Genomic DNA, 72,089 nt, shown 5'->3' with positions numbered 1-72,089 from the left:
ACCCTCAATGCCGGAGTTAACAAGCTCCACAATAATGCTCATGTTTAAGTAACCTTAAGTGTAAGATAGATCAAAACGACTAAACCAAGTACTAGCATAGCATGCACACTTGTCACCTTCATGCATATGTAGGAGGAATAGATCACATCAATATTATCATAGCAATAGTTAACTTCGCAATCTACAAGAGATCATGATCATAGCATAAACCAAGTACTAACACGGTGCACGCACTTGTCACCTTTGCACACATGCGGGAGGAATAAAACTACTTTAATAACACATCACTAGAGTAGCACATAGATAAATTGTGATACGATGCACATTGCAATCATAAAGAGATATAAATAAGCACTTCACTACGCTCTTCAACGAGTGAATAAGTACTTCGTGAAATATAGCCTAAGAGACCCACACGGTGCACACACTCGTCACCTTTACACACGTGGGACAAGGAGTCTCCGGAGATCACATAAGTAAAACCCACTTGACTAGCATAATGACATCTAGATTACAAGCATCATCATATGAATCTCAATCATGTAAGGCAGCTCATGAGATTATTGTATTGAAGTACATAGGAGAGAGATGAACCACATAGCTACCGGTACAGCCCCGAGCCTCGATGGAGAACTACTCCCTCCTCATGGGAGCAGCAGCGGTGATGAAGATGGCGGTGGAGATGGCAGCGGTGTCGATGGAGAAGCCTTCCGGGGGCACTTCCCCGCTCCGGCGGGTGCCGGAACAGAGACTCCTGTCCCCCGGATCTTGGCTTCGCGATGGCGGCGGCTCCGGAACTTTTCTCGTATCGTGGCTTCCTCTCGTAAGGGTTTTCGATGCGGGGGCTTTATATAGGCGAAGAGGCGGCGCAGGAGGGTCAACGAGGCGACGACACCATAGGGTGGCGCGGCCGTGGTCCGGGCCGCGCCACCATGTCATCTGGGCCCACCAGGGCCCCCTACGGCGGCTCTCGGGTGTTCTGGATGCTTCCGGGCAAAATAGGAACACGGGCGTTGATTTCGTCCAATTCCGAGAATATTTCGTTACTAGGATTTCTGAAACCAAAAACAGCAGAAAACAGGAACTGGCACTTCGGCATCTTGTTAATAGGTTAGTTCCGGAAAATGCGTAAATACGACATATAATGTGCATAAAACATGTAGATATCATCAATAAAGTAGCATGGAACATAAGAAATTATCGATACGTTGGAGACGTATCGGCATCCCCAAGCTTAGTTACTGCTCGTCCCGAGCAGGTAAAACGATAACAAAGATAATTTCTTAAGTGACATGCCATCATAAACTTGATCATATTGTAAACATATGTAATGAATGCAGCGATCAAAACAATGGTAATGACATGAGTAAACAACTGAATCATAAAGCAATGACTTTTCATGAATAGTACTTCAAGACAAGCATCAATAAGTCTTGCATAAGAGTTAACTCGTAAAGCAATAATTCAAAGTAGAGGTATTGAAGCAACACAAAAGAAGATTAAGTTTCAGCGGTTGCTTTCAACTTATAACATGTATATCTCATGGATATTGTCAACATAGAGTAATATAACAAATGCAATAAGCAAGTATGTAAGAATCAATACACAGTTCACACAAGTGTTTGCTTCTTGAGGTGGAGAGAAAATAGGCAAACTGACTCAACAATAAAAGTAAAAGAAAGGTCCTTCAAAGAGGAAAAGCATCGATTGCTATATTTGTGCTAGAGCTTTGATTTTGAAAACATGAAACAATTTTGTCAACGGTAGTAATAAAGCATATGAGTTATGTAAATTATATCTTACAAGTTGCAAGCCTCATGCATAGTGTACTAATAGTGCCCGCACCTCGTCCTACTTAGCTTGGACTACCGGATCTTTGCATGCCATGTTTCAACCAAGTGTCACAAAGGGGTACCTCCATGCCGCTCGTACAAAGGTCTAAGGAGAATGCTCGCATTTCGGATTTCTCGCTTTTGATTATTCTCAACTTAGACATCCATACCGGGACAACATGGACAACGGATAATGGACTCCTCTTAAATGCATAAGCATGTAGCAATGATTATTATTCTCATATGAGATTGAGGATATATGTCCAAAACTGAAACTTCAACCATGATTCATGGCTTTAGTTAGCGGCCCAATGTTCTTCTCTAACAATTTTGCATGCTCCAACCACTAAAATGATAGACCTTCAGACAAGACGGACATGCATAGCAACTCACATGATATTCAACAATAGTTGATGGCGTTCCCCATAAGCATGGTTATCGCACAACAAGCAACTTAATAAAATATAAAGTGCATAAGTACATATTCAATACTACGATAGTTTTTAAGGCTATTTTGTCCCATGAGCTATATATTGCATAGGTGGATGATGGAATTTTAAAGGTAGCACTCAAGCAATTTACTTTGGAATGGCGGAAAAATACCATGTAGTAGGTAGGTATGGTGGACACAAATGGCATAGTAGTTGGCTCAAGGATTTTGGATGCATGAGAAGTATTCCCTCTCGATACAAGGTTTAGGCTAGCAAGGTTATTTGAAGCAAACTCAAGGATGAACAAGTGCAGCAAAACTCACATAAAAGACACATTGTAAACATTATAAGACTCTACACTCGTCTTCCTTGTTGTTCAAAACTCAATACTAGATATTATCTAGACCTTAGAGAAACCAAATATGCAAATCAAATTTTAGCAAGCTCTATGTATTTCTTCATTAATGGGTGCAAAGCATATGATGCAAGAGCTTAAACATGAGCACAACAATTGCCAAGTATCACATTATCCAAGACAGTTTAGAATTACTACATGTAGCATTTTCCAATTCCAACCATATAACAATTTAACGAAGAGGAAACTTCGCCATGAACATTATGAGTAAAGCCTAAGGACACATGTGTCCATATGCAACAAGCGGAGCGTGTCTCTCTCCCACAAAGTGAATGCTAGGATCCATTTTATTCAAACAAAAACAAAAACAAAAACAAACCGACGCTCCAAGTAAAGAACACAAGATGTGACTCGAATAAAAATATAGTTTCAGGGGAGGAACCCGATGATGTTGTCGATGAAGAAGGGGATGCCTTGGGCATCCCCAAGCTTAGACGCTTGAGTCTTCTTAAAATATGCAGGGGTGAACCACGGGGCATCCCCAAGCTTAGAGCTTTCACTCCTCTTGATCATAGTATATCATTCTCCTCTCTTGACCCTTGAAAACTTCCTTCACACCAAACTTCAAGCAAACTCATTAGAGGGTTAGTGCATAATCAAAAATTCACAAGTTCAGAGGTGACACAATCATTCTTAACACTTCTGGACATTGCACAAAACTTCTGAAAGTTAATGGAACAAAGAAACTCATTCAACTTAACAAAAGCGGCAATGCGAAATAAAAGGCAGAATCTGTCAAAAACAGAACAGTCCGTAAAGACGAATTTTAAGATGGCACCAGACTTGCTCAAATGGAAAAACTCAAAACTAATGAAAGTTGCGTACATATCTGAGGATCACACTCGTAAATTGGCAGATTTTTTCGAATTTTCTACAGAGAACTGTGCCCAGATTCGTGACAGACAGCAATGCTGTTCCTGCGCAGCGATCCCAAATATAACATCAACTTTGACATAAAAACTTTACTTGGCACAAAAAAAACACAAAACTAAGATAAGGAGAGGTTGCTACAGTAGTAAACAACTTCCAAGACACAAATATAAAACAAAGTACTGTAGCAAAATAACACATGGGTTATCTCCCAAGAAGTTCTTTTCTTTATAGCCATTAAGATGGGCTCAGCAGTTTTAATAATGCACTCATAAGAAATAAGAGTTGAAGCAAAAGAGAGCATCAAGAGGCAAATTCAAAACACATTTAAGTCTAACATGCTTCCTATGCATAGGAATCTTGTAAATAAACAAGTTCATGAAGAGCAAAGTAACAAGCATAGGAAGATAAAACAAGTGTAGCTTCAAAAATTTCAGCACATAGAGAGGTGTTTTAGTAACATGAAAATTTCTACAACCATATTTTCCTCTCTCATAATAACTTTCAGTAGCATCATGAGCAAACTCAACAATATAACTATCACTTAAAGCATTCTTATCATGAGTCTCATGCATAAAATAATTACTACTCCCAACATAAGCATAATCAATTTTATTAGTTGTAGTGGGAGCAAATTCAACAAAGTAGCTATCAAATATAGGAGGTATATTGTAATCATAATCAAATTTATCCTCCATAACAGGTGGTAACAAAAGACTACTATCATTATAATCATCATAAATAGGAGGCAAAGTATCATCAAAGTAAATTTTTTTCTCAATGCTTGGGGGACTAAAAATATCATGCTCATCAAAGCCAGCTTCCCCAAGCTTAGAATTTTCCATAGCATTAGCAACAATGGTGTTCAAAGCATTCATAGTAATAACATTCCCATTAGCATGCATATAAAGTTCCATGGGTTTCTTAATTCTTTCTTCAAACACATCATGTCCTAATTCAAGATAGAGTTCATAAAGATCTCTCATATTTTTGTTGTTTTCCATTATGCCTAACTAGTGTAAACAAGAAACCAAATGTCGCAATTGCAGAGTCTAAAGGAAATAGCTTCGAGTACTTACAACGGCGCCGGAAAATAGCTTAGTAGCCGAGATCCGGAGTGTGAGTACCTTTTACCTTTCCTCCCCGGCAACGGCGCCGTAAAAGTGCTTGATGTCTACGTTCCCCCTCCTTTCCCTGTAGACGAGTGTTGGGCCTCCAAGTGCAGAGGTTTGTAGAACAGCAGCAAGTTTTCCCTTAAGTGGATCACCCAAGGTTTATCGAACTCAGGGAGGAAGAGGTCAAAGATATCCCTCTCATGCAACCCCGCAACCACAAAGCAAGAAGTCTCTTGTGTCCCCAACACACCTAATAGGTGCACTAGTTCGGCGAAGAGATAGTGAAATACGAGTGGTATGAATATATATGAGCAAGTAGCAATGGTGCCGTGAAAATAGCTTGTCGGCGTGTAGTTGATGGTGGTAGTATTGCAGCGAGTAGTAACACGATAGAAACAAGTAAACAAGCAGTAGTAACTCAGCAGTATTTAGGAACAAGGCCTAGGGATTACACTTTCACTAGTGGACACTCTCAACTTTGATCACATAACAGAATAGATAAATGCATACTCTACACTTTTGTTGGATGATGAACACATTGCGTAGGATTACACGAACCCTCAATGCCGGAGTTAACAAGCTCCACAATAATGCTCATGTTTAAGTAACCTTAAGTGTAAGATAGATCAAAACGACTAAACCAAGTACTAGCATAGCATGCACACTGTCACCTTCATGCATATGTAGGAGGAATAGATCACATCAATATTATCATAGCAATAGTTAACTTCGCAATCTACAAGAGATCATGATCATAGCATAAACCAAGTACTAACACGGTGCACGCACTCGTCACCTTTGCACACATGCAGGAGGAATAAAACTACTTTAATAACACATCACTAGAGTAGCACATAGATAAATTGTGATACGATGCACATTGCAATCATAAAGAGATATAAATAAGCACTTCACTACGCTCTTCAACAGTGAATAAGTACTTCGTGAAATATAGCCTAAGAGACCCACACGGTGCACACACTCGTCACCTTTACACACGTGGGACAAGGAGTCTCCGGAGATCACATAAGTAAAACCCACTTGACTAGCATAATGACATCTAGATTACAAGCATCATCATATGAATCTCAATCATGTAAGGCAGCTCATGAGATTATTGTATTGAAGTACATAGGAGAGAGATGAACCACATAGCTACCGGTACAGCCCCGAGCCTCGATGGAGAACTACTCCCTCCTCATGGGAGCAGCGAGCGGTGATGAAGATGGCGGTGGAGATGGCAGCGGTGTCGATGGAGAAGCCTTCCGGGGCACTTCCCCGCTCCGGCAGGGTGCCGGAACGAGACTCCTGTCCCCCGGATCTTGGCTTCGCGATGGCGGCGGCTCGGAACTTTTCTCGTATCGTGGCTTCCTCTCGTAAGGGTTTTCGATGCGGGGGCTTTATATAGGCGAAGAGGCGGCGCAGGAGGGTCAACGAGGCGACGACACCATAGGGTGGCGCGGCCGGGGTCCGGGCCGCGCCACCATGTCATCCGGGCCCACCGGGGCCCCCTCCGGCGGCTCTCGGGTGTTCTGGATGCTTCCGGGCAAAATAGGAACCCGGGCGTTGATTTCGTCCAATTCCGAGAATATTTCGTTACTAGGATTTCGAAACCAAAAACAGCAGAAAACAGGAACCGGCACTTCGGCATCTTGTTAATAGGTTAGTTCCAGAAAATGCGTAAATACGACATATAATGTGCATAAAACATGTAGGTATCATCAATAAAGTAGCATGGAACATAAGAAATTATCGATACGTTGGAGACGTATCAGAAACCAAGGGCAAGTGAGTAGTAAACAGACTAAGGGATTCAAATATGAGATTTAAAAATTGGAAAATGCGTGTTTTGTACAATGAAACCCATCTTGGCCTACCTCAAACTATTTGCAATACAAATCTACATGAGTGTGAAAATTACGGCCTCATTCCGACAAAGTATGTTTTGGGGAAAGCTATTTTGGGTAGGCTTATTATGGAAAACCATGCACCTTCATAGCTACTAGGTGATTTGAGAAGTGGCAATTTATGGTGAAACTTGATTTATCTATGATTTATCTATGATTTGAGAAGTGGCAATTTGTGGTAAAGACTCCATGAGTAAGTGCCACTCTTTTTTGGAATTTTTTGCACATTAAATAACTCATTTAACTAGTTAATCCCATTTGTTGACTCTCTGTTGACCAGCCACTTGAGGGTAAAACTGAGTATATTTTACTAGCCAGTATTAGCACTCAAGGAGAAAACTGAGCACACAAAAAATGCTAGTATATGACTCGAGGGTATACCTGAGTATATCTAAATTTCCAGGGTTAGACTCGAGGACGCGTGTTGCGGTGCAGAAGTGGAAGACGTGCCATTGTTGACGCGTGTCGCGGTGCAGACGTGTAAATAGTGGACGCTTAGGACGCGGGTCGCATTCGCATTTAGGACGCGTAAGCCCCTCCCTCCCTCTGCACACAGTCGTCTCATTCTCGCTCACGCACGAAACCACCCCTCTCACGTCCCATCAACTTCTCCAAATCAAAAAAACCCCAACCGCCGTACGCACGCTACCCTGCCGGCGATGGAGAAGAAGAATGCGCCGGCGGCCGTCGCCTCCAAGCCCGTCGCCGCCGAGCCCGTCGCCTCCGAGCCCGTCGCCGCCGAGCCAGTCGCCGCCGAGCCAGTCGCCGCCGAGCGCGTCGCCTTCGAGGGCGGCGCATCCAAGCGCGGCTCCTCCATGAACTGGGTCTCTCTCTCGGCTAATGGACGACTTCACAAGATCGGCGAATGCTTGCTGGCGAATGAGGAGTACGCCGACACCTACTGGCAAGTCTGTAAAAATTGGCACTTAGGTTTGCCTGAGCCCGACGTGCACCTGGACGAATGGATCATGCTAGATCACGCCCTTCCACGCGTTGCTGAGTTCACCTTCCTCCAACTCGGCACATCACGCTACATCACCATAGATCTATCGAAGTTCATACAAGGTTCAACTTCCTCCATATCTACCTTTTATTTTCAATCTTAAACATCTTAGTGCTGAATGTTATCGTGCTTGCCCAGATACTACTTCGTCGGCTTTTGCCGTGGCGTCATCGTGCTTGCCCAGAAGAACCCGCCGCACAAGATACGACTTCTGAACCCACTCACAAAGAAATCGAACACTATGTTTGAGGCGCAGATGCCATCTATTTTCCTAAAATCAGTCGCTGTTATCAAATCCCCGACTATGGTCTTCGTTGCCGCACATTAGCCGTCGGAAATTGGTTGGGTCTATGAGAGCACTGCAACTAAGGATATACATGAACATTGGGGAGAAGAAAGATTTTCGATCAAGAACCATTGTTTGCGTTGCATTACACCGTTCAATGGTGAACTGTATGCAGTAGCTGCGGACAATTTTGAGAACGGAAGAATAGTGTGCACCAATGTACAGTTGCAGCAGCGCGCGAGCACTGTCAAGATGGAGACACTAATTTCATTTCCAGAACTTGGACATCGAAGTTCTACCTTGTGAAGTCGGATGGTGATCTCGCTTGCTTGTGTTTTTGGTCGGCGTGGCTTTGGCGGGCAGACCATTGGTGTACCGTGTGGACACTCGGAGCCGCTCTCTCTATCCGGTCGGTAACATTGGCAGTAATGCCTTCTTCGTGAATTATATCCGGTGTATCTCCGTCGATACTGCGAGTGTACCCGACACTTCGACCTGGCTGCATCTACTACACGGATTTGGGTTATATCAGAGAGTACTCTCATGATACAAAGGCCTAGGATGAGTGGCCACTACGTGTGGATAGAATTGGAAGCTACGGTATGAGAAATGAACATAAGCCATACCGTTTGGAGGATGTATTGGCCGCACACTGCAGACGGAAGGAGTTCAATGAATATTTCCTTGGGGTAATGCACGAATGGAGGGACAAAGAAATATATGAGGAGGAATGAAGAACAAATTCATCCATCCTAATCTTCTTGTTGTCCATACATTGCGTGCGTCTTGTATATTACAACGTTATTGGCTGCTTTTGGCTGCTCGTATGCGGTTTCCCTATGTATTATACTTAGTTTTCTCGATTATGCTCGTTGTGAATTTATCATATACTAGCTTCTAGATTTGCTACTAGATTTGCTGCCATATGGGGCAAAAAACGAGGGCCAAAAGGCATAAATAACCCCAGATATTTGCTACTAGATTTGCTGCCATATTGAAGAAAGACAGAAATAGAAGGTTCTCTAGATTTGATACTAATTTGGTGAAAAAGACAGAGAGTGAAAGAGGGGAAAAGGTGCTCTTAAAAATGCCAATTTGGGCCGAGAGAGACAAAACCCAGCTCCTGCTCACGTGCAACCAAACGCTTCTCGTCCTGTCCCACGCGGTCCCTTTCTACCAGCCCCACGCGACGCGGCCCCACGCGACGCAGCCCCACAGACGACGCGGCGCAACACGTCAGCACAGAACGTCCAAATAAACGGATTCCTTCCGTCTGAGCTCCTTCTGCGGGTTCCATACATAGGCTTGGGGAAAACTGAGGAAAAACTAAGGGGTTGGGGAAAACTGAGTACAACTAACGACCCGAGGGCACGAAAATAGAAAACCCTAGTTTTTAATCAAAAATCACTATCTTCTCTTGGCCATATTCATCTTCAAAATTCATACAATAGAATGCATCATCATTCCAAAGTTTCAATTTTATTTCAGGTCACATGTTCCCATCTAGAGTAGTCAAATTTTAGTATTAGCACTAGCAACTAATCATGAGGGGTGCTAAATAGCTTTGATTGCTCTAGGCTAACTTTGATGACCTTGTTCTACTCTAGACCAAGTGAATCATGAATCAAAAGTGCTCTGATAAAACAAAAGCAGTAAAGCTTGGAAGTAAAAGCTTGTAATAAAACTTGGGATGGCTTATGAAGCATAAGAAAAGATGAGTGTGCCTTGCTCTTGATAGAGCTTTGCACTTTGCAAGAATATTAGCTTTCCTTGGTAGTTCTCTAAGTTTTCCTCCTCTTCTTCTTGGTAGCAACCTTCTTCCTCCATGTATTCTCCGGTACTAGCGTCTAAATTTGAATACGAGGTATAATCACTCAACTAGTTCAATGGCTAGTCCAGACATCACAAATATTCACACAAGCTACTCTAAGCACACCATTAACATAATTAAAGGTGCATTGGTGGGGTTACTTTGAAGAAAATAATTTCCTCTTATTACATATGTAATTAATAATTTCCATAAGGTTCTTGAGGAATACTTTCCTCTCATTGAAATCTTATTAAGATTTAATTTCTCAAACAATCATGCATAAATTTATGTTGACATAAGTCAACTATTCATGATCATCATTTGAGAAGGTGATTTAAATAAGGTAGACCACCTCATACAATTTAATAATTTCTACTAATGATTTAAATCTCCAAGTATTTAATATAAGAGAGTTTGACCAGGGGTACAAACATCACATGAATTCATTTGGGACAAGATTTGAATGAAGTAAAATGCTTCATCTCAATTGCACAATAGTTTTGGGCAATATTACTTTACTGAAATAGCCATATTGCCCATTAATTAAACTAGGGCATGATCGTGCAAATTGACCACTCCATTTTCTTGCATAAACAATTTTTGTAAGTCAAATGTGAGCTACTGGAGTTGGAATTAGTCAAATATCTATTTTAGTTGATTTTTAATAATTATTCTAAGGCAGAAAAGTACCTTCCTTGTTTATTTTCCTACTTTAATTCTATAATAGATCTAGGGTTCAAACCAGTGGCATTGTGTAGATAAAATCCTAGGCTTTCCAAATATATAAAATTTGCTAAATTTGGCCAAGCCAAACAGATTCTATGCATTTTCAAATTGGGTCCAGTATTCAATTCAAACTAAATTCTTTAAACGAAATTTTAATTAATAGGCCGGCGGGAAAAGCTAACTGGGCTTATTTGAATTAAACGGCCCAAGCCAGCCCACCACGCGTCAACGCACGCGTGGGCTGCCTGACAGAGGGGCCCCACTGATGCGCGTAAATGTACACGTCCGTTGGGAACCCCAAGAGGAAGGTATGATGCGCACAGCGGCAAGTTTTCCCTCAGAAAGAAACCAAGGTTTATCGAACCAGGAGGAGCCAAGAAGCACGTTGAAGGTTTATGGTGGCGAAATGTGATGCGGCGCAACACCAGAGATTCCGGCGCCAACGTGGAACCTGCACAACACAACCAAAGTACTTTGCCCCAACGAAACAGTGAGGTTGTCAATCTCACCGGCTTGCTGTAACAAAGGATAAACCGTATTGTGTGGAAGATGATTGTTTGCAAGAAAACAGGAAACAAGTATTGCGAGAGATTGTATGCGATGTAAAGAATAGGACCGGGGTCCACAGTTCACTAGAGGTGTCTCTCCCATAAGATAAAAACATGTTGGGTGAACAAATTACAGTCGGGCAATTGACAAATAGAAAAGGCATAACAATGCATATACATGATATGATAAATATAGTGAGATTTAATTGGGCATTATGACAAAGTACATAGACCGCCATCCAACTGCATCTATGCCTAAAAAGTCCACCTTCAGGTTATCATCCGAACCCCTTTCGCATTAAGTTGCAAAGCAACGAGACAATTGCATTAATTATGGTGCGTAATGTAATCAACAACTACATCCTTAGACATAGAATCAATGTTTTATCCCTAGTGCCAACAAGCACAACACAACCTTAGAACTTTCTCGTCATCGTCCCGGGTATCAATGAAGGCATGAACCCACTATCGAGCATAAATACTCCCTCTTGGAGTTAAGAGTAAAAACTTGGCCAGAGCCTCTACTAATAACGAGAGCATGCAAGATCATAAACAACACATAAGTAATAGATTGATAATCACCATAACATAGTATTCTCTATCCATCGGGTCCCGACAAACACAACATATAGTATTACAGATAGATGATCTTGATCATGTTAGGCAGCTCACAAGATCCAACAATGAAGCACAATTAGGAGAAGACGACCATCTAGCTACCGCTATGGACCCATAGTCCAGGGGTGAACTACTCACTCATCACTCCGGAGGCGATCATGGCGATGAAGAGTCCTCCGGGAGATGATTCCCCTCTCCGGCGAGGTGCCGGAGGCGATCTCCTGAATCCCCCGAGATGGGATTCGCGGCGGCGTCTCTGGAAGGTTTTCCGTATCGTGGCTCTCGGTACTGGGGGTTTCACGACGGAGGCTTTAAGTAGGCGAAAGGGCAAGGTCAGAGGGGGTCTGGGGCCACCAGACACTAGGGCGGCGCGGCCAGGGCTTGGGCCGCACCGCCACCATGTGTGGGCCCCTCGTGGCCTCCCTCTGGCGACTCTCGGGTGTTCTGGATGCTTCCGGGCAAAATAGGAACCTGGGCGTTGATTTCGTCCAATTCCGAGAATATTTCCTTACTAGGATTTCTGAAACCAAAAACAGCAGAAAACAAAGAATCGGCTCTTCAGCATCTTGTTAATAGGTTAGTTCCGGAAAATGCGTAAATACGACATATAATGTGTATAAAACATGTAGATATCATCAATAATGTAGCATGGAACATAAGAAATTATCGATACGTTGCGTACGTATCAGCATCCCTAAGCTTAGTTCTCGCTCGTCCCGAGCGGGTAAAACGATAACAAAGATAATTTCTGAAGTGACATGCCATCATAATCTTGATCATACTATTGTAAACATATGTAATGAATGCAGCGATCAAAACAATGGTAATGACATGAGTAAACAAATGAATCATAAAGCAAAGACTTTTCATGAATAGTACTTCAAGACAAGCATCAATAAGTCTTGCATAAGAGTTAACTCATAAAGCAATAAATCAAAGTAAAGGTATTGAAGCAACACAAAGGAAGATTAAGTTTCAGCGGTTGCTTTCAACTTATAACATGCATATCTCATGGATATTGTCAACATAGAGTAATATAACAAGTGCAATATGCAAGTATGTAGGAATCAATGCACAGTTCACACAAGTGTTTGCTTCTTAAGGTGGAGAGAGATAGGTAAACTGACTCAACAATAAAAGTAAAAGAAAGGTCCTTCAAAGAGGAAAGCATCGATTGCTATATTTGTGCTAGAGCTTTTATTTTGAAAAAATGAAACAATTTTGTCAACGGTAGTAATAAAGCATATGAGTTATGTAAATTATATCTTACAAGTTGCAAGCCTCATGCATCGTATACTAATAGTGCCCGCACCTTGTCCTACTTAGCTTGGACTACCGGATCATCGCAATACACATGTTTCAACCAAGTGTCACAAAGGGGTACCTCCATGCCGCCTGTACAAAGGTCTAAGGAGAAAGCTCGCATTTTGGATTTCACGCTTTTGATTATTCTCAACTTAGACATCCATACCGGGACAACATGGACAATAGATAATGGACTCCTCTTTAATGCATAAGCATGTAGCAACAATTATTATTCTCATATGAGATTGAGGATATATGTCCAAAACTGAAACTTCCACCATGATTCATGGCTTTAGTTAGCGGCCCAATGTTCTTCTCTAACAATATGCATGCTCCAACCATTAAGGTGGTAGATCCCTCTTACTTCGTGACAAGACGGACATGCATAGCAACTCACATGATATTCAACAAAGAGTAGTTGATGGCGTCCCCGTAAGCATGGTTATCGCACAACAAGCAACTTAATAAGAGATAAAGTGCATAAGTACATATTCAATACCACGATAGTTTTTAAGGCTATTTTGTCCCATGAGCTATATATTGCAAAGGCGAATGATGGAATTTTATAGGTAGCACTCAAGCAATTTACTTTGGAATGGCGGAGAAATACCATGTAGTAGGTAGGTATGGTGGACACAAATGGCATAGTGGTTGGCTCAAGGATTTTGGATGCATGAGAAGTATTCCCTCTCGATACAAGGTTTAGGCTAGCAAGGTTATTTGAAGCAAACTCAAGGATAAACCGGTGCAGCAAAACTCACATAAAAGACATATTGTAAACATTATAAGACTCTACACCATCTTCCTTGTTGTTCAAAACTCAATACTAGAATTATCTAGACCTTAGAGAGACCAAATATGCAAACCAAATTTTAGCAAGCTCTATGTATTTCTTCATTAATGGGTGCAAAGTATATGATGCAAGAGCTTAAACATGAGCACAACAATTGACAAGTATCACATTATCCAAGACATTTTAGAATTACTACATGTAGCATTTTCCAATTCCAACCATATAACAATTTAACGAAGAAGAAACTTCGCCTTGAACATTATGAGTAAAACCTAAGGACATATTTGTCCATATGCAACAACGTGAGCGTGTCTCTCTCCCACACAAGTGAATGCTAGGATCCATTTTATTCAAACAAAACAAAAACAAAAACAAACCGACGCTCCAAGTAAAGAACACAAGATGTGATTGAATAAAAATATAGTTTCAGGGGAGGAACCCGATGATGTTGTCGATGAAGAAGGGGATGCCTTGGGCATCCCCAAGCTTAGACGCTTGAGTCTTCTTAAAATATGCAGGGGTGAACCACGGGGGCATCCCCAAGCTTAGAGCTTTCACTCCTCTTGATCATAGTATATCATACTCCTCTCTTGACCCTTGAAAACTTCCTTCACACCAAACTTCAAGCAAACTCATTAGAGGGTTAGTGCACAATTAAAAATTCACATATTCAGAGGTGACACAATCATTCTTTACACTTCTGGACATTGCACGAAGCTACTGGACATTAGTGGATCAAAGAAATTAATTCAATATAGCAAATACGGCAATGCGAAATAAAAGGCAGAATCTGTCAAAAACAGAACAGTCCGTAAAGACGAACCTGAAAGGTGCACTAGACTTGCTCAAATGGAAAAACTCAAAACTAATGAAAGTTGCGTACATATCTGAGGATCACGCTCGTAATTTTGCAGATTTTTTCGAATTTTCTACAGAGACTTGTGCCAGAATTCGTGACAGGCAGCAATGCTGTTTCTGCGCAGCGATCCCAAATATAACATCAACTTTAACATAGAAACTTTACTTGGCACAAAAACATGATAAGGAGAGGTTGCTACAGTAGTAAACAACTTCCAAGACTCAACAAAACAAAAATTGCCGTAGTAAAAACATGGGTTGTCTCCCATAAGCGCTTTTCTTTAACGCCTTTCAGCTAGGCGCAGAAAGTGCAAATCAAGTAACATCAAGAGTAGAAGCATCAACATCATTACCTTGGGAGTTGGGAGTTTCCTCTACTATGCATGTTATCTTATCTATGTAAGTTTCAGAGGCTCCCTTTTCATTACTCTTAGGCTTGCTATTCTCATCAAACAAATTTTCAGGAACAAGCCAATCATAGTTATTTTCCAAAGCTTCATGCATCCCTAGGAGCTTACTAGGTATTGACGCCTTAATTTCTCTACCATCATTAACATTATTAGTATACTTAATTCTATCCATATCCATCTTTTTAAGGATACTAGCAAAGTTGGTGTAAAACCAAGCATTTTATATTTAGTAAAGACTTTTCTAGCCTCTCTTGCTACACCACCAAATTCTTTTAGAAGAGTTTCTAAGACAAAATCTTTCTCTTCTCCTTTCTCCATATCAGAGAGTGTAAAAAACATGTGCTGAATTATTGGATTGAGATTAACAAATTTAGTTTCCAGCATGTGTACTAAAGAAGCAACAGCAATTTCATAAGTAGGAGCAAGTTCTACCAAGTGTCTATCTTCAAAATCTTCAACGGTGCTAACATGAGTGAAAAAATCTTCTATATTATCTCTTCCAATTATAGATCCTCGGCCTACCGGTATGTCTTTTAGAGTGTACTTAGGAGGAAACATAATGAAATAAACAAAAGGTAAATAAGTAAATGCAAGTAACTAATTTTTTTGTGTTTTTGATATAGAGAACAAGACAGTAAATAAAGTAAAACTAGCAACTAATTTTTTTGTGTTTTGTTTAGGTGCAGCAAACAAAGTAGTAAATAAAATAAAGCAAGACAAAAACAAAGTAAAGAGATTGAGAAGTGGAGACTCCCCTTGCAGCGTGTCTTGATCTCCCCGGCAACGGCGCCAGAAAACAGTGCTTGATGCGCGTAAATGTACACGTCCGTTGGGAACCCCAAGAGGAAGGTATGATGCGCACAACGGCAAGTTTTCCCTCAGAAAGAAACCAAGGTTTATCGAACCAGGAGGAGCCAAGAAGCACGTTGAAGGTTGATGGTGGCGAAATGTGATGCGGCGCAACACCAGGGATTCCGGCGCCAACGTGGAACCTGCACAACACAACCAAAGTACTTTGCCCCATTGAAACAGTGAGGTTGTCAATCTCACCGGCTTGCTGTAACAAAGGATTAACCGTATTGTGTGGAAGATGATTGTTTGCAAGAAAACAGTAAAACAAGTATTGCAGTAGATTGTATGCGATGTAAAGAATAGGACCGGGGTCCACAGTTCACTGGAGGTGTCTCTCCCATAAGATAAAAGCATGTTGGGTGAACAAATTACAGTCGGGCAATTTACAAATAGAAAAGACATAACAATGCATATACATGATATGATAAATATAGTGAGATTTAATTGGGCATTACGACAAAGTACATAGACCGCCATCCAACTGCATCTATGCCTAAAAAGTCCACCTTCAGTTTATCATCCGAACCCCTTTCAGTATTAAGTTGCAAAGCAACAGACAATTGCATTAAGTATGGTGCGTAATGTAATCAACAACTACATCCTTAGACATAGAATCAATGATTTATCCCTAGTGGCAACAGCACAACACAACCTTAGAACTTTCTGTCACTGTCCCAAGTATCAATGAAGGCATGAACCCACTATCGAGCATAAATACTCCCTCTTGGAGTTAAGAGTAAAAACTTGGCCAGAGCCTCTACTAATAACGGAGAGCATGCAAGATCATAAACAACACATAAGTAATAGATTGATAATCACCATAACATAGTATTCTCTATCCATCGGGTCCCGACAAACACAACATATAGTATTACAGATAGATGATCTTGATCATGTTAGGCAGCTCACAAGATCCAACAATGAAGCACAATTAGGAGAAGACGACCATCTAGCTACTCGCTATGGACCCATAGTCCAGGGGTGAACTACTCACTCATCACTCCGGAGGCGATCATGGCGATGAAGAGTCCTCCGAGAGATGATTCCCCTCTCGGCAGGGTGCCGGAGGCGATCTCCCGAATCCCCCGAGATGGGATTCGCGGCGGCGGCGTCTCTGGAAGGTTTTCCGTATCGTGGCTCTCGGTACTGGGGGTTTCGCGACGGAGGCTTTAAGTAGGCGAAAGGGCAAGGTCAGAGGGGGTCTGGGGCCACCAGACACTAGGGCGGCGCGGCCAGGGCCTGGGCCGCGCCGCCACCATGTGTGGGCCCCTCGTGGCCTCCCTCTGGCGACTCTCGGGTGTTCTGAATGCTTCCGGGCAAAATAGGAACCTGGGCGTTGATTTCGTCCAATTCCGAGAATATTTCATTACTAGGATTTCTGAAACCAAAAACAGCAGAAAACAGCAACTGGCTCTTCGGCATCTTGTTAATAGGTTAGTTCCAAAAAATGCGTAAATACGACATATAATGGGTATAAAACATGTAGATATCATCAATAATGTAGCATGGAACATAAGAAATTATCGATACGTTGGAGACGTATCATCCACCCGTCTGCGTCTTTTAAACACCGAAACAGTATGGGCTAAGGAGGGGCGTTGGATTAGAACAGGATCGGACGGTGTGGGTGCATCGTCGTCTCCGACGAGAAGAGGGCTTACTGGCGGCGACGGCAGGGAGTCGGAGGGCGCTGCAGAGCTCCGGCGGTCGACGGCGATGTGCGCAGCGACGTTGTCGTAGACGGCGGTCCTCCTGGTAGCAGTGGCGCCTCCTGGGATGGCCTCCAACTCCGGCGATCGACGGCTACTGTGGGCGGCGGCGAGCTAGCAATTGGAGCTCTCTGGTGGCTAATCGAGCACGGCGAGGTGGTGAGGAAGTCGAGGAAGGAGAGGGGAGTGTAGCTGTGTGAATGAATCGTCGAGGCGAGGCCTCCTTTTATAGGCTCAAGGTTGGCCGGGGTGCTGCGGCAAGGTCGACAAGGGCACGGCGATTCCGGTGGGCTAGCGGGCTAGCTGACAACGCCGTGGTGTTCACGATGTCATGGCGAATCTACGGGCGTGAACGGCGCGGCAAGGGGGTGCCTAGGGTGGTCGGGTCCGTGCGCGTACTGGCGCGGCCGTGGCGGGCGCGTTCGTCCTCTCCGGCGACGGTAGGGGCTAGGGGGTGACGCGAGCTTGTCCGGCGTGCTCCGCGTGGCGAGGCAAATATCCTGGCGAGCGGATTTGGTCGGGGTACGGCGAGGTACGGCGAACGCCGCGTGGCCGTGTCGCGCGTGTCCGTGCACGGCGACGTCACCATGCCGCTCGCGGCGCGCCAGGGACGTCGTGGGCGCGCTCCATCCGGGGCGTGTCGTCGTCCTCGCGATCCATGGCGTACACGGGCGATCTCAGGAGGTCGTGGGTGACGCGTTGGACACGGTGGCCGTGCAGATTGTGTAGAGAAAAGGGGGGAGGCATGTCGAGGGGCGATGTGGCCGGCATGGCCATGGCCGGCCATGTTCTGGTCGTTTCCATGGCGTCTTCTTGCATGGGATAGGTAGAGGGAAGTCCAGGGGACTTGGTTGAGCCAAGAAATGTTCAAGGGACAGCAAGGTTTGATCAAAATTTGAAAAGTGATGATCTTGTTTTTGTTAAAAAGTCTCCACTTGGCTTGATCATATCTTTTGATCCAAGATGATTTTGGGGTAATGATCTTTACAGAAGTTGTTCGCCTTGTTATGTACTTGGATGACATGCAAAGAGTTGGAGTTGTTTAGTTTGAAAATTTTGAATTGCATAGGCTCAAAGTGGTGACCAGATTGTAATTGTCAAAAAATGACCATTATCTTATGTGAGCATGTTTTGAATTTGAATTTGGTTCAAATGGTATTTCTTGGATTCCCAAAGTTGTAATCAAGGTTTAGTAACCTAGTACAAGTAATGGTGAAGACCAAATGGTTCTAGGGTCAAAGTTTGCAAAAATGGCATATGCCATATGTGAGGGTTTTTAGGGTTTAGCTTTTATTTGATTTCTTCTTTCTTTTTGGTTTATTGGTTTGGTGATCTTCTCTTGATCACTTTAGTGTTTTAGGGTTCATCACATAAACAACAAAACAATCATCATGGCATATCCCTCAAAATGCACAAGTCCTATGCAAGGCACTATATGCAATTTAAAAGTTTTTGTTGGTTCTAAATTTTGGATCACTGGAATTCTTCTTCTCTCTTTTATTGAAATTTGGGATGTTACATGGCTCCAGCCTTATCCTTGGTGGTTCTTCTGTGAGCGCAATCACGCTATTGGCATCATGGCCGATGCGATCTTCAGCCGACAAGACGGCTATTTCTCTACCTCCGCGGCGGAGGTATTTCCCTGCCCTCGTTGGAGCTCGACGCCTCTGTGCAGCCAAGTGATTTGTTCCCGGCGGTGCGGAGGTAGCCAGCGGGGGTTGGTTCTCGTCGGAAGGAAGAGTGCGAGCACTTTCTCTCCGTTCCTTGGCGGCGACGCTTCGAGGAATCCGGCGAGCGGCGACGGTGATGCTCCAGGACCGGATTGCTTTTTTTGCTTTTGTCCTAGGGTGTGTTATGTAACTTTACAGACCTTATCCTCAAATATTAGGTTCTTTAGGACCCCGTCTCCTGTTACTGTAACTAGCAATGATAGGCGCAGCGGCACGCCGCGCCATATGGTGAGGACTGATGGTAATTTTTGGTAGTGTGGGTAGTGTAGTGGAAGGAAAAAAGTAGAAGTAATGCGTGGCAAATAATGATATCATTTGATTTTATTTCAGTAGTGGGGTATAAGTCAGCGATACTTGTGTTATTCAGATTCAGCTAGATAGTTTAAGGGGTATGCTGGCATAAAGTACACACATCTAGTCTAGGAGTACAGAAGTCATCTTTGGTGGCCGTAGCTTAAAGAAGATGCGTATACTGATACCGCTAAACCTGTATGGTAATTGCACGTAAAAACACACACGGTTGTACCATACAAAGCAGATGACCAGTTCAGTTTACATCAGATGAACAGAATAGTAGCATCTCAAGAATGAATGACCAAGAATTTGCTTTCATGTAGGCCCAATGCAAAATGAACAGGTAAGGTGAAAAGTAATTTGTTGTTTGGCCACAAAATCCGAAGAAAAGGTTACCATTTAGTAAGGTTCGTTTCGTTGTTCCAGATTTTCATCAGTAATTAGCAAGCAACATAAATGAAACAACAGCAGTAAAACCACCACCGATTGCTAAAAAAATCAACAGAAAATTAGCAAGTATGTATACATGCCTTGATTCTTTCAATGAAATTTAGGTCAAACACAATGGCCAGCCAGACACTACAGATAACCGTTGGAAACTTCATTGCAGAGTCCACATTCTCCAGCTACTCCGAAGCTGGCGTAAGGAAAGGATGGCACAACCCATGCAATGTCTTGCTGAAATGCACCCTTGAAACAAAGAAAAAACAAAAGCATCAGTTGTCTGCATACACATGATCGGACATAAAGTATACAACCCCAACTTGATTAACTACCGCCGATATTATGTGGTCATAAATAGCAAGTTGTTCATGGTTTATCTTTTCACGAACTATAAGAGGCATAGCCATCAAGTTATCTCTATCATACTTGCATTTCCCCTGAGAGGAATCTATTGTGAAGCAACCCTCCAGTATAGGTAGTTTCTGTACAAATAGGTGTATACACGGTGGCATACCGCATAGAGAAAAGGAATGTTGTGTCTTTATTTGTCTGAATATTAAGGTGAGTTGTCTGTGAGGCTGTGTTGCGAGTAAATTTGATAATGAAATTAACCAGATTTATAATTCAAACTTTTCTTAGTATATCATCCATCGAGTAGATTTACATAGATTTGTACATTCATTTCCATGAAGTTGCCTACAATAGTGTGGACCGTGATTGGCTGACATAATCCTACTTGACATAAAAACGTGCATCTAAAAAAAGGTTCCTATGAGAGCAAGCATAATTGCCGATCGTATCAAGGCGTGGTGTTTTCTGGGTTGCTCCTACATCCCAATATTCTCCATTAGCTCTTCTTTTATGGTCTCATCATACGATTGCTACTTAAAATGGAAAATGAATGTACTTAATTAATGGCATAAAATTTTGGCTTGTGTGGCAATTCATTTTACATGAAAACATTCATGCATCTTGCAAATGTCCACGTGTAATTCGAACTGGAAATTGTAGCAGTCTAACCAGATTAGCTGGTCAGTGATGCAACTGTCAGATCAATGGGGAAATTTTTCTATATTAGGATACGATGACCAAATTCTCAAAAAAAAAAGAATAGGATGACCAAATGCAAATTTAGCTATGCAGTGTGGAACAATGTTACTGGTAAACTACTCTATCCCGCACAGTATGAAGTCAGCCCTATATGCAATCCATGTATCTCCATTTTCAAGCATTTTGATTATTTCCGTATTAGATAAAGCAAACATGATGCCCAGATATGGAGACATATTAAACCATATGAACATATATAGAATAACAAAATGCTATTGCAGCCATGATCTCTCCACAAATCTGCCTACTTATATATGTTTTTATATGAACACACAATGTTAACAATTACTAATTCCTAAACTGATGGACCATAAATTGTAAATATCAGGTCACTCCAAGGTTTCAAACAAAACGACCAAGCCATGCATGGTGAATACTACAGAAATCAAGCGGCAATTAATTCTATATCAGCATAGGCAGATATCACAACACTTTCAGCTTCAGAGTAACGTAGTGCTTTCAAGGAACTCACATGTTTAGACTCAATATTGTCCCTGGAGAATACCAACATGGAACTTGGTAAGAGACATCATCTTGGCGGAAAAATTACATATGCATGTTTGTAGAATGTCCTTCAGGTCCTGACACCAAACTATCGCTTCAATAAATGAATTACCTGTACATGACTAAGATATGAACGTAGTGCTTTCAAGGAACTCACATGTTTAGACTCACTATTGTCCCTGGAGAACACCAACATGGAATTTGACAAGAGACATCATCTTGGTGAAAAAAATTACATATGCATGTTTGTAGAATGTCCTTCAGGTCCGGACACCAAACTATCGCTTCAATAAATGAATTACCTGTACATGACCAAGATATGAATCGTATGATTAGCAAAATAATGGTACTTGTTGAACATAGAGCAATCTTTCATAACGGGCTAAGGCACATGAAATTTTAAGTATTACAAAGAAAAGTATAGCTTGTTCCATTAGAAAAGAAGACCTAATAAAAAAAGATAAGAAAACCAAGTACATTTCCAGCCCTGGACTACACTTTCCACTCTCAATAGTAATGAGGTGTTGTATTGCTATTTTGAACAGTAAGAATAATACATGACTAAACAAAACTCGCCAGATATCCGCCTACTTGTATACCTCTATATGTTTTTCTTTCCAACAAATTGTTTTTACACCCAGTTTGGTTCAAACTGATAACTCATATAGTCACATGTAGCAACAGATTCTATTTACCATAAGTCAGGAGAACACTTCGGAATTAATTTGTTGGAAACAAAGAATTCTAAATACCATACAAACACATGTTATGGATGGATTAATAAGACAACAAAATAATTTCCAAGGACGACAGGGTGAGAGATGCAATTTATGTAGGAGTGCTAGCAGTCTCTTGGCATTCTTTATATCTAGCTAGCTTTCTTTTGCTTCTTCCAACCCAGGCCTACAATAATTAGACTAAAGATAACTGAACAAAGTAATTGAAATGAGACAATAGGTGATTTGAATATAGAACACCATATTAGGAAAATTATCATTATTATTTGACAATGCTATTATCGATTTATTATGTTCGCAAAATGGACTGATGTTTCCATTATAATAAAATCAATGACATCAGAACCTTGCACATTGGCGAGCTAGATAAAACATTGAGTACAACACTGGTTGCGCCGCTCTGGACAATCACATATCGTCTTTAACAGCAACATTCATATTTGTTTGGCTTTGCATTTATTTCACCAAGATACAGCTGCTGACTCATTTCATTTTGTTTTCAGCTCTTTGGATACTCTTTGTTTTGACAACCATCTGGTCATTTTCCTGAATCCGCAAGGTTTTGGTGTTCTAACTTCTAAGATATATCAGAGTAAGATAATAAAAATATTCATATTATACATAATTTATTAAAATAATGCCAAGACATGGGAACAAAAGAAAGCTAACCTCTTAAATCTTTAGGCTTGCTATGTCTCAGAGCATCATGCGCCTTAGTGATTGGACCCTATGATCATAAGAGTAAGATACTGTTCTCGCAAAAAAAAAAGAGTAAGATACCGAATAAGTCCTTTTAGATGCTAGGAAAGCGGCAAGTCTACTGTAAAGCAGCAAGTCGTTCTCTAAGATTGTAATGTGGCAAGTATACACTGCATATGTTGCGTCGATGTATCACAATACAGAATAGATTACCGTCAACAGATTCACCTGCAGAACCTGAGATTCGACAATGCCTACATGAAGGTTGGTCACGCAGAGAAGACGAACTATTTGAATGGGTAGATAGACCTTCCTTTAGTTCCCTAAATTGTTCTATGCACTTGTTTAGGTACACATAGCCTTCCATGATTCCTCCCTGTAATAGTGAGATGATTGAATAGTGGTCATTTAAAAAAAGGGAAACTGAACTAAAGATGTTGTATGTGATATATACCTGGTGGCATACCATTAGGAACCTAACTTTCTTATATAATTTGTGTAGTCTCTCGATATGTGTGTTTCCCAGATGGTCTGACACATCTTTGAGCAAGACTGTTTGAATTGCTAGAAAAAGCAGAATATATTGATTAATTGTAGCAGAGTGAAAAAATAATTTAGAAAATAATCAAAGAATATGAACAGATGAGGAAAAATAATGAGATTTTCTCATGCGTTTTCCTTTCCTTTTCCTATTGTTAATTGTAGCAAAGACTGAAATAAAATACAAAACATGGATAGATCCTAGGCAGGCATGCTGACAATATCCTTCTAATCAAAGTTGATTTGGATAAGACACAAAGTCATTTATACGAACAATCAGCTGTGAATTGACCACTGCAATTATGTAGCATAAAAAGGAGAATTTTGAAAGTGTTCCTCACAAAAGAGATATTCTTACCTTCTTTTCAAGAAAGTGCAAAGGTGAATAGAGGTGGTTTTGCCTATCATCTCTCTGTAGTTTTCATCGCAAACAAAAAAGTCACATTAGGTATAATATAAATGAATTTGTGCCATTACTGGAACATGGAGAATCTAGAAGCACATTTCATATAGCTAACTTATCTATCCAGAATTAGCAAATAAGGTTTAGATAATCAATTAAACAACTTATGAGGAGGTCTAGTTGGCACTTCATTTTCTCGATGGCTTCTGCTTTTTAAATTTGTTTGCCGTAGCAAATATCCATTAGATTGCACGGCGTCAACAAAATACTTAGATGTGAGAGTAGTGTACATAAAGAAATGCCTGAAGGAAGCTAGGTGTATGAATATGGTTGAAAGCAATTATCAATGGGTTGTTATACAGATGTAGGTGCAAAGATTTATCAAAGTTCAAATATAAAGGGGCACACAGAATGGACAGAGAATGGATATACATATAATCAGAGTGGGCACACAATCAACATGGCTTCTTCTCTTTTGTTCTCCATGTCCATTATAGCCTGCCATTTCAGGTTAATAACTCTCTGTTGAAATATGCCCGACGCGGTTAAAAAAATGCACAAGAACCTGCAGTACATAAATACCTAGTTAAATTGATTGGAAAAATTGCACGTGATCACTTGTGAATATTAGAAGTGTGCCATCTGACGCATAGTTACTATAATGGACGTTGTGCACAATTCAGTTCAAGAAGATAGTTTGAAATTCTACCCCATGGACAACCATAAACAATGAACTAACTACCTGAATTACTGTATGATCAAAAGGTGAACTTGGCATGTTATTGCGATATAAGATGTGCTAGATTGCCTATTTGTTTCCCCAACAGTACGCAAATCCTATTTACCACATTATTTCAATCAAGGGATTTCTATTTTCGTGCCCTCGGTTCCTTAGTTGTACTCAGTTTTCCCCAGCTCCTTAGTTTTTCCTCAGTTTTACCCAAACCTTTGTCTGAAACCATCACACGTGATGTAACGGCCGGTTGCCCGACGGTTGACCGTTATCTTCTGACTAGTGGGGCCACGTAGAGCCCGCAAAGACACGTCAGACCATCCATCTTTGTTTGACCGTAAGCATCGCTGTATCCCTGACCAAAACGCGAACGAGTGGGGCTTCGGTATATCGAATGACAAGTGGGGCCATGACGCTGATACAAGGGGCAATACACGGGTAGGATTAGATTTTTAAATGGAGCTCTACAGCGATGGCACGGAGGAGGTGGCATGCGGGGTGCCGAGATGAGATCGACGTCCACAATGAACTGCATGAGGCGAGACCGGACGCATTAGATAGATATGAACTAGACGCGTTTAACCATGCAAAGAAGAGAAGAAATGGTCGACGACATCGAAGACTACGTCAAAACTTTGACTGACCGTGTCGGACACGAACACGAGCAATGTAGAGAAAACTAGTGTCTCTCCTTTCTCGGCGTGTATAGGTGGGTGCTAGGAGAGTGTGGTGGCGAAGGGAAAGACCTCGCGGCGGTCCGTGGCGTCCAGCATAGCGGGTCGGCGTGGCCGTGCCCACGGCGGCGTGCATGCATGTTCGGCATTGGCATCAGCATGTACGTTCGGCATTGGCCTCGGCGGTATCTCCGGTGTGTCGTTGATCGAATGAGGGGACGGGATTGAGGGTGCATCCCGACGTTGACCTAGCAGTGGCGGCGAGCATAGCCGTTCTGACCATGCCGATATCGGCATCGGCATCGTTTGGAGGCTGTGGTGCTCGAATCAAGTTGGGATTTGTTTCTCGTAGGCCAAAATGAATTTGAAACAAGTTTTATGTTGAAGGTTAGGTAACGAAAGTTTGTAACTATCCCTAAATTATACTAGCGCCATGGTGAGGTTCTTTTTGATAGAGCTATACGGTTGGGCAAACTTTTTTGACACTTTTTAGATAGGGTTCCTTGTTGTTACACGTATGGCATCATGTATGGAAAATTTGTGGTCATTTGGAGATGTTCGAAAAATCACTTTGCTTAAGCGCATGCCGTTTCGTCTCGTTGAAACCAGCTTTTCTAACAAGGTGATTTTTTCTACCTTCTCTAAATAACCTCAAATTTCATACAGCTGATCTTCTATACATAGATAGATAGATTGTTTCGTTTTTACATTTTTTGAACTTTTTATTTCCCTTTATAATACCCAATTGATTTTCAGTGTCAAAACCTCGAAAAACAAGCATCATGTATGGCATCATTTCACCCTAAATTTCAAATTTTCTGAAACTTTCCCTTTTAGATATTCCTTGTTGTTATAGGTATGCCATCATGTATGCCAAACTTGGTTAGGTCTCACTGAAACCAGCTTTTGTAACAAATTAGGTGATGGTTTATCATTTTTTTTTGCGTGAAAAGTAATGGCAACAACAAATCGGTGATGGGGTTTATCATATTTTTTTGCGTGAAAAGTAATGGCTACAACAAATTGTTGATGGTTTATCATTTTTTGCGTGAAAAGTAATGGCTACAACAAATTGTTGATGGTTTATCATTTTTTTGCGTGAAAAGTAATGGCAACAACAAATCGGTGATGGTTTATCATTTTTTTGCGTGAAAAGTAATGGCTACAACAAATTGTTGATGGTTTATCATTTTTTTTGCGTGAAAAGTAATGGCAACAACAACTCGGTGATGGTTTATCATTTTTTTTGCGTGAAAAGTAATGGCTACAACAAATTGTTGATGGTTTATCATTTTTTTGCGTGAAAAGTAATGGCAACAACAAATCGGTGATGGTTTATCATTTTTTTTGCGTGAAAAGTAATGGCTACAACAAATTGTTGATGGTTTATCATTTTTTTGCGTGAAAAGTAACGCCTAAAATAGTTTATAATTTTTAGCGCGTGAAAAATAATACGTGAAAACCGCCCTTCAAGCATACTTAGAGGGTGGAAGCTAATTAACCGCCAACAGAGAGAGAGAGAGGGGTTATCCCGCCCGTTCCCTATATCATACGATCAACGGTCGGCGGGCACGATCCGCGTGACATGGGCTAGACCAATCAGGGCGATGATGCACGTCCGCGAGAATTTGTGAAGAGAGAGGGCAAAACCGAGTACTATCAAGAAACTAAGGGCACCTGAGTAGTAAACGGACTAAGGGATTCAAATTTGAGATTTGAAAAATGGAAAATGTGTGTTTTTACAATGAAACCCATCTTGGCCTACCTCAAACTATTTGCAATACCAATATACATCAGTGTGAGAATTGTGGCCTCATTTAGACAAAGTATGATTTGGGGGAAGCTCGTTTTGGGAAGGGCTTATTGTGGAAAACCATGCACCTTCATAGCTACTAGGTGATTTGAGAAGTGGCAATTTGTGGTAAAACTTGATTTATCTATGATTTATCTATGATTTGAGAAGTGGCAATTTGTGGTAAAGACTCCATGAGTAAGTGCCACTCTTTTTCGGATTTTTTGCACATTAAATGACTCATTTAACTAGTTAATCCCATTTGTTGACTCTCTGTTGACCAGCCACTTGAGGGTAAAACTGAGTATATTGCACTAGCCAGTATTAGCAATCGAGGGGAAAATTGAGCACACAAAAAATGCTAGTATAAGACTCGAGGGTATACCTGAGTATATCTAAATTTTCAGGGTTAGACTCGAGGACACGTGCAATTGTTGACGCGTAGACGCGGGTCGCAGTGGAGAAGTCGAGACGTGCAATCGTGGACGCGTGTCGCGTTGCGAAGTCCAAGACGTGCGGACGTGCACCCGTGCACGCGTAGGACGCGGGTCGCATTAACCACCCCTCGCCTTTATAGACGCCTCCTCGCACTCTCTCTCGTCACTCTCACTCGCTCACGCATCGCCAACTCTCTCACGTCCCATCATCTTCTCCAAAGCAAAAAACCCTCTCCCTCTCCCTCTTCCTCTTCCTCCGCCGGAGAGATGGACAAGGAGAATGCTAATCCCATCGTCGTCGAGGTTGGCTCAAAGCGCGACGCCTCCATCTTCGGCGCCGTCCCCTCTACGGACGACGACGCCGCCGCCGCCGTCGCCGGTGCATCGGAGGCTGCTGCCGCCGGTGGCAGTCAGATCCCGGCGGGATGGGACGACCCCTACGACCCCGTGCCGTACGTCCCGCCCCCGAACCCCTACGACACCTCCCTGGAGGACCCATGGAACGAGGTAACTACGGTTTGCTTCCTTTTTTGTTCCCCATTCCTTTTTGAACCCTATTTTTGCTGGTGTAGATGGATCCGTAGATGGATGAGTATTGGGCTAATATTTGCGCCGATTTTATTCCATTTTGTTTTGATCACTTCTTGATTTCGTTTAAGATTTGGGGTTCGGCTGTTCGGTTAATTTATGCAAGTAATATTGGATCTCAATCGCTTAATTTATGCAAGTAATCATGGGATCTCAATCGGTTATTTTATGCACTAATCAAAAGATATCAACCGTTTAATTTTGCAAATAATCTCGAATGTGTTCAAGTTTAGATCTAGTTCGGATCTAGAATCCGTTTCTTTGCCTATGATGAATGGTTGGGCACAAATTTTTACGAGGATGGTTCAGCGAACCATTGCTGTGTACAAATCGTTGTGCATGAGCTTTAGTTCGCTAACACCTTCCCCGTAGATATATAATCATGTCCACTCTAACCGAGGCCGACTCGTTTTTCTTAACTTTGTTATCATGTACGTTAGTCATCGTTGCAACTCATTCACTAGTTTCTGTTTGATATGGATCGGATGTCCGGCGCCGACGTCGGCAGCGACGAAGAGGAGGAGGACGTCAAGACTCGCCGAGTCTCCGCGGAGGCCGCAGGTCGGCCGAGACATCTCCTACTTCGCCAAGGAGGTGTACAGTGCCCCTTCGCACCGGGAGACTCGGCGCCACGGACTTCAACTGCCTCGTCACGCATGCCGAGAACATCGGCAACACCTTCCCCAAAGTCGGCACGACGGTGAACGTCCACTCCTTCCGCGCCAAGCACGGGCGCTCGGCATGCACCTCCGCAGCCTGCGGCGGGTGGAGATCTCCGCCGGACGCATGCCTCCGCTCAAGCCCAAGGCTCCCAAGGGGAGCAAGAGCAACAAGTGGAGGCAGAGCCGGATGGGGTAGGCGGAGTCCCGGACGTGTGCCGCTGCCGTCGCTGCCTCCTAGTTTGTTGTTGGGATCCCTTTGTTGTTAGCTAGGGATCCCTTGTTGTTATGTTAGTATGATGGTGCTCGTGAAGAACTCGTTACTATGTTGGCTGCCGTGTATGCAGCCTATTATCTATCCATATTATCTAGGGATTATCTATCCCTAGTCTACTATATTTTGTTGGCCGTACTTAGTTTTCTTGATTTACTATGACCGTGAATTTATCGTACATTATCCCGGAGATTTGCTTCTAGATTTAACTACATACATATGGACCGTAGGGAGTACTAGATTTGCTGCCATATTGGGCAAACAACGAGGGCCAAAAGGCACAAATAATTGAAGAAAGTCAGAAATGCAAGCTTCTCTAGATTTTATACTAATTTGGTGAAAAGGACGAGAGAGAAAGAGGGAAAAAGGTGCACTTAATAATGCCAATTTTGGGCCGAGAGAGACGTAACCCGGCTCCTCGCTCACGTGCAACCAAACGCTTCTCGTCCTGTCCCACGTGATCCCTTTCTACCAGCCCCACGCGACGCGGGCCCACACGACGCGGCCCCACACGACGCGGCCCCACACGTGACAGAACGGTCAACTAAACGGGAATCCTGCCGTCTGAGCTGCTTCTGCGGGTTTCAGACAAACGTTTGGGTAAAACTGAGGAAAAACTAAGGAGCTGGGGAAAACTGAGTACAACTAAGGAACTGAGGGCACGAAAATAGAAATCCCTTCAATCAATTGTCAAGTGTCAACCATAAGGTCGTGAAACCACAAACTGGCTACTGATCCATAGCATGAAAAATGGCTATTGATTAAGGCAAAATCCACCAACTACAGAGAGTATGCCACAATTATGGCTAGCTGCCCAAATTCTTCAATGATGGAACCATCAGCGCCAGATTATACCGACGACTCCAAACTGACGCAACAAAATATGTTGCCAGACTACCTAGTCAGACTGTCAGAGGCAAGATTAAACGACGAATTAGTTATGATTTGGTTTTTTCTGCGGAGAATCAAAACCACGCACAAGTAGTCAATAATTTCCACATCAAATTCCCATCGACCCCAGCAATGGCGGCACCGGGTACTGGATGCTAGGTACTCATTGTAAAAAAAAATCCCAATGCAATATATGACCTGAAAAGTGAAGAAGTGAAAAGTACATGCTAATCTGTTAATTGCTATGCGGCTGATTACCGTCGCGGTCGCCTGCAGGCTGCAGCCTGCTCTGCTAACGCTGGCCGCTGCTCGTGTGCTCAGCTTCCTGCTGGTAGCAGCCGCAATTTTTGATGGTCACTGTTCCTCTTCCGGCCAGTCACCGCCGCAATCGCTAGGGCTACCGCACCGCTGTGTGTGCCTGAGTGCATCTGGTCGTGCCAAGACTGTTCGAGCGAGCGAGCACAATAATCCGGAGAGACGTGGGTGCGCCGGCAGCCGGAGCTCAGCAGCGTTGAAGTTGACCCTGATCCGGTCCAGCAGCCCCCGGCTGCTCGCGAGCATCCGCACCGGCACGGCGGCGCACGAGGCCTCCATCTCGGCAGCGTGGCCGCGCGTCGCGGCGCATCCCCACGGCGGCTATGGAGCCACCACGCAGCTTGACGTTGCCACCTACGAACTGCACCCCCGCGCAGGTGCTCCCGATGCTCAGGAGTCAGGACCTCCCCTTGTCGGCGGCTAGGCCTTTGTCGACGGCTTTGATGGGCTTGCTAACCGAGCCGTCGAGGAGCGGCACAACTTGTCGCCAAGAGGAGGGGGCGTGGGGGGAGAGCAGGGGAGCGGTCAGAGGTGAGGACATGGGCGGAGACATGGCGGATACAGATGGAGAAGAGTGTGGTGTCACGGACTCACGGTTCATCTTGACGGCTTCCCCTAGATCGCCAGCAATTCGAGATGATCTCTGTCGGCGGCCACCGTCGGGCCCTCCGCCGGCTTCAGCGGCCGCTCGGGGCCACGACGTGGCCGGCACGGCTTGCCGTTGCGTTGCGCCATGGCAACGATCGTTCGACCTCTTCGACGGGACATCGCCGGCCACCCGCCGCGGACACCACGAGCAGCAGCATCAAAGAGGTTGGCGAGGGCTCCCGCCGTTCGCCGCCTCTACTCAACCACCGCATCAAGGGGAGGAGGCTTGGACATGGGGCAGAACGGTGGGGGTGGAGGGACAGAAATGCCATAGATGCCGATCTTGCACGCTCGAGCGCCGCACCACGGAGGGTATCTCCGCCGTGGTCGCCTCACTCCCGCCATCGCCTCCCGCCTGCCACCGGCCGCCAGTCACCCGCCCGCTAGCCTCGAGGACCTCACGACCTCGCCTGCAACCCAGACGGTGAGAGGAAGAAAAGGAAGAATGAAGACAAAAAGGGAACCCACTGGACAATATGGCAAGAAATCAGGTAATCGTGTCACGACCTCCCCACCACACGCATGCTCATGACCCCACCACGTTGAGCAACAACGGCACAGAAAGAAGAATGTGCTACACTCACCCAGGCTTTAAATAGAAACCACCACCATGCGAGCAACCACCCAGAAATAAATCTGAAGAAACTGCAAAACGCCATCAAAACTGCACACAAAAAAATAACAGCATGTAAAAGAACACGTGTCAACAGGACAGGTACATAAAAGTAAATCCAAAATTCTGAGAAAAATCGAAGTTGTTCAAGTTTAGTATTTAGTATAGTAATATGGATTACCACCGACCTTGTTCAAAAAAAAAAGCAGGAAAACGCCCTTACTCCCGCATTTGCTTCTAGAGACTTGAGAATGACACCATCGCCCGAGCGTAACCATGCCACCGCCCGCAGATGTGCCAATGCATCTACTGGTCCAAAACTGACTCTGAAGACGAGACAAGGTGACATACGCGCAAGACCAGCTAAGCGTTTCCACAAACTCTGAACGTTCCTATTGATGCGCAACAGACATAATTCCAGCGTAAAAGTGACATAGATTTTACATCGCCGAAACGGCCAGCTAGACAGTGAGACAATGTCTTCTTTGGCTGCATAACTACTATACTAAACCTTAACAGATTCGATTTTTCTTAGATTTTTGGTTTACTTTTTGACTATGTCATTTGCTGACACGTGTGGTGGTTTGCATCCGTAATGTTCTGTGTTTACCTCGGGGACGTCTTGCTTCTGTTTTTTATTCCACTTTCATTTGGTTACTCATTCGTTACTTCCTTTCGGGTGTCTCTAATATTTTTTGGTTACTGTGCCACTGTTCTCCCGTGGGTCCATAGAACATGCGGCAAAGCGGTGCGGTGGTGGGCCGTGGTCACTTCCAGAGGTCTCCTCTATTCTTCTTCCTTCGATTTAGTATTCTCCGGTCGTCTCTTCCTTTTCTTTCTTCCCTCTTTCTGCCTTCCGATCTCCTTCCTCCTTTTCAGCTTGGATTTTTCTATGATGGTCCGTGGATTGGGCCGTTGAGATCAATCCGTCTACCCGGCTGACGTGCCGTGCTTCCATTCCTGTTGATGGAGGAGCGGTTGTTTGGGGGCGTCAGCTGCGGGTGGGCGTCCAGGTGGTGGGGTGGCTGTTCGTGGATGGCCCCGTGCTGTGCTTCCACCACAGGGCGACGGGCGGCCGCCACACCGGAGAACCGCACGTGCAGCCCGAAGACGACGCGCCGGCGGCCGAGGCCGGCATGGTGCCGTGTCGTGTCGGCGACCAGCAGCCGGGCGGCCGCCACACCGGAGAACTACGCGTGGAGGCCAAGGACGACGCGCCGGCGGCGGAGGCGAGGCTCCGCGGCGGCGGAGGCCGGCATGGCGCCGTTCGTGCCGACGACCAGCAGCCGGACTGCCGCCACACCGGAGAACTGCGAGTGGAGGCCAAGGACGGCGCGCCGGCGGCCGAGGCGAGTCTCCACGGCGGCGGGGGCCGGCATGGCGCCGTGTCAGCGACCAGCAGCCGGGCGGCGGAGGCCGGCATGGCGCCGTGTCGGCGACCAGCAGCCGGGCGGCCGCCACACCGGAGAACCGCGCGTGGAGACCGAGGGCGACGTGCTCTGTTAAGTGCCTGCTCGATGGCCAGCGGCGCCACCGCCTCCTCTTGATCTGAGATCATGGCCTAGAAGCCGCCCTGCTGCCACCAGACGACGACGATGTCGTGGGCAACATGAACTGCCAGGGACCGTGAAGGCTTGCTGCCGCGCGATGTTGGGAGGGAGATGGGTTCGCGGCCCCGCTGTAACGCTGTTGGTATGGAGGTTCCTCTGCCTCCGACCAAGGGACGGCAAGTTAAAAAGAAAGATGACGGGGAGATCGGCCACACAATTTCGAGTGGAGAGGCGGTACCCTTTTCCCCTCGGGCAGAAGCGGATGCGGCGAGGACTGAGATGCCCTTTTCAACGGCCGGTCCGGCGGCGGCCAGCGGTACGCGCCTGATCGCTCCCTCTTCTGCCCCTACTCTTTCTCTCTCCCGCCTCACCTTCTCTCTCTGCCTCTTTCAGCCAATGGCTGTAGCAAGCGTAGGACTCCACAGAATACCTCGCGGGGATCTAGATCTTTGTCGGTGTGTTCTCTACTCCACGACTAACGGCACCGGCGTCATCTAGCCGCCAGCGCATCCTCAACTCTACCAGCTTCGGGCGGCAGAAGGAGGGGAGGCACGCCACGGCCGAGCAGCAGCAGCTGCCGACCATGGCTAGGACGGAGAGCAGGTGTCCACGGCTGAGCCTTCTGCTCCTTCCCCCATTCGTTTCTACCTTCAGTTTCTATTTCCTAAGGTGGGTTAGTTTTAATGTACTCCAGATCTAGGCAGTGGGAGGTGTATAGGCTCTTTCTTGATTTCATATTCATGTGATTCGAATCTGTATAGCTGGATGTTGTATTTTTTCCAGCTCGCTAAAATGATTGAGTTTTTCTTCTGGTTTCCTGCTATTTCTTGCAGTTTGGACATGGATTTAGTGAGGAAAAGAATCACGGGAATATAGGTGGATTGGACAAGTCAGGCGACCATGAAAGCAAAGATTGTTTGGACGCACACTCCTATTTGGTGAAATGCAGGTACTTGGATTCTCTTTATTTTCTTCTTCCCCGTAACCTTTTGTGCAATCTATTCATCTTGGTAACTGTATGGAGTTTGGAGAGAGGAAGCTATCATGTATTACCTTGGATAGTGGGCTTATGCTAGGTATTATGTGATAGGGCTGTCGATTAACTTTTTGTGGAGCGGCCATGCTACTGTCATGACTATGGTCTCTACATTGTACTTGCACATTATGGTTTTCTCTTTGTTTTCCCAGTTGGGTGGTATTTTCTATGTAATTATATATTGGTTCCAGCATGGTAATTATCACCGCGTGATTATTTTCTCTATAATAGATCTTGCTCAACCTGGTAATTGTTCCTGTATGCTTAAGTCATTCAGAAAAGAATAAACTATAGGCTGCAGTCCTAAAAGAAACTAGACCCTTCAAGCCATTTGTTCTTACAGGTGGAGCCAAATACAATGTTCAGTAAAAAAACATCTTTATCTATGTTTCGATTTTAAGCGTGTTCAAAAATAATGTGTTCTGGCTTCGCAAAGGAAACTGCTTGCATGGCTGTTATCATATTACTGAGAGTGCAACCACATGATTTATCGAGAGTGCGGAATACACAGACCTTGCTGAAAGCTACCCTGCCGCCACCCGAACAACTACTAGACTGTGAGCGTTGAAGTCGGCAGGGCGGAGCGCTGAATACCGTGGAAGCGGAGGAAGCACGTACTAGGAGCTGGTATCTTGGTTTGGCCTTTCTCATTCTGTTTTAGTACGCATGAGTGCAGCTTATAAATATGTAGAAATAGAAATAGTGAAATTCTACATAAATGCCTCTTACAAGGGCCCCTCTTGAGTTTCATATTATTTCTATGATGCTTAAAACTGTCAATATAATGTGCAAAAGCATCTCCAAAAAGAGAAGTTAATGAAGAAACCAATAAACTACAGTCATGTTTCAATTTCCATTGGGTATTGGGTGGGGGAGGAAGCAAGATGAGTGCATTCGTGAAAAATGATGCCATAAAGGAAAGGAGTAAATTAAAATTTTGCCTCCGGTTGAGCATCCTGATATAGATGCCATAAAGGGCATCATTTTTCACGAATGCACTCATCTGCATTCTCAATCAACTGATTGATAGCAAGAGTAGTATTGTAAAGCTCAAGCGCAGTATCAGATACTTTTGATTAGAGGAAAACAGAGAATGTTAGCATCATATATGCAGCCTGTGGTTACTCCTCCCTGATTCTCTATGTCACCAATCCAGCACCAAGAGAGTGGCACTCTTGGAAACTTGAAAACACAAGATATTGCAAATTATGCCTACTTTCCCAAGTCGTAAATCCTCTGTCCCAACTGAATTTTATTGCAACACATGAAAGTAGATTTGACTTCACATGTTATAAGCTTATAATTGTATCTGTGTCGATTGATATAAATTTCTTCATCTGCAGTCTTATACTGTACATAATAGAGCCCAAAAATCTGAGTTGTATCTTCAGAATCTGGTGGACTGCCGCTGTAAATGTGATTATTTTGTACGTGTTTATGACTTCTGCATAGCTATTTTAAGTACTTGAGTGACTGCCCGCCAGTAAACAAGATTGTTTCATTGCAAGAGAATTGTGCTACAGCTAATCTTGACACGACATGTTTTGCAGATTGGAAGATGGGAGCTTGCTATCTGAACAGAGTACTTTTACCTCTCACTATTAAGTTATTCCTTTTTTCCTATTCTGCTTTGGAATAATTGAGACAATATTTCATTGTTTATTTGGTGTTTTATTGACTGAAGCTTGATCTTCTCTTCTTAACTGCAAACATGATTTTAAAATCATATTGATACAGTAAAACAGTTCGAGCATATTGTGCTTTAAATCTGTGGTGACAACTAACAAAGATTACATAAAAATTATCGTTGGCCTTTTCAACACACCCTTTTGTACATTGTACTTACTTACCATGTTATAAGCCATATTTGGGTGATAAACTGATAATTGCTGAAACATAGTTTCCTTGTAGATACGAGAATGGATATCGAAGAGTGAGACAACTTGCTGACAAAATGATGAAGTACAATACCTTGAAACCTCCTGGATTTTCTTTGGATTGCCATGTTGTTCCCTTTCACATAGGGATTGATAATGAAACACTAGACGGTGTTCTTGCACTGATTTTTTCATAGTGTATCTTGGATGTGAAATTGGGAGAATCGCCGTATTTGCTTTTAGTTCCTAGCCCGCATCTCTTCCTGTCGTTCCTACGCGCTGTGTGTTATAGGCTTACTGGTCACAAATATTTGCAGTTTAACAGTCAGTTTCACAACTTTCATGAATGCATCAAATCAATTTCAATGTTGGCATTAACTTTCTATTAAGATGAATTACCCACTGTACATTACAATGGTGGCTGCTGATATCAGCTAATTGTATTATTACTTTTGAACCTTGCTTACTGTTAATTGCAGGTTTTGCAAAGAAAAGGAAAATAAGGAATCAAATAATGGCTTAGCATATATTTTTTGGAAGGTGATCCGGGCTACATATCTTCATCTAAAGACCATGAAATGTGTGGTATGAACTTGGCGAAACAGATTTATGATAAGTTTATTGTTGCTTTTCTCTGATTCTTTATTGCTCTATATATTGTCCCTAAACTAAGCTGTTAGGCCAATTTCTGTTAAGCTACTGTAGAACATTACTCTTTTGTGGTAGCAATCTGATATATGTTTTCTCTGTATGGAAATAAAAGATCGTCACTGGAAGATCTGATCTAGAGAGATATTCTAGAGAATACAAATGAGAAGGAGATAGAAATTGCATGATCAGGAGAGAACATCCTATAGTATACCTATTCTGAAATTCAAGATAGCATATTATTGGTTCTTTGTCTCGATGTGTATTTTTCTGCCATCTTTCAATGATAGTGTTTCCCAACTCATTTTGTGTTTGGTTCTGTGTCTCAAGGATTTTTGGTTCTCTGTTTTGATGCAACCTTCTTGCTTTTGTGCCAGGTCCTGATGTTGATAAGCTAGATAAGATGCATCGAGAGCCTCCAACATTGTTGCATTGTTGTACCGTGCTCTCTAAATTACATGAAGCTGAAAGATCAAATTGGTAGAGGTCATTTCCGCATTGGTACTACAAAACCATGGGCATGGGTCGTTGATGCTTGGAAGAAAACACACTCGGATGCATTTGTATATTTTATTTAGTTGTTTGGTCATCCTATGTCCTACACAGGAGCTGTATAGTTATATATTCTTTCGGTCATGGTAGTAATATTTACATTTGATTGTGAGGAAGATTTATAAATTTACCATTGGTTCTTGCCCTGGGTGGAAGTACTAAAATATAGTACTAACAACGCTGGGATTATTGGCTTCACAGGAAACAATCTTTAGGGAATACACAAGTATAATATCAGTTAGGAATCTCTTTACACTATTGTTATATGTACTTGGCTAAGTCTCATGCAAATTCTCTATTTTCCATATATTGGCAAAGCTTCTGCGTGAGTGTGTGCTATCAATTAAGCACTCTATGTTTGAGGCATGCAAGCTAGAAGTGGCACTGAAAAATGATTCTAAAAAACCTAATTAGCCCTGGCCCCTTGGAAATGCCCAGGTCTCTTATGTTTTTGCCTTCCAGATATCATCCAGGCTAATCAATTATCAAAAAAGACACAGGTTTGTAGTTTGTTGATATATCAGCTGTATAAAAACAGTGATGAAGTCAATGTATATCACTTATTTTAACATTTGGCTACCGAGATCTTTGTGCATAACACAAGAATCTATTCTCTTGAAATCATCCCGTTTTCCTGTGTTTTCTACTTAGTCGGTTTACCAAGAACTCGCCCATGGCCCAAAGAAGACCGCTCGCCACTTCCATCCATGGCTCAATGACATTCTGTAGAGACTCGCATGCAACTAAATAAAACTTCTATCACACATGCACAGTCTATTGAGACTTGCCCTCACCTTTGTAACCCACAATCTATTGAGACTCGCCATCACCTTCGTAAACGTTCAAGAAGACTAGCCAATAACTCAATGATCATATATAGACAGAATAGTAGTATTCGGCTATCATAAAAAACACAAATGACGCGACAAATGAGTTTTAAATAAATGGAAGCACCCACGCCTATGCATTGGTCAAAACATTATTCACACACAACAGAAGCCCACAACTATCTCAGCAATTCTTTTGCATTGTTTCTCGGAGATTGCCGATTACGGCTTTACCTCTAGCATGGAGACTGAGGTACTGAACACTTTTCCTATCTATAGCTGGTCCGTGTGACCTACATATTGCTAATTTTTTCCTAAACATTGCTTACAGGACAAATCAAAGTATATACGTAAGGCCTAGCATTCTGTCCTGGGGAGGAAAGTCGACCTGCTTGCCAGCTCAGGTAAGCACCGTGTGTACATCGTGTCTTGGCCTGATGGAAGTGACGCTGGTGTTCTGCACTTTCTTCCTTCAGGTTGGCTGTTGTTGCTCTAATACACCAGAAGTTGTTGCTCTATTTTCTTTTGATTCAGATTGACTCCACCAGAACATCCCACATGACGTCGAACGAATGTTTAAAGCTTTGTCCACTATCATATCTGAGAATTCAAAGTAGGTAATATGCTACCATTTAAGTATATTACCTGATCTCAATTTCATAGAGTTCCCATTGTTTTCTCTTTCCTGCTGCAGATAGTGAATGTGTGTACTTTTCTTATCTAACTTTCTTTTGTGCTTCCACAGGAGCAGGGCATGGTGGGTTCGACAAGATCGGTGGCTCTCCTGCTGGTGATTAGGCAGCTCAATATTTTTGGTGAACTGAGTTCTTTTCATGGTCTTCGTTGTTTATCTGATTTCTGTGCATTACTTGTTCTTATTTTCGTGGCCTCCTAATTTATTTATGACTTCATTAATTTTTTATACTTTTTTCATATTTGCATCGGGGTCCCAAGTGTTCTTGCATTTTCTTCTTTGACTGACGGGTATGGTTCGGCCACTGGTTGGCCTTTACTGGGGATGATGATGATTTCCTATGTAGAGACGGAGTTTTTCGGCTCCTTTGCCGTTGGGTATCCGTCAGACCTGATTGTGTTGCATCTGCCTCTTTAGTTGGTACACCCTGTTGGGTATGATGTGTTTTTCTTCTTTGGTTCTATTTTCGTTCTTCAGCGCATGGTTTGGCTGGCTCTGGTGCACTTTTGCTTCCAACTTGCCAGCTAATCAAAATGTGCCACTTAATCCACTGCCTAATCGATTGTGTATTTTGTGTTTTTCTCCTTTCCCTTCCAGAAGCAAAGAAGGAGATTATCAACGACGGAGGCCAATCCATTTCCTCTACGCTACCTAGCACTGAAGAGAACTATCCTAGCTATATATCTTAGGATACGGTCAGCTATATATGTCAGCAGCACTGTGGATTAAATTTGCTAGCCAATGCATTTATTCTACGCTGCGTGATGCGGTCATATCTACTATGTGGATATGTACCGGCACCACTGTCTAATGGGCAAGCATCACGTCAAGTAAGCGCATCTGTATCTTTTCGAAATTGAACAGCTGGCTCAATCTAATTCACAGTGTAATCCAATATAAACATCTACTACCTGGACCAACTATCTGAAAATAGCATCCCTTCCGTTCAATACATATCTAAACTTACAAAAAAAATGCCAAAACTGACTCTTAAACTGTCTCTGTAACACCACGGGTGTGGAACCCAACGACAGCCAGTCTGCCCAACCATCTACCACCCACAGAAAAAACACCGACACCACTACAAGCTAAAAAAATTCTCATCAGGTACGAAAATTAACAAGACTAGAAAGTTTGTGGCGCGGCGCACGCCGCGCCCATGCTGTATAAGGTTTCTTGTTCACTTATGGTGTTTTTATTGTGCATTTTAGAGAGATTCGGAAGCTTGAAAAGGAGTACCATTTTAGAGAGATTTGGAAGCTTGAAAGAGAGCACAATTTCAGTATGTAGACAGAGGTACTAAATAAGTATAGATTATTCTTTAGAAGTCTAATACTGCCACGTTTGAAGTTTTATATTTCTTTTCGGAAACTGCAGAAGAAATATGTAAAATTTATAGCTGAAACAGCATGTAAAATTTATTTATTTTGAAGGACACAAATAGGACCATTTTTTAGGCCCGTTTAAACTGTAACATAGCATTGCTGGGCCGCTGTTGTTGGAAATCACGAAGTGGACGGAGAGCACTCACTGAGTCAGTGAATGGCTTTCGTGTTCTCTCACCGGAGGATGAATTCTTGCAATAAGATCTGTATGAGAGAGAGGCAGAGTTGTCTTTGGGTTGGCAGAAGAAGGCGGAGATCTGGAACAGCGTGCTCCCTGAGGCTACCTCCGTTTCTCTTGGATTCGTCGACGGGTGAGCCGTCGGCACGAACTGGAGGAGCAGTTGGTACTGCCTACTGTACGCGGCGTCCCGGGAGCCGAGGCAGCAGAGCACACAGGGCAAGCGGAGCGAGGCGAGGATCCTTTTCTTTGGCGGACGCTGCGTCTGGACAGAGGCAGCGGCCGTCAACTTCGGCGCAGGCAATGATTGCTGGTCCTTGCCGTTGTCCGCCGTGAAGGGATTAATGGTCTGGTATGCTTCTGTTACTTGATTATCTGTTGCTGCTATTAGCTTTCCTACTGCAAGTTTGTTAAGGTGTTCTTTTTCGTAGCGGAAATTTGCTGAATTTTCGCATTGTTAGCATAGCAGTGTATTCTGTGACTGAATTATTTGTGCTTTTATCTAGCAAAATGTTGCTTCAAATTTGTTTGGAAGAGTATCTTCTATATCTGTATTATTACTTGTAAGCATCACCATAAGAATGCGCCGCGAGAAATGTACATATTTAGATCGACTAACTACAAAATTCCAATGTTTGTTATGTAATAAAAAAATGTAATAGGTGAAAACAATAAAGAATAAACTTTGAAGAATAATTTAACTGGAAACTCTATGCAGACTATTCTTATATATGGGCTGTAAGCATTTTGTACAATCGTAGTTTACTTTAACCTGTAGGCTGGACACTAAATTTTTCAGCTAGTGGTGAGGCCAACATTACTTTAGATTATCTCTCCTAGGAATGCCCCTCTGTAGTTGTCAGTTACGTAAAAGTTCAGAGGTTAAAATCTACTTTGGAGTTTTAGTTTGTGAGTTTTAGTAGTCCGACATCGCTCTAGGATAATTAGATATCTTAAACTAAAACAATAGAAGATAAGTGATATTCATACTATGAGATCCCAACTAATAAAAATGCACAATTCTGTTGAACAGTCTTGCAAGTCGCCATTCTATTCTTTAACTCACCAAGAACCCTTACTTGGAGGAAGTTGAGGTTTCTATTATGTAGTTCCAGCAACAACTCCAGAGCGAGTAAAATCATGGCATTAATATGATTGATTAGTTTAGTTATGCACAATTTGTTATGTTGAGCTGTGGGCTGTAGCACCTTTGACCACCACCTAAACCCCGCAGTGCTGTGTTACTGTTTTAACCTGACAGTTTTTGGTAGGTAACCAGAAATATTATAATCATGCTAATCTATTCCATCACAGTCCACTTTGCTCGGCAGCAGATTTGCTACTTGACAATAAATTGGTCAAACCACAAATTCTTGATGGTAATGTATTTGTTCCTAGTAGTTCATATGGTAGGTTCAGGTATCCTTGAGATTTCCATATAATCACTTGGAAAATTTATATCTGATGTTGAAGGAACTAACATTGATTCTTTCTGGATTGCATTGGGTATGTAAGTCCCTCCTACCAATTCTTTATCCATGGTTCATCTCTAATTACAAATGTGAATGTCCATACCTATGTGCTCTTACTCTTAGGATGATATCAACACTGCCAAGAGCTACATCACATAATTGGTTAACGTACTGCTTGATCTCTAAGACTGCAAGTAGAGTAGTGGTAGGAGGTATAAGAAAATAATAAGATTTCTATTATAGCACAATATACCAGAACATCAAGAAACCTCTGGTTTAGTATCTACTCATCTCATAACTTCTGGTTTTGAAACGACAACATATTACATACTCATGTCATCTAAGGTCCACACCTGTCATTTATGGTTTCAACACTTCGGTAATCCCTTGTTGTGAATTCCTAAGATGCCTCATACTTCCTTATCAACAATCTTCATACTGGTTCTAGGCTTTAGATCAACTTCTCTGAGATGTTGTAAGACCAAGACCCCAACTCTTCGCTTACACAACCGGCTGCCATTTGCTCTGACTCCACAAGTTCGCCATTCTGACATTATTAAATAGAGTAAGGCAGTCAATTTGTACATAATGAACAATCTAAGAAATAACAATACAATGGTACAGAGGAAATTATGGCCTTCTAAATCTCCAGGTTTGCTCAGTGTCAATACTTCATGTGAATCTCATTAGTATATCTCAGTACTTGATTAGGAGCAACTCTAAAATGATGTTCAAATGCCAATGACAACTGCATATTGATCCTTGGAACTCGAAAATGTCAGCACTGAAGTTCGCTCAATGCCAATACTTTATGTGGAGCTCATCAGTATATCTTGGTACACAATTAGAAGCAACTCGAGTTCCAATGCCAGGAGTTTGATCCTCTGATTTCATACATATTAGGATATGATTAAAAAACAAAGCGTCATCGTGCTCAATCTGGAAGGAAGATGGTTTGTAAATGAACTTGCAGCTTAGATGAGGAACTACTTGCAAAATGAACAGGGCTAATAGGCATACAAATCTTTGTAGGATATGCACATCACTTCAGAATATGAAGCAATAGTCGATGTTATTGTATATCCTTTTTTGCTTAAGTTGGAAGACCTCACTGTAGCAAACACAAATCATTCTCTATACTGGTAAACTGGCAGACACTAATTATACATGGCAACAATGATACAATAATATCAGTTCAGTGTGCGTGTGTGGTGTATTACCCATTCCATCTTCGTTCTCCTTGATCGAAAAGCAGACAAACATATTGAGATAGACAGAGACATATTGAGATAGAAATGTCGGCATCTACCCTGCTCAAATAAACAGCCTTTTTAAGAATTAATAACAACTGCAGGAAAAAAACATAACTGAGCGCACTTTATGCACTGATACATAGCTTCAGCTGCAACAAAATCTACAACTTGTAGTTAGCAAAGCTTTAGTCCCTGAACTACATAAACAGAGCTTGTAGTTAGTAGAGCTTTAGTCCCTGAACTACATAATCAGAGCAGGTCCATCTTAGATCTTACCGATTAACTATGCACATGAAAAGCATATGTAATTTTCCTTTTCAAAACCAAAAAAGTTGCAGATATATAGCATGAAGTAGGCAGACCAATAATCCCCTTGGTGAACATAACTGTTTCTACCAAATTGACCAAGCATGCAGAGGCAAAGTAACATACTTTGCAAAGGGCAATGAGTTGGGTCACTTTTTTTATATGAAGCTTCATCTCAATAACTTCATTAAGAAAATTACTGCTTATTCTTGTACCATGTAACTTATGTGCGGTTGAAGAATATTTGACAGGGTATGTGGGCACACCCTGCTGAACTATATGTAAGATAAGTAGATAGCTGAACACAAACATTGTATGCATAGTTACTGGAACTATTCTTTCATCAAAGAGGCAAACAGAACACAAATAACACATTTAAATCTGCATTTGACCATCTGTTGAAGTAACAGAATCTAGATGAACTGTAACAGGATTTTTTTTAAAGCTTTCTTGTATGGAGCTACAACAAATCGTATTGGAGTGCCATTATGTACCTGTTCTTGAGTCTTTGTCCTTCCGAATTCCATGGCCAGCTCCCCTTCTAGATCTATTCGGTTGAAGCCTACTGAACAATATAAAACATGACATGAGTTATAACAGCGAGGAAAAATGTGCCACTTCCAGTAAATTTTTCTTCAGTAAATCAGTCAGCTAGCAGTTGATCCCAAAAATAGAATTTATTATCTTAGCAATTCGAAATGAGTTTAATTTCTATCGAAATGGTAAGGTAGACCATCATTTGAAATATGTAAACTGGTCCTGCTGAATTTTTTTCCTCTTAAATCCTTACAAAATTCGAAACAAAAATTTCATGTAAAAAAGGCGGTACTATAACTTATACTGATACCTAACCAGTTCTTTGCGTGTGAATGGTGAGGCGGTACTATAACTTATATTGATACCTCACCAGTTCTTTGCGTGTGAATGGTGCAATACTACAATATTTTTTTTACAACAGATTTGTGAACCCTTTAGGCTCTAATCCATGCTTTAGAAGTTTTGTCTAAGAAGAGTAATAAGATGGGGACGGAGTGCTTGCTCACCTCACACGACGATGTGGCCGAAGGGCATCTAAGATGCTAGTCAGTGGAGCTTGTCACCCTTGGGTGTGCAGTAGAAGAGGCCACGGGCTGCAATTCATCTCCGAAGTTTAGGAGGAGGACCTACATTAGTAAGATGTAGAAAATCTGAGAGCTCTATTAGCTAGCCAAGTGAATCGTTGTTTATATCCACTACACCAAATTTTATTTATAGTAAAAAGAATGCCTCAAACCATGACTTTCCAGTACCTAGCATGAGTCTACTCACGGCAACAGCTAAAACTAAAGTACATAGGAACATACAAATAAATATGCTTCATATCTGAAGCTGTGTAACATAAAAACAAACAGGTGGATGACACCAATACACAGTGCATATGATCAAGAATGCGCACCCAGAAATAAATAGGGAGCATAATGAAGGCAAAGGCGAGGTGGAGGAGTAGAGAGTGGCAGGCGCAAGTTACTTCTCTGGCAGAGGCAGACCTCCTTCGTTTGCCTGCACATAGTTTAGCATTGGGACATCAAATTAATATGAACAGAAGAAGAAAAGATGCATCAAAAGCATGCATTTTGAGTAACTAATAGTCCACAAATATCATGTCCAGAAGTGAAATTTAAGAAACTCCAATGCAACTAAAATACTCTAAATTTATTATGTACATGTATTCTGATAACTCAACTTTTGTCTCTGGTAAAGCAGTGCTCAGTCTAATAGGGTTCAGGTTTGTAAAAAGGACTGTTCGCTGGTCGGGGGCATGATCCAATCTGGGAACCACAACTGTAGTGAAACACGTGCACAACAACATGATCAGTCATCTGGAAAAATTACATGATGCTTTGTTTAACCATCATGATCGATGCGTTCATTGAATAATATACAATTTTACCAGAAGAATGTCTATTCAGAGATTTGCTATTAAGCTTTGCGAGGGAAAATACCTGATGCAGTCTTCGCATCCTGATGCTCCTTCTTACATGTTTAACATTTGTAGCCAGAGCACCAAACTCTTATAAGTCTATTTTTTGCAGATTCCCTCCCAAGAAAGGAGCTGCAGTTTGTCTATCTAAGAAAAGAGGAGCAGCAATCTGTCTATTAGGACTAATGCACAAAAATGGCGGACAAAACACAGAAGATAGTGGCCTGCCAATAATCTCCTTCCCATGTTAGTAAAGAAGGCAAACAGCTCCACTTCACCACAATCACTTGCATCAACATCACAAAGCTGGTAAGTAACCAAACAATATGGATCATGGATGTTGCCTATGGGAAACGGAATCACGTAGATGATTTGCTGAGCACATCAGCCACCGTGACTTTTAGCGGCAACCATATGGTCACACTTCCACCATCGCTACATCGGCGAGAGAGCGAGGCGGGGGCCTACTGAAAAGCGGTGGCGGGGCGAGGTGCGCATGATTGAGCAAGGCAAGGCCATCATGAAGGAGGCAGCAGCAGGATCTCTTTGTCGCCGCGGAGGGGATGAAGACGCGAAGGTTGTAGGAAGGGTTGGAGAGGTGAGCGGTGGCCGGGGAGGAGATGGTTACCGGCACATCCCTTGCGGCATCGACTCCATCCCCAGCGTCTCCCCCACTGCTCCGCCTCCGCATCGCCCCAAGCAGCTTTGGGAGGATAAGGAGGCGGAGGAGGGCGCTGAAGAGGAGGTGGAGGGAGGGGAGCAGATGTGGCGGCCAGGGTCATACCAGTGGGGTTTCGCCTCCAGATCATAGGCGTCGAGGTTGTGAGGATCTTCATCTGGCAAGCCACCGGCGTCTGGGGCGGTATCTACTGGATCCTTGGGTACACGCATCGGCCAGGAAGGAACATGACGGCGCTGGCCCCTGGGCAGAGCATGTGAGCAGCAGCCATGGAGATTTTTTTGGCCTGGCCGATGGGGATTGGGGAGGAAGAGGTAGTGGCTTGCGACTGGATTGGGAAGGAAGAGGGCATACACGGCACGCTTTACCGCTTTGAACCGGGGGAGTCCGGAGATCAGGGGTACATAAAAGGAAAAAAATAAATAGAAAATCAGGATTACCAGATGTAGCTGCATGGAGCAACCGGAAGCCTCCCGGTAACCCCTAATTTTACACACGGAAATAAAGGAAAGAGCAAAATTAGCAGGGCTGCATTTACAGGACCTGCACGCGTCTACAGTGGAAGAAAGGGGACGTGGCCACATTTAATTGGACAAAAAGGTAAGGAAACAGTACCCAAAACGTTATGGTTCCAGCAAAGTGGTTTAGCTTTTATATAGGTTATAATTATTCCCACCATCCGGCGCGGCGTGCCGCCGCGCCTTTCTTTGCTAGTGTATGTAATACCCAAACAACAGCGAAACTTGATGTCAAAAGTTCCGGAGCCATAAATTGTGTCATGACCGGAAGGCGGAGCATTGCATCACTGCTTCTTCCCGGTCGAAACCGACGGGTTACAGCAGAGAGACTGAACGGGAGGTCGTCGTTTCAAGCTGGGCGGTGGCGGTTGTGTGTAATTTCCGGCTTTTTAACCGGGATCAACGGGGCCCTGCTTACCGGCAGTGAAAACGGCGTTCTGACGTGCGCCCGGCATTGCTCCGCCTCCGCGCCACCGGCCGCAGTGAACTGTGAAAGCCGGAACAGCTCATCTGAGGAAAGACCCTTTATGAAACCCAGCATTATCAAACTATGAATGATGCCACCGGCGCCGGGCGCGGGCCATGGCCGGGTCTGGTCCTGGTCGGAGCCGCCCACGGGGAGGGGCCTCTGCCAGGGAAGGTTCTGGGCCCTCGCCGGGGAAGAAGAGGAGTCTGCGGGGTCCGTGAGTTCGGTGGAGGAGGCCGGGGAGCTGGGGAAGGACGCGGTGGTGGCAGGGAGCCCGCCAAGGAGGCCGGCGGCGTCGATTTCCCTAGACGGCTTCATCCAGCGTGCGGAGGAACTAGGGGGTTCCCTCCGCCATGGGAGCAGACGAGCTTTTGCCCCGGGCGGCAGAGGTTCAAGGTTCCCGCACACGGCGACGCCTAGGTTTCGGCGGCTGGGCGATGTGGGGGACCGTGGGCTCCGGCGAAGGTCCTCAGCTCCCGTGCGGCGAGGGTCGCCGGTGGGAGATTCGCTGGTTTTGGGGGAGGTGGCTTCGACCTCGACTGCGGTGGATGGGATCGCCGCCGTGGCGGCGGAGGAAGAAGCTAGGTCGCAGCTGCCTCTGTTCTGGCCGCGTCTGACGGGCGGGCCGGTTGGCGGGGTTGGGCCAAGTGTGGCCCAGGTTTCGGTGGGCTGTGGGCCGGAGCCCACCACGGCTTCTACCGAAGTGGAGTTAGTCTCCTTCCCAACGGGCTGGGAGGGTGGCTCGCTGACCCACGGGGACAGGGAGGTCCCTCTTCTGCTTGGGCCTGTTGGGCCTCCTGGCGGCCGGCCAGCGAAAAGGGTATTTAGGTGGCTGTGGCTGCCGAGAGGCTGCGTTTTCCCTTCGCTAGGGTTCCCTGCGCGTCCAAGTGAGGTGCGGCGGCGCTTGAGTGATCCCTTTGCTCCACCGCATCGCTTGCTCAGGCCAACCCAGGAACCACCACTTCTCCGCCGTTCGTTTGCGGACGCGGTCATGGACCGTGGCTACGACGATGGGCGCAAGCGGAGGTTCGAGGGAGGTGCCAGGAGGCAGGAGGGTGGCGGCCGGGGCGAGGGGGCCTGGCGCGAAGGAGGAGGTGCACGACACGACGGCAACAACAACAACTACGGCGGGCGCTTTGATGGTGGAGGTGGCCGCCAGGAGGGTGGCTACCGCTACCAGGATCCGGGCGGGTTGCGGCAGGAGGGCGGTTCCCGTTTCAACGGGGAGGACCTCCGCGGCTCAGAGCGCGGCGACGATCGGTGGGGCCCGCCACCGCCGTGGTGGGAGGAACAACAGAAGCGTGAAGAGGCGCTGCGTGCGCGGGAGTTGCAAGCGCAGGGCCAAGGTGCGCGTGGCTTTGGGGAGTGGGCGGGTACGGGTGGTCAGGGAGACCGCTCTGGTGCGCCGCCGCGACTCCACCACCAACAGCAACCGCAGGCCAAGGCTAAGGGGAAGAAGGTGATGGGCCAGGGGGCAGGGGCGGGCCCTGGCCAGCCAAAGGGGAAGAACAAAGCGGCCGCCGCTAAGGCAGGGGCCCCGGTGGCGGGTGAGTGTTTCAAGTGCGGCCGTGAAGGGCATTACCAGTCGGAGTGCACGTTTGAGCCATTGTGTGTGATCTGCAGCGGAGAGGGACATGCTTCAGCGAACTGCCCTTCCAAAGGGAACTCTCTCCGCCTCCAGTCCATGGGGCATGCAATCTCCGGCGGGGGTTTTTTCAACATTGACGTCGAACCACTTCAGGGAAAGGGTTCCCTGGGAGAGGTCCCTGCTGCTGTGATCAGGTTTGACTCCTCTCCGCTGTCGGAGGTGCAACTGTCCGACGAGCTGAAGCATCTGGTGGACGAGATGTGGGACTGGCAGGTGTGCCGTCTCTCGGACTCGGAGTTCTCGGTCGTTTTTCCGTCAAGGGAGACGATGCGACTGAGTACTGGGAGTGGTAAGCTCCATCTCCCGCTGTCCAAGAAGGATACCGCCATCAGGGAGGCGTTCCTTTCCCCTAAGCCGTCCCTGGTGCTGCCCGCCACCTGGGTTAGGCTCACAGGGGTCCCGGAGGATCTGCTCTCCAAGGAACGGATGCGGGCGGCCTTCGTGATGGTGGGGCGCATGATCGATCTCGACGAGCTCTCTGTGCAAAAGAGGGATCGGGAGCCGATTCGGGCTCGCTTCCAGTGCCGTTACCCGGACCGCATCAAAGGGTCGGTGCAGGTCTTTGTGAATGGGGAAGGGTACACCGTGGGTGTGCAGGCGGAGGCCCCACCGCGTGGAGGTGCTGGTGGCTCCGGGGGTGCGCCGCCACCACCACCGCGCAAAGATACCGAGGACGACCTCTCGGATGAGTTCTCGACTGATGACGAGTGGAAGCACGGCAGGAGGAAGAAAAACCAGGAACCTGAGCAGGACAATTCCGGGCAGCAACAGTCAAAGGGAGGCGCGACGGGGCTGCCGGGGGCGAGAACGTGCGACAAGGAGATGGGCTCGCAGAGCGCGCCACCAGCGACGCGTGGGCTGGAAGCGCTTGACTTGCCGATCTTCCAGTATGGGTCCAACCTGGGTCGGGACGGCCTGGAGTGGACCAAGTCTCAGGAAGACACGACCTTTGCCGGGGAGAAGGGGTTGGTGCAGCCTAGGGAGGAGGGGGAGCTCTCGCTGCTCAGTGCGGATGACTCGCGGCTCTCGACTGAGACGGAATCTCTCGTCATCGATCCCCTTCACCTTCCGGCGGTGGACAGCCCTCAGGAGGGTCCACCTTCCAAGCTGGCCAGGCGGGACTTATCGCTGGGGGAGAAGGAGCTGGACCAGGTGGCGCTGAAGGGAAAGGAGTTGGTGAGGGAGGTGCAAGGAGCGAAGACGACAAGGGTGGCGGGGCAGGATCTGCAGAAGGAGGCGCTGGCGGTCATGCCCCTGGCGCAAGGCCGCCGGTCCCAGGCGGTGCCTTACTCGCGGCGTGGGGCGGCTGCGGCGACTACGCCCTCCACCGCGACACGCAAGAGCGCAAGACATGGGGGCGGCAAGACCGGCACCTCGACGCTCGTGAAGGCGCAGCGCTTGGCGGCGCGAGAAGAACACGGAGGGCAAGTGCAAGGAATCGAGTACGTCGGCGAGAGGTGCTTGGTTTTCTTTCGATTCTCATCTGTCGGAGGTGATCTTGGATAGTGGCATGGTCTTCCGGCCCTCTGCGGGCACTCCGGCTGAGGCTATTTCGATCATTAGAGCGAAGGAGACGGTGCAGGCTGCACTCGCAGCGACGGCACGGCGTCTCGAGCTCGAGGCGGAGGCGCGCTCGGCTCAGGCACAGTGCGAGGCCATGGGGGCTTCGGTGGGTCAGGCGGGAGACAGCGATCCACCAACATCAGGGGAGGTGCTGGCTGCCAATGGCACCACGACGGCGACGGATGACCCACGGGCAGGGAGCCCTGGGGTTGACCCAGTTTTGGGCCGGGAGAGTTCGGCAGGGACGCCTCTCAGATCCCCTGCCCAGCCTCGCGACGGGGAGGCTCAGGGTGCCAAACCTCGTAAGCGCAGGGGTCGCAAATCGACACTCACGGTTCGGAAAGGGAGCTCCAAGAGGAAAGCCGCGCCATGAGGTTCCTCATCCAAAATATTAGGGGTTTTGGAGCGCCAGGGAGGTGCTCCCAGCTCAAAGACACGGTGCACAAGGAACGGGTGGATATTATTGGTCTGCAAGAGACTATTAAACAGGATTTTTCGGCGGTAGAACTGCGTCGCCTTGAGCGAGGGGGCCGGTTTGCTTGGAAGCTGGTTGCCGGCGCAGGGACATTCGGGCGGTATGCTTGCTCGGTTTCCGAGACACTCTGTTTTGAGGTGGGAGAGCTGGAGGATGGGATCCTTCTTCCTTAGCGCGGATGTGCTGCAACGGAACCCGAACCTTAAATGGCGGTTCATGCTGATCTATGGCCCGGTCGACCATGCCGGGACGGCGGAGTTCTCGGGGAGCCGGAGGCCGAGGTCTTAGCTTGCCCCCTCCCACTGGTGGTGGGAGGGGATTTCAACCTTGTCCGCAGGGTCGCGGACAAGAGCAATGGGATTGTTAACTGGCCAAGGGTGCGTCGCTTCAATGATGTACTAGCTGGTCTTGCGCTTCGGGAAGTTTGTCGAGCAGGGGCTCGATTCACTTGGACCAATAATCAGGCCGCTCCTATTAGGGCGGTGCTGGATAGGGTGTTTGTGTCCAACAGCTGGGAAACCCTGTTCCCGCTGTGCTCTCTGGTGGCGATCACCAGGATCGGGTCTGATCACTGCCCCCTCATACTCGATAATGGGGAAAAGGGCATTCGTCGCTCACCCAGGTTTTTCTTCCAAACTTGGTGGTTCGGGGTTGCTGGCTTCGAGGAGCTAGTTAAAGGGAAGATTGTGCGGGCTCTAGAGGAGTCGGGACCGCATCGTTGTAGCATTGATGCCTGGCAGGGGATTGCTAGAGGCCTGAGGTTGTTCCTCAAGGGGTGGGGTGCAAACCTTGGGAAAGAAAAACGGTCCTTCCGTGAGGGGCTTTTGCAGCAGGTTGCCGCCCTCGATAGGCAGGCGGACTCCTCCGGGCTGGATGAGGAGGGGTGGGCACTCCGATACCACCTGGAGGACCAGATAACCCAGCTGGACGCCTTAGACGAGGAGTATTGGCGCCAACGTAGCCGCTTGCAGTGGACCCTTAAGGGGGATGCCTGTACGGCTTACTTCCACGCCTTCGCTAACGGAAGACGCAGGAAGTGTCTGATCCCCAGGCTTTTGACTGAGACAGGGGAAGTCTCGGAGCGAGGCTCAGCCGATGGAGCATATCCATGGGTTCTATCGGGGGTTGATGGGTGCTTCGGGGGAGGAGAGGGTCTTCTCTTTGGCCACGGACACGTGGCCCGCCGAGCGTCAAGTGAATGATGAGGAGAACGCCGCGCTTGAACTAACCTTTACCCCGGAGGAGTTGGACCGAGTGCTTGGGCGATATGAAGCCGGACTCCGCGCCTGGGCCGGATGGGTTCCGGTGGCGTTCTTCAAGAGATTGCAGGAGAGTCTCAAGGGACCGATTCTTGCTATCCTTAACGATTTTGCCCTAGGGAGGGTTGACATTTCTCGTCTCAACTATGGGATTATCTCGCTCATCCCGAAAGTGAAGAGGCGGACACAGGTCAAACGAGTTTAGGCCTATAGCCCTTATCAATGTCATCTTTAAATTCATAGCTAAGGCCTACGCGTCTAGACTCTCCCCGATAGCGCAAAGGACGATAGATCGTAGCCAAACGGCTTTCATTAAGGGTAGATGTCTGCATGAGGGTGTGCTGGCACTACACGAGATTGCGCATGAGCTAAGGGCCAAGAAGCGAGAGGCCTTCTCCTCAAATTGGATTTCGAGAAGGCCTACGACGGAGTCGACTGGGGATTCCTTAGGGAGGTACTGCTGAGAAAAGGGTTCTCGGCAGCTACGACTCACCGCTTGTTGCAGTTGGTGTCTGGGGGTCAGACCGCTGTCAACGTCAACGGGGAAATTAGCCCATATTTTAGGAATGCACGGGGAGTGCGACAGGGGGATCCCTTATCCCCTATCCTGTTTGACTTTATGGTGGATGCTTTAGCGGCCATCCTGACAAAGGCAAACCAGGCGGGGCACATACAGGGAGTGGTGCCTCATTTAATCCCTGGGGGTGTCACCCATCTTCAGTATGCGGATGACACCTTGGTCTTGGTTGAGCCGTCTTACCTGGGGGTGGCCAACCTCAAGACCATCCTCCTTTGCTTCGAGAATATGTCGGGTCTTAAGATTAACCTGGCTAAAAGCGAGGCGGTTGTGACGGGGGTCACCGAGGAGGAAAAACGTTGGGTTGCGGAGGGCTTGAAGCTGTAGGTCGGGAACTCTCCCGATAAAGTATCTGGGGCTCCCAGTATCGGACAAATCCCTCTCAGTGGCGGATTGGCACTTTCTCACTGAGAAGGTGGGTCATAGGGTTGACCCGTGGCAGGGGCTATTTCTTGCTTCGGCAGGTAGGCTGGAATTGACCAACTCCTGCCTTTCGAGTCTCCCCATGTTTGCGATGGGCATCTACCTCCTCCACGAGTCCACGCATGGGGCGATGAATAGATCCAGAGCCCGCTTCTTTTGGGAAGGGACCGGGAACAAGAGAAAATACCACATGGTGGACTGGGCTACTGTGTGCGAGGCCGAAAGCGTTTGGGGGTCCGGGGATCCTTAACACGAAGTTTATGAACATTGCTTTGATGCTTGAAGTGGGTCCGGAAGCTTTACCAGAATGCGGAGGGTCTTTGGGCTGACTTAATCCGTGCCAAATGCACAGGAGACAATGACCTCTTTTCCCCTCTCGTGCCGACGAAGGGGTCCCGGATTACGGAATGCCATCCACAAGATTAAATGGTATTTCAAGCCGGGGGGCGAAACACCAGGTTAGGGATGGGGCCCGAACCTATTTTTGGCTGGACTGGTGGACCGGGAATGGTCCGCTTAGAGCGAGCTTCCCTCGTCTTTTTGAGGTGTGCGACAACCCCTTCGCTACGGTAGCGGGGGTTCGCTCTGCCGATGGGTGGCACATTAGATTCAGACGCGCCTTTGGGTTGGCGGAAACGGTGGAGTGGGCGAACTTGTGTAGGATTTTTGATCTCCACCCTTTCGAATCTGGAAATGACCTGGTTACTTGGGGATTGGAGGCTTCGGGGGAATACTCCACTAACTCCATTTACCACAGAATGTCTCTTGGTGCGGTGGTCACTCACCTCAAGGATGTTTGGAAAGTTAGGGTCCCGCCTAAGATCAAGATCTTCTTATGGCAGCTGCTCAGGGGACGCCTTCCATCTGGGGATCAGCTAGTCAAGCGGCACGGCCCTTCAGATGGGAATTGTGCTCTCTGTGGGGAGAGAGAGGATTGTTCTCACATATTCTTTGGTTGCGCCCTAGCAAAGTTTATGTGGGCTGGGGTACGGGAACTCCTTGGTGATGTGTGGAATCCAGCAGGGGCTGGGCAGTTTCTAGCTATCGTCCATGGTCTATCGGGGCCCCTTCGTAGGACAGCATGGTTTACCTTTGCGGCTCAGTCTTTGGGCCTTATGGAATATTAGAAATAAACTTGCTATTGAAGGGAAACTGATTAACTCTCCGGCTGATGCGATGTTCCAAATGGTGCTATATATGCAGAGATGGAGGGCTACGAGTCGAGAACGAAGGACCGGGGGCTGCTTGACATGACGATGGACGAGATCCGGAGGGTGCAGCTGCGGATGCGGAATGACGGAGCAGGGTGATGCATGCGTTCTTCATTTTTCTGTGCTTCATGTGTTGTACCCTGATAACTCGATACTTTGCCGCCCCGCGGGCTGATTGTTAGTGTGTGTTGACTTCGTGTGGTGGGTCCAGGACCCGTGGTGTTGTATGATCAAACTGTTGCTTTATCTATAAAGCCGGGCCTTTGGCCTTCTGTTTAAAAAAATGATGCCACCGCGTAGCCAATGGAGAAAATATGATGTCACATGAGCTATTTTCTCCATTTGCGGTTTAAGCCTTCCGTATGCTTTTCTTATTTGGACGATATATGAGTGCTCGACAGCGCGGTTCAGGGTCATACATCCAGTGCACTGTACCAAGTGAACGTTGCATGCGATTGTGTGTATTATCTGAGTATTGTTAATTTCCATTTTACATTTGGAAAATATACTTGTTGTATTACCAGGGGGCCAAAGGCCAAAATATATAGTACATGTACGGGTGCACATATGTAGAAAGCCCCCTAACACAGGGAGAAACTACAATATACAGATATATACATCTAACACCCCCTCAAACTCATGGTGGATCCAGAACACTGAGTTTGGAGAGTAAGAAATCATGCTGCGCTCGAGTCTGTGCCTTCGTAAAGAAATCCGCCAACTGCAAATCTGAAGGCACATAATGAACCGCAACAACATCATCCTGTACCTAGCACGTGTGTAAAAATCATCAACACCAATATGCTTGGTCAGCTCATGCTTGACCGGATCACGTGCAATACTGATAGCACTTGTACTGTCAAACAAAAATGGAGTGGGTGTCGTAACAGAGACCCCAAAATCTGCAAGCAACCACCGTAATCAAGTCACCTCAGCAATCAACAAAGCCATAGCCCGCAACTCAGCCTCAACACTCGAACGGGAAACTGCGACCTGTTTCTTCGTCTTCCAAGCAAAAAAGCGAACCACCAAGAAACACACAGTAAGCAGAAAGTGAACGACGATCCGTAGGATCACTCGCCCACGTAGCATCCGAATAGCACTGGAGCTGGAGAGAGCTGGAACGGGGAAAGAAAAGGCGACGAGTGATCGTGCCACGAAGGTAACGAAGAACACGGAGGAGATGACTATAGTGAACAGTGGTAGGAGCTGAGACAAGCCGACTCGAGAATATGAACAGGATAAGAAATATCGGGACGAGTGACGACAAGATAAACAAGACTCCCAACAAGATGGCGATAACGGGTGGGATCGGGAAGAGGATCACCATCAGTAGGACGAAGCTTAACATTAAGCTCCATAGGAGTATCAACCGTGCGCTCATCCCCAAGAGCAGCACGAGCAAGAAGATCCTGAATGTACTTTTCCTGAAAGATAGAAAAGCCATCAAAATTGGACGAAACCTCAATACCAAGAAAATAGCGAAGAGGACCAAGATCAGTCATAAGAAACTGATCACGAAGACGAGCCTTGACGAAGGCAATATACTTAGGATCATCACTAGTAATGATCATGTCATCAACATAGAGAAGAAGAAGAGTACGTCCACGAGGAGAAGTGTGAACAAAAAGTGCTGGATCATGAAAACTAGGAGAGAAACCAGCAGCAGTCACCATAGAGGCGAAGCGCTCAAACCAAGCACGAGGGGCCTGTTTGAGGCCATAGAGAGAACGTCGAAGACGACAAACCATCCCATCGGGAACAGAATATCCAGGAGGAGGCTGCATGTAAACCTCCTCACTCAAATCGCCATTAAAAAAGCATTCTGAACATCAAGCTGGGAGACAGACCAGCGGCGAACAGAAGCAACAGCAAGAAGGGTACGCACAGTAGTCATATGAGCCACAGGGGCAAAAGTCTCATCATAGTCACGGCCGGGCTCCTGCTGAAAACCACGAGCCACAAGACGCGCTTTATAGCGCTCAAGAGATCCATCACGAGCGAGTCTTAATTTTATAGACCCACTTACACGTGATGGGACGAACACCGAAGGGGGAGAAACAAGATCCCAAGTGCCGGTGCGCTCAAGCGCGGCGATCTCCTCAGCCATGGCAAGCTGCCATTCGAGGATGACGCTCGGCATCCCGATAAGAGTCGGCTCGGAAACGACGGAGAGACCATGCGCGACTAGTAGAGTAACGGGCCGGAGCACGACGCCGACGAACGGGCCGTGAAGGGGAAGCTCATCTGCGGAAGACAAGTCATCGGGAAGAAGAGGAAGAAGGGACAGCATCGGAAGGAGCCGAAGGCTGGAGAACGAGGAGTACTAGGTGGACTAGACGAACGAGAGGATGGCGCCGAAGGGCGCATCGAAGTAGCGAGGGAGGGGAGGAGGGACAGCAGGGGGTGCATCCGGAAAAAGAAGAAAAGAGATATCATCCACCGGGTAAGTACCCGAGGTGGGGCGAGGATAGAAGGAACGCGTCTCATCAAACGTGACGTCACGAGAGATGCGCATCCGACGACCAACGGGGTCCCAACAGCGATAGCTGATGGCGTGTAACTCACACGTTCGTTGGGAACCCCAAGAGGAAGGTATGATGCGCACAGTAGCAAGTTTTCCCTCAGAAAGAAACCAAGGTTTAATCGAACCAGTAGGAGCCAAGAAGCACGTTGAAGGTTGATGGTCGCGAAATGTGATGCGGCGCAACACCGAGGATTCGGCGCCAACGCGGAACACTGCACAACACAACCCAAGTACTTTGTCCCAACGAAACGGTGAGGTTGTCAATCTCACCGACTTGCTTGTAACAAAGGATTAAGCGTATCGAGTGGAAGATGATTGTTTGCAAGAAAATAGTAAAACACAATTGCGGTAGAATTTATGCTATGTAAAGAATTGGACCGGGGTCCACGGTTCACTAGAGGTGTCTCTCCCATAAGATAAAAGCATGTTGGGTGAACAAATTACGGTCGGGCAATTGACAAATAGAAAAAGGCATAACAATGCATATACATGATATGATAAATATAGTGAGATTTAATTGGGCATTACGACAAAGTACATAGACCGCCATCCAAGCTGCATCTATGCCTAAAAAGTCCACCTTCGGGTTATCATCCGAACCCCATTCGGTATTAAGTTGCTAAGCAACGAGACAATTGCATTAAGTATGGTGCGTAATGTAATCAACAACTACATCCTTAGACATAGCATCAATGTTTTATCCCTAGTGGCAACAGCACATCACAACCTTAGAACCTCCTGTCACGATCCCAGGTGTCAATGAAGGCATGAACCCACTATCGAGCATAAATACTCCCTCTTGGAGTTAAGAGCAAAAACTTGGCCAGAGCCTCCACTAATAACGGAGAGCATGCAAGATCATAAACAACACATAAACAATAGATTGATAATCACCATAACATAGTATTCTCTATCCATCGGATCCCGACAAACACAACATATAGAATTACAGATAGATGATCTTGATCATGTTAGGCAGCTCACAAGATCCAACAATGAAGCACAACAAGGAGAAGACGACCATCTAGCTACTGCTATGGACCCATGGTCCGGGGGTGAACTACTCACTCATCACTCCGGAGGCGATCATGGCGATGAAGAGTCCTCCGGGAGATGAATCCCCTCTCCGGCGAGGGTGCGGAGGCGATCTCTGAATCCCCGAGATGGGATTCGCGGCGGCGGCGTCTCCGGAAGGTTTTCCGTATCGTGGCTCTCGGTGCTGGGGGTTTCGCGACGGAAGCTTTAAGTAGGCGGAAGGGTAGGTCGGGGGGCCACACGAGGGCCCGGGGGTAGGTCGGCGCGGCCGGGGCCTAGGCCGCGCCGCCCTGTCTCCTGGCCACCTCGTGGCCCCACTTCGTTGACTCTTCGGTCTTCGGAAGCTTCGTGCAAAAATAGGACCACGGGCGAAAGTTTCGTCCAATTCGAGAATATTTCCTTACTAGGATTTACGAAACCAAAAACAGCGAGAAAACGACAAGCTGGCTCTTCGGCATCTTGTTAATAGGTTAGTTCCGAGAAAATGCATAAATATGACATATAATGTGCATAAAACATGTAGGTATCATCAATAAAGTAGCATGGAACATAAGAAATTATCGATACGTTGGAGACGTATCGGCATCCAAGCTTAGTTACGCTCGTCCGGCGAGTAAACGATAACAAAGATAATTTACGAAGTGACATGCCATCATAATCTTGATCATACTATTTGTAAACGTATGTAATGAATGCAGCGATCAAAACAATAGTAATGACATGAGTAAACAAGCTGAATCATAAAGCAAAGACTTTTCATGAATAGTACTTCAAGACAAGCATCAATAAGTCTTGCATAAGAGTTAACTCATAAAGCAATAATTCAAAGTAAAGGTGTTGAAGCAACACATAGGAAGATTAAGTTTCAGCGGTTGCTTTCAACTTGTAACATGTATATCTCATGGATATTGTCAACATAAAGTAATATAACAAGTGCAATATGCAAGTATGTAGGAATCAATGCACAGTTCACACAAGTGTTTGCTTCTTAAGGTGGAAGGAGATAGGTAAGCCGACTCAACAATAAAAGTAAAAGAAAGGTCCTTCAAAGAGGAAAGCATCGATTGTTGTATTTGTGCTAGAGCTTTTATTTTGAAAACATGAAACAATTTTGTCAACGGTAGTAATAAAGCATATGAGTTATGTAAATTATATCTTACAAGTTGCAAGCCTCATGCATAGTATACTAATAGTGCCCGCACCTCGTCCTACTTAGCTTGGACTACCGGATCTTTGCATGCCATATTTCAACCAAGTGTCACAAAGGGGTACCTCCATGCCGCTTTGTACAAAGGTCTAAGGAGAAAGCTCGCATTTCGGATTTCTCGCTTTTGATTATTCTCAACTTAGACATCCATACAGGGACAACATGGACAACGAGATAATGGACTCCTCTTAAATGCATAAGCATGTAGCAATGATTATTATTCTCATATGAGATTGAGGATATATGTCCAAAACTGAAACTTCAACCATGGTTCATGGCTTTAGTTAGCGGCCCAATGTTCTTCTCTAACAATTTTGCATGCTCCAACCACTAAAATGATAGACCTTCGGACAAGACGGACATGCATAGCAACTCACATGATATTCAACAATAGTTGATGGCGTTCCCCGAAGCATGGTTATCGCACAACAAGCAACTTAATAAAAGATAAAGTGCATAAGTACATATTCAATACTACGATAGTTTTTAAGGCTATTTTGTCCCATGAGCTATATATTGCAAAGGTGAATGATGGAATTTTAAAGGTAGCACTCAAGCAATTTACTTTGGAATGGCGGAGAAATACCATGTAGTAGGTAGGTATGGTGGACACAAATGGCATAGTAGTTGGCTCAAGGATTTTGGATGCATGAGAAGTATTCCCTCTCGATACAAGGTTTAGGCTAGCAAGGTTATTTGAAGCAAACTCAAGGATGAACAAGTGCAGCAAGACTCACATAAAAGACATATTGTAAACATTATAAGACTCTACACCGTCTTCCTTGTTGTTCAAAACTCAATACTAGATATTATCTAGACCTTAGAGAAACCAAATATGCAAATCAAATTTTAGCAAGCTCTATGTATTTCTTCATTAATGGGTGCAAGGCATATGATGCAAGAGCTTAAACATGAGCACAACAATTACCAAGTATCACATTATCCAAGACATTTTAGAATTACTACATGTAGCATTTTCCAATTCCAACCATATAACAATTTAACGAAGAAGAAACTTCGCCTTGAACATTATGAGTAAAGCCTAAGGACACATGTGTCCATATGCAACAACGGAGCGTGTCTCTCTCCCACAAAGTGAATGCTAGGATCCATTTTATTCAAACAAAACAAAAACAAAAACAAACCGACGCTCCAAGTAAAGAACACAAGATGTGATTGAATAAAAATATAGTTTCGGGGGAGGAACACGATGATGTTGTCGATGAAGAAGGGGATGCCTTGGGCATCCCCAAGCTTAGGCAGCTTGAGTCTTCTTAAAATATGCAGGGGTGAACCACGGGGGCATCCCCAAGCTTAGAACTTTCACTCCTCTTGATCATAGTATATCATTCTCCTCTCTTGACCCTTGAAAACTTCCTTCACACCAAACTTCAAGCAAACTCATTAGAGGGTTAGTGCACAATTAATAATTCACATATTCGAGAGGTGACACAATCATTATTTTCACTTCTGGACATTGCATAATGCTACTTGGACATTAATGGATCAAAGAAATAAATCCAACATAGCAAAAGAGGCAATGCGAAATAAAAGGCAGAATCTGTCAAAAACGGAACAGTCCGTAAAGACGAATTTAAAGCTGGCACCAGACTTGCTCAAATGGAAAAACTCAAAACTAATGAAAGTTGCGTACATATCTGAGGATCACGCTCGTAAATTGGCAGATTTTTTAGAATTTTCTACAGAGGACTGTGCCCAGATTCGTGACAGACAGCAATGCTGTTTACTGCGCAGCGATCCCAAATATAACATCAACTTTGACATAGAAACTTTACTTGGCACAAAAACATGATAAGGAGAGGTTGCTACAGTAGTAAACAACTTCCAAGACTCATACAAAACAAAAAATTGCTGTAGGTAAAAACATGGGTTGTCTCCCATAAGCGCTTTTCTTTAACGCCTTTCGGCTAGGCGCGAGAAAGTGCAAATCAAGTAACATCGAGAGTAGAAGCATCAACATCATAACTTGTTCTAATAATAGAATCAAAAGGCAACTTCATTCTCTTTCTAGGGAAGTGTTCCATACCTTTCTTGAGAGGAAATTGATATTTAATATTACCTTCCCTCATATCAATAACAACACCAACGGTTCGAAGAAAAGGTCTTCCCAACACAATTGGACAAGATGCATTGCATTCGATATCCAAGACAACAAAATCAACGGGGACAAGGTTATTGTTAACCGTAATATGCACATTATCAATCCTCCCCAAAGGTTTCTTTTTAACATTATCGGCAAGATTAACATCCAAATAACAATTCTTCAATGGTGGCAAGTCAAGCATATCATAAATCTTTTTAGGCATAACGAAATACTTGCACCAAGATCACATAAAGCATTACATTCAAAGTCATTGAATTTCATTTTAATGATGGGCTCCCAACCATCTTCTAACTTTCTAGGAATAGAAGTTTCAAGTTTTAGTTTCTCTTCTCTAGCTTTTATGAGAGCATTTGTAATATGTTTGGTAAAGGCTAAATTTATAGCACTAGCATTAGGACTTTTAGCAAGTTTTTGTAAGAACTTTATAACTTCAGAGATGTGGCAATCATCAAAATCTAAATCATTATGAGCTACGGCAATGGGATCATTGTTCCCAGGGTTGGAAAAAATTTCGGCAGTTTTATCACAAGCGGTTTCGAGCGGTTTTAGCAATTTCAGGCAGTTTTGTTCGCTTCGCACTAGAAGTAGAAACATTGCCAACACCAATTATTTTACCATTGATAGTAGGAGGTGCAGCAACATGTGAAGAATTAGCATTACTAGTGGTGGTAATAGTCCAAACTTTAGCTACATTATTCTCTTTAGCTAGTTTTTCATTTTCTTCTCTATCCCACCTAGCACGCAGTTCAGCCATTAATCTTATATTCTCATTAATTCTAACTTGGATGGCATTTGCTGTAGTAGTAATCTTATTATCAATATCATTATTAGGCATAACTTTCAATTTTAAAAGATTAACATCGGAGGCAAGTCTATCAACTCTAGAAGCAATAGTATCAATTTTATCAAGCTTTTCCTCAACAGATTTGTTAAAAGCGAGTTTGTGTACTAATAAATTCTTTAAGCATGGCTTCAAGACCAGGGGGTACACTCCTATTATTATTGTAAGAATTCCCATAAGAATTACCATAACCATTACCATTAGCAGAAGGATATGGCCTATAGTTATTACCGAGTTGTTCCTATAAGCATTGTTGTTGAAATTATTATTTTTAATGAAATTCACATCAACATTTTCTTCTTGAGCAACCAATGAAGCTAAAGGAACATTATTTGGATCTACATTAGATCTACCATTCACAAGCATAGACATAATCACATCAATCTTATCACTCAAGGAAGAGGTTTCTTCAACGGAATTTACCTTCTTACCTTGTGGAGCTCTTTCCGTGTGCCATTCGGAGTAATTTATCATCATATCATCAAGAAGTTTTGTAGCCGCCCCCAATGTGATGGACATAAAGGTACCTCCAGCGAGCTGAATCCAATAAATTCCGCGAAGAAAAATTTAGTCCTGCATAGAAGGTTTGGATGATCATCCAAGTAGTCGAGTCCATGGGTTGGGCAATTCTTTACCAAAGTTTTCATTCTCTCCCATGCTTGAGCAACATGTTCAGTATCTAATTGCTTAAAATTCATTATGCTACTTCTCAAAGATATAATTTTAGCGGGAGGATAATATCTACCAATAAAAGCATCCTTGCATTTAGTCCATGAATCAATAATGAGAAAGGAAACACTTTCAATTTAATAATATCACCATCTACATCTTTATACTTTTGCATTTCACAAAGTTCAACAAAATTATTGAGATGGGCAGCAGCATCATCAAAACTAACACCAGAAAATTGATATCTCATAACCAAATTCAGTAAAGCAGGTTTAATTTCAAAGAATTCTGCTGTAGTAGCGAGGTGGAGCAATAGGTGTGCATAGGAAATCATTATTATTTGCATTTGTGAAGTCACACAACTTAGTATTTTCAGGGGTATTCATTTTAGCAACGAGTAAATAAAACAAACTAGATAAAGTAAATGCAAGTAACTAATTTTTTTGTGTTTTTGATATGGAGAGCAAGACGAGTAAATAAAGTAAAACTAGCAACTAATTTTTTTGTGTTTTGTTTAGGTGCAGCAAACAAAGTAGTAAATAAAATAAAGCAAGACAAAAACAAAGTAAAGAGATTGAGAAGTGGAGACTCCCCTTGCGGCGTGTCTTGATCTCCCCGGCAACGGCGCCGGAAAAAGAGCTTGATGGCGTGTAACTCACACGTTCGTTGGGAACCCCAAGAGGAAGGTATGATGCGCACGGTAGCAAGTTTTCCCTCGAGAAAGAAACCAAGGTTTAATCGAACCGGTAGGAGCCAAGAAGCACGTTGAAGGTTGATGGTCGCGAAATGTGATGCGGCGCAACACCGGGGATTCCGGCGCCAACGCGGAACCTGCACAACACAACCCAAGTACTTTGTCCCAACGAAACGGTGAGGTTGTCAATCTCACCGGCTTGCTTGTAACAAAGGATTAAGCGTATCGAGTGGAAGATGATTGTTTGCAAGAAAATAGTAAAACACAATTGCGGTAGAATTTATGCTATGTAAAGAATTGGACCGGGGTCCACGAGTTCACTAGAGGTGTCTCTCCCATAAGATAAAAGCATGTTGGGTGAACAAATTACGGTCGGGCAATTGACAAATAGAAAAAGGCATAACAATGCATATACATGATATGATAAATATAGTGAGATTTAATTGGGCATTACGACAAAGTACATAGACCGCCATCCAAGCGCATCTATGCCTAAAAAGTCCACCTTCGAGGTTATCATCCGAACCCCATTCGGTATTAAGTTGCTAAGCAACAGAGACAATTGCATTAAGTATGGTGCGTAATGTAATCAACAACTACATCCTTAGACATAGCATCAATGTTTTATCCCTAGTGGCAACGACACATCACAACCTTAGAACCTCTATGTCACGATCCCGAGTGTCAATGAAGGCATGGACCCACTATCGAGCATAAATACTCCCTCTTGGAGTTAAGAGCAAAAACTTGGCCGAGCCTCTACTAATAACGGAGAGCATGCAAGATCATAAACAACACATAAACAATAGATTGATAATCACCATAACATAGTATTCTCTATCCATCGGATCCCGACAAACACAACATATAGAATTAAAGATAGATGATCTTGATCATGTTAGGCAGCTCACAAGATCCAACAATGAAGCACAACAAGGAGAAGACGACCATCTAGCTACTGCTATGGACCCATGGTCCAGGGGTGAACTACTCACTCATCACTCCGGAGGCGATCATGGCGATGAAGAGTCCTCCGGGAGATGAATCCCCTCTCCGGCGGGGTGCCGGAGGCGATCTCTGAATCCCCCGAGATGGGATTCGCGGCGGCGGCGTCTCTGGAAGGTTTTCCGTATCGTGGCTCTCGGTACTGGGGGTTTCGCGACGGAAGCTTTAAGTAGGCGGAAGGGTAGGTCAGGGGGCCACACGAGGGGCCCAGGGGGTAGGTCGGCGCGGCCAAGGCCTGGGCCGCGCCGCCCTATCTCCTGGCCACCTCGTGGCCCCACTTCGTTGACTCTTCGGTCTTCTGGAAGCTTCGTGCAAAAATAGGACCACGGGCGAAAGTTTCGTCCAATTCCGAGAATATTTCCTTACTAGGATTTCGAAACCAAAAACAGCGAAAACGACAAGTGGCTCTTCGGCATCTTGTTAATAGGTTAGTTCCAGAAAATGCATAAATATGACATATAATGTGCATAAAACATGTAGGTATCATCAATAAAGTAGCATGGAACATAAGAAATTATCGATACGTTGGAGACGTATCAATAGCCCTTATGCTCATCACTGTATCCCAGAAAAACATACTCAACAGACTGAGCGGTCAGTTTGGTGCGTTCGCGAGGAGGCAGAAGGACATAGCAGACGCAACCAAATGAATGGAGAGTCGAGTAGTCTGGAGAAACACCGGAGAGACGCTCGAGAGGAATGCCACCTCGTAGAGCAGCGGAAGGCTGAATGTTAATGAGGTGGGCCGACGTAGCGACAGCCTCAGCCCAGAAATGTGGCGGAAGAGAAGAAGAAATCATCATAGCACGGGTGGTCTCAAGAAGATGACGATGCTTACGCTCGGCGACGCCATTTTGAGCATGCGCGCCGGGACAAGAAAACTAAGCGAGGGTCCCTCCTCAGCAAGGACACCACGAAGGTCTTTGGGAGATATACTCACCGAGCGAGAATCAGCACGGAACACACGAATGGGTGAGGAATGCGAGTGCGGACCATGGCCGCAAAACAACGATAAATAGAGAGCACCTCAGCTGCGAGAGCGCATGAAAAACACCCGGGTGTACCGTGAAAAATCATCAATGAATAAGATATAGTATCGATGGCCCCCTTTCGAAGCGAAGGGAGACGGACCCCAAACATACGAATGGACTAAATCGAACGGTCGCGAGAGACGAGACACACTAGTAGGATAGGGAAGCTGAATCTGTTTGCCTAACCTACAACCACTGACGATGTAACGACCCATCTCCGAGAGACGAGACCACAGAAGGCCACGATGAACCAAAGACGACATGCGAGAGTCACAAAGGTGACCAAGACGATGATGCCACTTGCTGAAAAGAGCCGGTGACAAAGGCAACAACCGGAGGAGAGCGCGGATGAAGTGACGGCGGAAGGAACACGAAGCCAGATCTAACTCCCAAAGCCCCGGAGACTTACGGCTACGAGGGCCAGCTCCAACCGGGGCATCGTGTGCGACGATCCTGAACCGCACAAGACTCGGCGTCAAGAATGACGCAACAACCAGAATCGGTGAGCTGGCTAGCAGAGAAAAGGTTCATCGAAGGCGAGGAACATGAGAAACATCGGGGACGAGAGAAAGAGGGAGTAGAAAGGGTGCTTCTACTAGAAACGAGGAATAGAGGTACCATCGGCCGTGACAACATGGACGAGGAGAAATAAGAGACCGAAGAGCGAGACGAGAATAGAGGACTCGAGAGGTCATATGAAAGGAAGCTCCGGAATCCGGATACCACGGGGACGTACTGATTGTGTAGAAAGTGGTGGTCGCGCGGTGCCGGAAGAGCCGATCACGGAACCAGCGGCGCCGGCGAGGAAGAGTCGTAGTAGCAAGCGGACCACGAAGACCCCGAGAATGTCCCGATCGAGAGAGTGCAAGCTGCAGAAGATCCCGAAGAGCCAGCCTGCGCGACGATCCTGGAGCTGCGGACGTAAGCTGAGATCCCGCGTCCGGCGAGTGGAGGAAGTGTGGCCAACCTTGCCACAGTAGGTGCAATGAGGACGAGGGCGGAGACTCGGACCACGAGGCTGCTGACGTAAACTGGAATCCCAAGCATCAAGCAAGCAGTGAAGCTGCGCTATCTCATGCGTAGAGAGGGGCGCGACTGGAGAGGTCGACATACAATCAGGTGCCGACGAGGAGCTATCACCCACACGCACAGAGGCCACCAAAGGGGGCGATAGAGAGCAACAAGCCGATGAAGACAGAGTCGGCAAAGCGCGGTCATAACCACGTGACGAGGCCGCGAAAGTCGATGTAGAGCGGCAGGCCGACGTAGAGGAGTCGACGAAGCGCGGCCATAACCGCGGGAAGAGGCCGCAAAAGTCGATGTAGAGCGGTGGGCCGACGTAGTCGAAGTCGGCGAAGCGCGGGCAGAGCCGCATGAAGAGGCTGCAAAAGTCGATGTAGAGCGGCAGGCCGAGGGAGACAAAATCGGCGCGAAAGTCGGTGTAGAGCGGCAAGCCGACGTAGACGGAGGCAGCGGAAAAAGACCAAGTAACGAAGGGAGGCCCAAAGATAAGGCGGGATCAGCGGAAGAAGACATCGGATAACAACAGCCGACGACAGTTTTTTTTTTTGCTTTTTTTTTTAGCACAGCACGGATTGAAAGCAGGCGAGCAGAGCAACCCGGGGCGGATCGAGCGGATCTGACGGGGAGGGGCGAACGGGCCTGGTGGACGGGACGCACGGAGGGGCGCGGGCGGATCCTGGCGGCCGATGCGGGAGGCCTGGCGGACGTGCTCCGCGATCTGCGTGTCCGATCCTGGGCGAGCGGGCGGATCCTGGCGGCCGGGGCGAGCGATGCGGGAGGAGAATCGGCCGGGGCGGGAGGAGAATCGGCCGGGGCGGGGAAGGTAGAGATCGAGCGGAGCAGGGGACGGGCGACGGGAACAAGCAACGTCGGCCGGGACTAGAGGATCAATTTTTGCTCTGATACCATGTTAGGGAAATATACTTGTTGTATTTCCAGGGGCCAAAGGCCACAATATATAGTATATGTACAGGTGCACATATGCAGAAAGCCCCCTAACACAGAGAGAAACTACAATATACAGATATATACATCTAACAACATTAACCTTTGAACTGATTCCTACAAAACTCACATAAAGACCACATGGATCCATCAGTACGTACTGCTAATAACCAACAATTTTTCTGACTGAAAAACTGCAGATCCTCCCAATCAGAAAAGATAAAGTACGGCGATGATTCGGCAACAACTGTCACTGTAATCCACGAGGACGAACTCTAACTTTAACTAAGTTGTACTCTCTCTCTCTCCTGACCTTTCGGCCATGAACCTGACCCTGAGAAATTCAGAAAAAAGCTCACGGTCGCTATCCCGAGCATCGGCATGCCGTCATGGAAGTCTCCAAGAAAAACAATCGTACGTAAGCATGGACCATATATAGAGGCAGATCCAAATATCGACATCTTTTTGTTGATGTGTTGCATATTATATATATGTTTCTGCCAGGCGTGCACATTTTGTTGTACATGCAATTTTTATCAGCAAGCTATAATGCGTGTTATATATTTATTTAGACACAACCGGACAGCACCGAGTTTTGGTTCTACATGTTTAATGTCTATCTTGAAGAAAGAACTGTGCTGCACTGGTTTTTGGTTGTACATGCATTTTATACAATTTAGTTGTTTTGCGGACCCTCCTTTTTTCAAGAAAGAGAACCAAGGCATAGCCGGGACGGTGGGTCTGGGGACGGTGGGTCTAGGTTCATGCTTGGCTGCTTGCCTGCCGGCTTGAGTTCGAACCCCCGCACTCGCAACCCACGTTCTACTCACTAATAATTCTATATAAAAAAAGGACCTCATCCCTTGTAGGTGTCATTTTTTTTTCAAGAATGATCGAGCAGGCTCCTCATTCTTTTTGTGGTCTGGTATAACTTGACCTCTAAATGTTCCATTAAGATGCATTACCAAAATAGTTAAAATTATGGGAGAAATAAGGAAGTCTATTTACCTTGACCATAGCATTTTCCTCTTCAGGCTCATTTTCCAAAAAAAGGAAAATAAAAAGAAAAGAAAAAACATTTTAGACACAACCGGACAGCAGCGATTTTTGGTTCTACATGCTTAATGTCTATCTTGAAGAAAGAACTGTGCTGCACTAGCTTTTGGTTGTACATGCATTTTATACAATTTAGTTGTTTTGCAGACCCTCCTTTTTTCAAGAAAGAGAACCAACACTACGGGAAAGAAGGGCGCTGCCGTGCGACAATTCGCACGGCAAAGGGCCTTGTTTGCACGGCAAAGACATTGCCGTGCGTGGACGCACGGCAAAGACCGCCCGGCAAAGTTTCCGACGGCAACGGCACCATTGCCGTGCACGTCGACAATTTGCACGGCAAATGACGCTGCCGTGCGTGCGCTGGGCTGCCGTGCGGCAGGCTCTTTGCCGTGCACGCTTACTTTGCCGTGCGCACGCTGGGCTGCCGTGCGCGTTAACATTGCCGTGCGGCCTGCTCTTTGCCGTGCGCGCATTCGTTGCCGTGCGTGCGAGCTGTGCCGTGCGACACTCTTTGCCGTGCGCCAAAATGCAAGGCCGCACGGCAAAGTCCCCTACAGGCACGCCCCCAGGGGCTCCCAGGCGCACAGGTGGGCGCCACGTGGCCCCTTTGCCGTGCGTGTGCACACGGCAAAGTGACCAAAAGTCCTTTGCCGTGTGCACACACACGGCAAAGGGGCCTGATTTTTTCATTTTTTTTGCTGTTTTTCATTTATCCCTGCAGTTTAAATATTGCATTTCACAAATATAGCATACTATCAACACATGATCACCAAACACATGAACAACACCACAAATACGTCGAGCAACACATAGTTCATGCATACAATCCGTTACATAGAGTCCATAGTCCATCCACACAAGTTACACAGAGTCCATAGTGCAATGTCCATTATTACAATCCATTACAAGCACACAAACCGACAAAGTGCACGAAGACCATGCCATCAACCTTGTCCTCCTCCGCTTCCGCCGGCCCTCATCGTCATTGCCTTGTGACACATAATCTATAAGCAGAGTTGATGGAATGAACATTTGCATATTGAACACTTGAACAAGTACAAGTAGCGGGTTGGGCACCAGAGGACTCACCGCGGTTCATGCTCCGGATGATGTTCAAGTTGTTCACGGTGACAGGTGTCCCCGGGGTCTGAGTGGGCGGTGGCGGCATCCACGGCGTGGTGTAAGGTGGAGGAGCAGCAATACTCCCCGGTGGACTAGATAGAACCGTCGGCTCATCAACCAGCTCATCCGTGCCTCGCTGCGCTTGCATCATCTGCTGCTCGCTGTTGCATCTGCTGCATCATCGCTGTATCCGCTGCTGCTGGTACTCCAGAATCTGCTGCTCCATGTGCGCCCTTTGCTCCTGGGCTGCCTGCTCCTTCGCTGCCATCTCCTCCTACGTTGTGTTGCCGCGATGTCATTAACATTTCAATGGAAAGCATGTAAAGGAAATGTAGAGGCTCGAGGAAGAACATACCCGTAACCGCTCGACGGCTAGATCCGAAGCCCGTGGCCGGGGCTCTACCTCGGGCTGGCCGCTCTTACGACCACGACGGATCCGGCGGAGAGAGGGAACCTTCGGCTGGGTCGACGCACCCGTCACCAAACCATAGGCGGCCATGCTTCAAGCCTTCTCCCGCAAGCACCGCGACCTCGAGGTCAAAGTCCTCGGCCTCCGGGTTGGCCTCCTCGCCGTACTTCCGCTTGAACTTGGAGACATACGACGTGCACCGGGTCTCGCATTGCGGGTTAAGCCACACGGCGGACCCCGTCTCAGGATCAGGCGTCTTCCTTTGCTTCATCTTCTTTAGCACGGCAAAGACGTTAGGCTTCGCTCCTGTCCTGAGTTCCTGCAAAAGAGAACATGTAATCAAGTGATAATGGCTCGAGCTGCGGGTATGTATGTGCCAAAGGGTCCCAATCTTGGTTCTCCATGTGTATATGTCCTAAACAAACCTAAAAGAATGAAAAGTTACATTGGTGCACCCTCGCGCGGAGAAATCTAGGGGGTAGACCCGCCGGGGCACACGTTCCGCTGTTTTGGGGGGAGGAGGGGAGAACGACCGCCGGAGCACCGAACCCCACCAAACCTTGCATGTGGGCCTATGATATGTGTCAAAGTGTGGTGCAAGGTCTAATGGTGCAAAAGTATCTCCCCTAAACCCTAAACCCTAAAGCCGGGGAGGCTTCGAGCACTAAAACCCCTCTAAAACCCTAAACCACGACGCGCAGTCTACGAGAACCATGCATCATAAACCCTAACCCTAACCCTAACCCTAAACCCTAAACCTATACCTAACCATAAATACTTACATTGAACCTAAACCCTAGCCCTACCCCCTAGACCCTAGCCCTAACCCTACACCAAACCCTAACCGATAGATCGAGCACACCCTCGATCATGTGATAATGGCTCGAGCTGCGGGTATGTATGTGCCAAAGGGTCCCAATCTTGGTTCTCCATGTGTATATGTCCTAAACAAACCTAAAAGAATGAAAAGTTACATTGGTGCACCCTCGCGAGAGAAATCTAGGGGGGTAGACCCGCGGGGCACACGTTCCGCTGTTTTGGGGGGAGGAGGGGGAGAACGACCGCCGGAGCACCGGAACCCCACCAAACCTTGCATGTGGGCCTATGATATGTGTCAAAGTGTGGTGCAAGGTCTAATGGTGCAAAAGTATCTCCCCTAAACCCTAAACCCTAAGCCGGGGAGGCTTCGAGCACTAAAACCCCTCTAAAACCCTAAACCACGACACCGGAGTCACGAGAACCATGCATCATAAACCCTAACCCTAACCCTAACCCTAAACCCTAAACCTATACCTAACCATAAATACTTACATTGAACCTAAACCCTAGCCTTACCCCCTAGACCCTAGCCCTAACCCTACACCAAACCCTAACCAGTAGATCAGGCACACCCTCGATCATGTGATAATGGCTCGAGCTGCGGGTATGTATAACACTTAACAGATTCCTGGACGTGTACGGTGAAGTGTCCCGCCGCGGGTATATCGGGGCTGAGACTGTGCCAAAGGGTACCACACATGGTTTTCCATATGTCCATGGACTAAACAAACCTAAACCTATGAAAAGGTATATTGGTGGAACCTCGCGCGGAGAAATCTAGGGGTAGACCCGCCGTCCCGCTGTTTTGGGGGGGGAAGGAGGGGGACGGCCGCCGGAGCACCGGAACCACGATATATGTGGGGGATGAGCATGGAGACTAATTTTGTATTTCACATAGTGTAATAAATAGTCATCAAAAAGAAAAACTAATTAACAAAATAAATATAAGTAGTAGATGAAATAAAATAGTTAGAAAAACAAATAAAATGTATATTGGCGCACGGCAAAGGGAGAAGCGCACGGCAAAGGACCCTTTGCCGTGCAACTTGTCTGTCTGCACGGCAAAGGGGCGGGCACGGCAGTGCATTTTTGCCTTTGCCGTGCGCTGTTTCTTTGCCGTGCGGCTTGCAGGGACTTTGCCGTCTTAAAATCTTTGCCGTGCGCTGCTCCCATTCTTTGCCGTGAGGAACTACTTTGCCGTGCGCCATATCTTTCTTTGCCGTGCTATGTTTCTTTGCCGTGCGCTGCTCTCATTCTTTGCCGTGCATTTTTGCGTTGCCGTGGGCTCTTCTTGCTACGCACGGCAAAGAAATCTTTGCCGTGCAGCAGCTCACGGCAAAGCTTGGCTGCACGGCAGCGCCTGATTTTCCCGTAGTGCAAGGCATAGCCGGGACGGTGGGTCTAGGGACGGTGGGTCTAGGTTGATACTTGCCTGCCGGCTTGAGTTCGAA

General features: G+C 45.6%; 3 long non-coding RNA genes across 4 annotated transcripts; 1 reads left to right on the top strand and 2 right to left on the bottom strand.

Moving 5' to 3' along the window:
- Positions 1 to 23,103: 23,103 nt before the first annotated feature.
- Positions 23,104 to 23,942, bottom strand: LOC124670552. Its single transcript, XR_006992551.1, has 3 exons — positions 23,905 to 23,942; positions 23,461 to 23,570; positions 23,104 to 23,382 (listed from the first exon to the last, which is right to left on the bottom strand). It is a non-coding gene; the product is annotated as an uncharacterized LOC124670552 (long non-coding RNA).
- A 9,412-nt stretch (positions 23,943 to 33,354) lies between these two features.
- Positions 33,355 to 37,194, top strand: LOC124676874. 2 transcript variants are annotated; one of them, XR_006993837.1, is made up of 5 exons: positions 33,355 to 33,439; positions 33,517 to 33,792; positions 33,957 to 34,072; positions 35,710 to 36,576; positions 37,062 to 37,194. It is a non-coding gene; the product is annotated as an uncharacterized LOC124676874 (long non-coding RNA). The 2 variants fall into 2 exon arrangements; XR_006993838.1 differs by lacking the exon at positions 37,062 to 37,194 and having other exon boundaries at positions 35,710 to 36,598.
- A 5,877-nt stretch (positions 37,195 to 43,071) lies between these two features.
- Positions 43,072 to 44,505, bottom strand: LOC124669710. Its single transcript, XR_006992300.1, has 3 exons — positions 44,395 to 44,505; positions 43,846 to 43,916; positions 43,072 to 43,102 (listed from the first exon to the last, which is right to left on the bottom strand). It is a non-coding gene; the product is annotated as an uncharacterized LOC124669710 (long non-coding RNA).
- Positions 44,506 to 72,089: the final 27,584 nt, after the last annotated feature.

Source organism: Lolium rigidum, chromosome 7, assembly GCF_022539505.1.
Source record: "Lolium rigidum isolate FL_2022 chromosome 7, APGP_CSIRO_Lrig_0.1, whole genome shotgun sequence".
In the NCBI taxonomy this organism is placed as follows: Eukaryota; Viridiplantae; Streptophyta; class Magnoliopsida; order Poales; family Poaceae; genus Lolium; species Lolium rigidum.
The sequence above is the reverse complement of the archived record's forward strand: the minus strand, read 5'-3'. Positions and strand labels throughout refer to the sequence as shown.